This window comes from Thalassophryne amazonica, chromosome 5, assembly GCF_902500255.1.
Source record: "Thalassophryne amazonica chromosome 5, fThaAma1.1, whole genome shotgun sequence".
In the NCBI taxonomy this organism is placed as follows: Eukaryota; Metazoa; Chordata; class Actinopteri; order Batrachoidiformes; family Batrachoididae; genus Thalassophryne; species Thalassophryne amazonica.
The window spans coordinates 79,945,799-80,017,887 of NC_047107.1; the positions used below are offsets into that span (position 1 = coordinate 79,945,799).

The following is a 72,089-nucleotide window of genomic DNA, read 5'->3' on the forward strand; positions in this document are numbered from 1 at the left end:
TGATCATCCCACTAGATTGTAACAATCTCCACTTGTCCCAGTGATAGAGTAAGTGGATATATGATGTGGGCATGTGTGGCAACCAACTGAACTGGATTCAATCATGTGCACTCAAACAGTCACAAGGAGTAATTATGTAATCCATAGCTGCTTTTCCTTTTGGAAATACTGAAGTAAAATGATCATTTCCTGGTGTCTGTCAATTCAAAACAATATTATCCTTCAAAAAAGTCAGCCCATACTGATCCTTCAGGACGATTACACATGCACATGCACACACATCTTCAAACACTTATCCAAGATCAGGGGGCTGGAGCCTATCCCAGCAGTCACAGGCCGTGAAGTAGGCTACACCTTGGACAGGACGCAAGTCTGTCGCAGGGCTACATATAGAAAAACAAACACATTCACATCTGCATGCACACCTAGTCGATTAAAAAAATCCAATCCACCTAACCTGCATGTCATAGGATGTGGGAGGAAGCCGGAGCACCCCGAGAGAACCCACACAAACACGGAGAAAACATGCAAACTCCACACAGAAAGGCCACAGGTGGTAATTGATCCCATCACCTAAAAAAAAAACAACAAAAAAAAACCTGTAAAGTAGAAACATTTATTTTTAACAGTAATTGTAAATATTCCAATTTATTATATGGCTATGACAGTATGCTCGATCTGATTGGCTGATTTCTAGTCTGATATTTTCCCATATCAGACCTTTACTGTGACACTCGGTCCGGATCGCGTATCAGATTTGCGACATTGTTTACAATTTTCACGGCGTGAAATAAAACGGAACAAAAAGTGAACAAAGAAATTATGAGCGATGAAGAGGACCATTCTCAGAGCGAATTTTATTACCCTGACAAGTTTGAATTTGAGGAATTAACAGCAAACGAGCTCTAGGTGGACTTTTTTTGTAGACTGGATTTTGTAGAAAAAAAAGCAGATCACAGACATGACACAAAACTAAAGTCATTTCAAATGGCAACTTTCTGGCTTTAAGAAACACTATAAGAAATCAAGAAAAAAAATTGTGGCAGTCAGTAACGGTTACTTTTTTAGACCAAGCAGAGGGAAAAAAATATGGACTCACTCAATTCTGAGGAATAAATTATGGAATCACCCTGTAAATTTTCATCCCCAAAACTTACACCTGCATCAAATCAGATCTGCTCGTTAGTCTGCATCTAAAAAGGAGTGATCACACCGTGGAGAGCTGTTGCACCAAGTGGACTGACATGAATAATGGCTCCAACACGAGAGATGTCAACTGAAACAAAGGAGAGGATTATCAAACTCTTAAAAGAGGGTAAATCATCATGCAATGTTGCAAAAGATGTTGGTTATTCACAGTCAGCTGTGTCTAAACTCTGGACCAAATACAAACAACATGGGAAGGTTGTTAAAGGCAAACATACTGGTAGACCAAGGAAGACATCAAAGCGTCAAGACAGAAAACTTAAAGCAACATGTCTCAAAAATAGAAAATGCACAACAAAACAAATGAGGAACGAATGGGAGGAAACTGGAGTCAACATCTGTGACCGAACTGTAAGAAACCGCCTAAAGGAAATGGGATTTACATACAGAAAAGCTAAACGAAAGCCATCATTAACACCTAAACAGAAAAAAACAAGGTTATAATGGGCTAAGGAAAAGCAATCGTGGACTGTGGATCACTGGATGAAAGTCATATTCAGTGATGAATCTCAAATCTGCATTGGGCAAGATGATGATGCTGGAACTTTTGTTTGGTGCCGTTCCAATGAGATTTATAAAGATGACTGCCTGAAGAGAACATGTAAATTTCCACAGTCATTGATGATATGGGGCTGCATGTCAGGTAAAGGCACTGGGGAGATGGCTGTCATTACATCATCAATAAGTGCACAAGTTTACGTTGATATTTTGGACACTTTTCTTATCCCATCAATTGAAAGGATGTTTGGGGATGATGAAATCATTTTTCAAGATGATAATGCATCTTGCCATAGAGCAAAAACTGTGAAAACATTCCTTGCAAAAAGACACACAGGGTCAATGTCATGGCCTGCAAATAGTCCGGATCTTAATCCAATTGAAAATCTTTGGTTGGAAGTTGAAGAAAATGGTCCATGACAAGGCTCCAACCTGCAAAGCTGATCTGGCAACAGCAATCAGAGAAAGTTGGAGCCAGATTGATGAAGAGTACTGTTTGTCACTCATTAAGTCCATGCCTCAGAGACTGCAAGCTGTTATAAAAGCCAGAGGTGGTGCAACAAAATACTAGTGATGTGTTGGAGCGTTCTTTTGTTTTTCATGATTCCATAATTTTTTCCTCAGAATTGAGTGAGTCTATATTTTTTTTCCCTCTGTTTGGTCTAAAAAAGTAACCGTTACTGACTGCCACAATTTTTTTTCCTGATTTCTTATAGTGTTTCTTAAAGCCAGAAAGTTGCCATTTGAAATGACTTTAGTTTTGTGTCATGTCTGTGATTTGCTTTATTCCTACAAAATTAAAAAACTGAATGAACATCCTCCGAGGCCGGTGATTCCATAATTTTTGCCAGGGGTTGTACAAATCTGGCATCAGAGCTGCTGAAGGTGATGCTGCGCTAGCAGATGAGTTAAATCTCTTCTTTGCTCGGTTTGAGACTGTGACACCAGGAGCAGCCACATCACCGCCAACGGCTGGGAGCAACTTCCCGGTGCAGGAGCACGAGGTGAGGTGCACGATGAGGGGTGTCAACTCACGCAAAAACAACAGGCCCTGATGGCGTCTCTGGACAGGTGCTGAAAGACTGTGCAGACCAGCTTGCTGGTCCCTGACACAGTCTGCTGTCCCACCATGCCTGAAGACCTCCACTGTAATCCCCCTACCTAAGAAATCCCCCATAACCAACCTCAGTGACTACAGGCCTGTAGCACTCACACTGGTGGTGATGAAGTGTTTTGAAAAACTGGTTAGAAGTCATATCATGACATTCCTATTCCCCACATCAGACCCATATCAGTTTGCTTACAAAGCCAACAGGTCAACAGAGGATCCCGTGCCCACTGCCCTTCACACTGTGCTGTCCCACCTGGAGCAACAGGGTAACCATGCCTGTCTTCTCTTCGTGGATTATAGTTCAGCATTCAACACCATCCTCCACCATGGCCTTGTGAGGAAACTGCTGAACCTCAGTCTACCTCATTCCACATGTCTTTCAATGAAGGTCTTTCTATCAGATCACTCACAGAGAGTCAGGGTTGGCCCCCACACATCCACAGCTCTCACAATCAGCACTGGTTCCCCTCAAGACTGCATGTTGAGTCCACTGCTCTTTACACACTACACCTCTGCCTGCAACACCATTATTAAGTATGCGACACCACAGTGGTAGGCTTTACCACTGGCGGAGATGAGTCTGTCTACCGGAATGAGGTGGAACAGCAGACAGTGTGATTTAGAGAAAATAACCAGCTCCTGAACACATCCAAAACCAAGGAGTTAATCATAGACTTCAGGAGAAAGGAGAAACAAAACAGACTTTCAGTCCATTATCATTGTGGGGGGCCTGTGTGGAAAGGGTCAGGTGCTTCCATTTCCTTGGATTCCAGAGGAAAAACTGACCTGGGACAGAAACACTGCATAGTTGGTAAAGAAGACACAGCAAAAACTCTACTTCCTGAGAATCCTCAGGAAAAATAACAAACCAGAAGAGTGCTCATGTGTTTTTACCACTCTACCATGGAGAGCATCCTCACATAGTGCCTCTGTATGTGATTTGCCAGCTGCACAGTGGCAAACAGGAAAGAGCTCCAGAGGGTTACCAAAATGGCAGAGAAGATCACTGGGTGCCCTCTATCCACACTGGGAGACTTTCATGGCTCTTACTGTCTCAGGAGAGCCAACACCATCCTACAGGACTCATCCCATCCTGGCCACTCTCTGTTTAAGCTACTGCCATCAGGCAGATGTACTGGGTGATTAAAGCAAGTACAAACATACTGGAAAACAGTTTCTACCCAACCGCTGTTAGAGCTTTGAATGTCACTGAAATAAAATAGCATATGCCACAGTGATAATTTGTACAATTTTGAGCTTCATGTCAAAAGCTGTGAATACATATGTACATGTGATTTCTTAGTTTATTATTATTATTATTATTATTTCTAATAAATTTTTAAAAATCTAAAAAAAAACAAAAACTTTTTCACATTGTCATTATGGGGTATTGTGTGTAGAATTTTGATGAATAAAATTAATTTAATCCATTTTGTAATAAAGCTGTCACATAAAATATGGAAACTTACTTGTCAAAAATAGAAATAACATCAAAAACACATGGAACATATTAAATGAAATAGTAAAAAAAGAATAGAGTAACTAGAGATTATCCTTCATTTTTTCAGAGTAACTACATCACGACTGATAAGGACGAGTCTATTGCTGAACACTTTAATGAATACTTCGTTAATGTGGGTAAAAATCTTGCCAGTAATATTGACTCATCAACTAATAACTTCTGGGTAAATAATTCAACGTTTAACAAATCTGTTTCAATGTTCATTGGTGGTACTCATGAAAGGGAAATACTTGATCTGGTTCATGGTTCAAAAAGTAAGAAATCGACTGATTTTAATAATTTGGATATGGCTTTATTAAAAAAAGTTATTGATTGTATAGTAAAACCGTTCAATTATATTTGCAATATGTCACTAAGTACTGGTAAATTTCCTTCTCAAATGAAAATAGCCAAAGTAATTCCTCTGTTTAAAACTGGCGACAAACACACATTTTCTAATTATAGACCTATATCACTCCTGCCACAATTTTCCAAAATTTTGGAAAAAATATTTGCTAAAAGATTAAATGATTATTTACTGAAGCATAACATCATTTGTGAAGAACAATATGGATTCAGAAGGTCTCGAACTACATCACATGCTTTGATGGACTTTGTGGAAAGTATAGCAACTGCAATTGACAATAAACAATACACAATAGGTGTTTTTTTTTATTTACAGAAAGCGTTTGACACAATTAACCATGGAATACTATTAATTAAACTGCAGAAATATGGAATCAGAGGTCTGGCATATGTATGGATAGCTAGTTATTTACAAGGCAGATTTCAGTACGTTCAATTCAATAATACATATTCTGAACTCAGGGATGTCACATGTGGGGTGCCGCAGGGCTCAGTGCTGGGTCCTTTGTTGTTTATAATCTATATAAATGATATAAGTTGGGTGTCGAGTTCACTGAGATGTGTCCTTTTTGCGGATGATACAACTGTGTTCTGTAGCGGTGAAAATCTTGAACAGCTTCTGGACATAGTGGAGAAAGAACTGGAAAGATTTAAGGTTTGGTTTGACGCTAATAAGTTGTCACTCAACCTTGGGAAAACTAAATGTATTATATTTGGAAATAAACAGGCACCCAAATGTACAAATTTAACTATAAACAATAAGGAAATTGAGTTAGTAACAGAGAATAAATTTTTAGGTGTTATAATTGATAATAAACTTAGCTGGAAACCACATATAAATTATGTGAAATCAAAATTGTCAAAAACTATAGCCATTTTGTATAAAGCCAAAGACCTACTGCCGCAAGAAGGGTTACTTACTTTATATCATTCTCTGATGGTACCATATATGACATATTGTGTTGAGTCATGGGGAAACACTTACAAATCAAATACCAATCCAATATTCCTTTTGCAAAAACGAGCCATACGAATCATCTGCAATAAACAATATCGTGAACCAACTCATTCTCTATTTGTGTCTTTAAATTGATTAAAATTCATAGATTTGGTCGATTACATTACAATTCAAACTTTATTTCGAGCGAAAAACCAAGCTTTACCGAGACATGTCCAGAGTCTGTTCCGATTGAGGGAATCCAGATATAGTTTAAGAGGTTGTGCAGTTTTTATGAAACCACCAGTAAGAACAAATGTAAAGGGTTTTTGTGTGTCTGTGGTTGGGGTGAGGAAATGGAACAAATGTTCAACAGAGGTTAGAATGAGTAGTACCTTAGTAAGATTTAAGAAACTACTCAAAAAGAACATTATGTCTAAGTATCATAAAGAAGCAAATATAATTTGATTTATATGGAATGTTCAATTTATAAGTGGGACTTATTGTATATTTGAATGTGTGGGTATGTATATGCCTATGTAGATATACAGATATGGGTAGATGTATATGTATATAAGTGACTGTGTATATGTATGTATATATTTATGTTTGTAAAGTATATACGTATGTATATAGGTATATATGGCACAGCCCAAGCAGAGGGTCACCCCCAAGAGCCTGGTCTGCTTGAGGTTTCTTCCTTATAGGGAGTTTTTCCTCACCACAGTTGCCTAGTGCTTGCTCTGGGGGTTGGTAAGGTTAGTCCTTACTGGCGTAAAGTGACTTTCTTGTGATCTGGTACTATATAAATATAATTATAAGTGAATAGTATATTGATGTGTATGTGTGTGTCGACATGTAGTAGTGAATTTGTATTTATGTAAATATGACTGATTAGAATTGTTGGACTTGTACTAGCAGGGGTGGGCGCTAATAAGCTTTGCTTCAGCCCACACCCTTTCGGACTCACTAGTTTTGTCTGTGTTTGTTTGTGGAATTGTTCATTTTTTTCTATTTGAATATTTTGTGTGCCGAATAAAAAAACTGTCACTTTGAAAAAGTGAAGCGCTGTGATTACTTTACAGATGCACTGTACGTTACTGCAACTTTACTTTTGCCAAAGCATCAGTGACTGTATTTTTGATGGGGCTGTGAAAGAGACAGTCAGCGACTCTCCCAAATCTGCAAGTCTTTTCTGTGTGTGACTATCGACATCGAATGGAAAAAGTTGTTAAAGTGCACAGTGGTCTTCTACCACTGAAAAATGATAGCGTGTATGAACAACAATTGAAAAATGCACTCCATGCCAACTCCAGATCAGATATCCGAGCATGGGTAGACAAACACATGATAACGCTCCCAACAGCTGGGTTACAAGAGTATGTAGACCACGCCATACACGCAGAAAGAAATCTGAAAACAAAAAAGGCAGCCCCAAAAAGGAAACAGGTGACTACCTTCTATTCTGATGAGTCTGAATGGCAGGAAGGCCAAGTCTTTTTTCAAGGCAGAAAATTCGGACCACCTCGTGGGCGGGGCCGTTTTAGAGGCCCACCCCGAGGACGTTTTCAATCAAACCCACAGAGGCAATGGAAGCAGGACAGGCAAGGAAATTGGCAGGGCCAAGGCCAGTCAGCTCCTCCAAAGCCCTGGGCTGGAAGGTCAAATGAGTGTTGGGTTTGCGGCAAATTAGGACATTTCGCCAAGGACTGCCCACAAAGAACACAGAATCCGCAATGACTAACTGCCCGACAAGCAACATCAACGGGACCTTTAGTCCCTGAGGCAGATCTAAACCTTCAAGATCTGCTGATGAGTGATGTACCTAAACCGGAAGTGACTTTAATGATGAATGGGAAGCATGTTGTTTTCCTATGCGATTCGGGCGCATGTAAAACAACATGTTGCTCATGGCCGGTAGGGTTACAGCCCAGTGATGAAACATTTTGGGTAAGAGCAGCCAATGGGAAGACATGTGCTGTCCCTGTGTCCCAACCCGTGTGGATTCGGGACCCAGAAGGGAAGTCATGTTGCATCTCTGTATTGATGATGCCCCAATGTCCGGTTAATCTTCTTGGACGAGATGGTCTAACTGCATTGGGACTGTCTCTAGTGTCGGACAATGGACTGTTGCGAGTAAGACGACAACATCAGCTGCAGGTCTTTAGTTTAGGCTCAAATTACGCCCTAAACTGCTACTATTATTATTTTCTGAAACTACGATATGCTAGCCCCACCTCTTTTGGTGCATCTGTTCTGTCGTTTGCTAAAACATTGTTGTCTCATCCTGAACAAACACATGAACCGGAAGATCTCCATGTCACATTGTGGTTCAAGGGTACTCCAGGACCGGACGGTAACTATGAGAGCCTCTTGGAGGAAGTAACCCCAACATCTGCAGTAGCAGACTGTATTTACCATGATGGGAAAAATAGAGCTGCAATTGCAGTCTCTCATGTTCCTCCAGAAATTCAGAGATTACATAGGACTGGGACTCCCTTCCATGTGTCCCTCTTCAAACCATATCTCGTGACTTGGCAAAGCCTAGGGTTTATGGTCAAAGAGGGCATAAATGCAACCGATTGGGTTGAATCCCATCCAGGGAGTGGAGAATTTTTCAGTCCTTCCACCGGTCTATTCCGTGTACTCCTTCTCCATAGAACGGATTTGGAAGCAGGGAGTAGTGTTGACCATTGCGATAATCCTCAACAGACAGCATGATCATATTTATTGAATCCAGAGGATGAGCAGAGGTTGGTGGAAGTTCCACCTACCCTCTGGTCCCAAGGACCCTCTGATGTAGGGCTAGTAAAAGGAGCCCTACCAGTGCAAATTAGACCAAAAACGGAATATCGCCCATGTGTCCGGCAGTACCCTTTGAGACCCGATGCGACGGAAGGGATCCGACCGGTAATACAAGACCTATTGAAGGCAGGAGTCTTGATCCCCTGCCCCGATTCACCATGTAACACACCTATCTTTCCGGTAAAAAAGGCTCCTCCCTCCGTAGGTTGGAGAATGGTGCAAGACCTACAAGCTGTCAACAATGCTGTTGTTCAAAGAGCTCCTTGTGTCCCGGATCCGTACACGTTGTTAAATTCGTTGCGACCAGATGCTAAAGTATTTACTGTCGTTGATATTAGTAATGCTTTCTTTTCTGTCCCGGTTGATCCAGACAGCCAGTTCTGGTTCGCTTTCACATACGCAGGACAAAGGTATACATACACACGATTGCCACAAGGATATGCTGAAAGCCCAACCATTTATTCGCAAGTAATGTCAGCTAGTATGGCCAAATTTGTACCACCAGGTGGTAGCCAGATTTTCTTGTACGTAGACGACATTCTGATAGCCTCTCATGACAAAGATACCTGCATCACAGACACTTTGGCCACCTTACATCACCTAGCCAGGGAAGGACATAAGGTCAGCAAGAACAAATTACAGTTGTGGTCCCCGACAGTAAAGTATTTGGGACATGAATTGAGTGCACAAGGACGCACTATTGTTCAAGACAGGAAGACGGCTATTCTCCAGGCACCCAAGCCATTGACAAAAAAGCAGATGATGTCCTTTTTAGGCATCACTGGCTACTGCCGTGGATTCCAGATTATGCGCAAATTACGTCTCCTCTCTTGAAATTAATGTATGACGAAAGTATATCCATGTCAACAGCATTGAAGTGGACCCCAGAGGCGGAAGCGGCATTTATGCAAATCAAACAAAGTCTGGTGTCTAGCTCGGCTCTAGCCCTACCAAATTATGACAAACCATTTGTTCAAACTGTCGATTGCAAAGGTCATTTTATGACTTCTGTATTGACGCAGCAATATGGAGAAAGGCTTCGCCCGGTTGCCTACTATTCTTCCAAATTAGACAGTGTTGCTTGTGCACTTCCTCCGTGCGTACGTGCAGTAATATCAGCCTCTATGGCTATAGAGAGTTCTGCTTTTCCATTCATTAATACTAAAAGTATCCCATGCAGTGTCAGCATTGCTGCTACAAACAAATATGACATTTCTGTCTCCAGCACGTCATCTTTCTTGTATGGCTACGCTCCTATCTCAACCCCATTTGACTATTGAACGCTGCACAACATTAAATCCTGCCACACTCTTGCCCATCCCAGTGGATGGAGAACCACATGACTGTGTGGAGGAAGCCCAACGAGTATCTAAATGTAGACCCGATTTAAAAGATACATCTCTTTCAGAGGGCACAGTGGTATTTGTGGACGGCTCCTCAAAGAAAAATCATCTAGGAGAAACGATGACTGGGTACGCGGTAGTGACACATGATAGTGTCCTACAAGCTGTCAAGCTACCTGCTAACATGTCGGCACAAGCGGCCAAACTGGTAGCTCTCACCGTAGCCTGCCAAATTTTCAGAGATCAATCTGTCACAATCTATACTGATAGCCAATACGCATTTTCCACGGTGCATGTGTTCGCTCAACAGTGGAAAAATCGTGGAATGGTCACTTCAACAGGGAAGCCTGTCACACATGCCACTCTGCTCACCAAATTATTAGAAGCAGTCCAGCTACCCAGTCAATTGGCTATTTGTAAATGTGCAGCGCATACAAAAGGGATTGATCTTATTTCCCAAGGTAATGCGTTCGCTGATGAATCTGCAAAAGCTGCTGCTGAAGGCCATCTTCATGTGGTTGCTGATCCTAACACACTTACAATTGATAAAGCAACTGAAGTAACACCTGATCTCTTGGTAGAAATGCAAAATCAAAGCCCGGACAGTGAGAGGAAATTATGGGAAAAACATGGAGCCGTCAAAAACAAGGACAGTCTCTACATGTGACCCCTTAACAAACCTGTGTTGCCCAAAAATTTGTATAAATGGGCAGCTATTTCAAGCCATGGTGTTTCCCATGTCTCGACAGGGGGGATGATTAAACAAATCGAAACAGTGTATACAACATTTGGATTTAATAATTTTTCAAAACAATTTTGTAAAGCATGCATGATATGTGCAAAACACAACGTGCAAGGGAATTTGAGACCTCTACGAGGAAAGTTCCCTGAACCACAATATCCATTTCAGACCATACACATGGATTATATTCAATTGAACAAAAGTGAAGGGAAAGAATTTTGTTTGGTCATTATTGATGCATTTTCAAAATGGGTCGAGATCTTCCCCACAAAACATGCAGATGCATTAACAGTGGCAAAAGCACTGTGCAAAGACATAGTACCTAGGTATGGTATACCAGAAAAAATATATAGTGACAATGGACCGCATTTTGTAAACCAAGTTGTGAGAAACATTGGACAACTGTTTTGCATAAACCTAAAAAACCACTGTGCATATCACCCGCAAAGCGCAGGACTAGTGGAAAGAATGAATGGGACAATTAAAAATAGGCTAAAGAAGGCGATGGAAGAAACAAACAGACCATGGACACAGTGCGTGGACTTAGTAAAAATGTATATAAACATCACAAGTACAGCAGGATTAACACCATATGAGACCCTTTTTGGCCGACCGTACAGATTACCTCAGTTCAGAAATCCATGGGAAATACCAAAAGAAGCAAACCTAGCTGATTATATGAGAAAGATGCTGGAAAAGCAAAAGGACAGGACCTCAAACATTGATGATCCCATCTCTCCACAGGACGACCCTAAAGTGGTACCTGGAGACTGGGTACTGATAAGAAGCATCAAGAGGAAACACTGGCACTCACCTAAGTGGGAAGGTCCATTCCAAGTACTGCTCACTACACCCACAGCCTTAAAAATAGGAGAAAGACAAACGTGGATACATTTAACACATTGTAAGAAAGTGATCTCTGTAAACCCAGTGTAAGTACGGAAAGTGAGCAAGTCTGATAATAGTGTGTGTCTCTGGTGTTAAGATCCAGGGCAGACACAAAAATCAGCAGAAGAAATTACAAGCCACTGACCAGAAACTTAGGACACTGACTTTAGGGAGATCCTGACTATGCCGCGCCATACACCATTATGGATGAAAACAGCATTGTGCTGCTGGGCATTAGTGTTAGGAGCCATAACAGTCACTATATGGGGAATGCACATGTGGACACCATTAATGAAAAAGGGAATTGACTTTGGGGAAGTAGAGAACATCACAACCAGAACAGACAAAACTACAAGTGGAAATTCAATCCGCCGCGTTAAACGATATGTGGTTACCTCAAAGGGAGTAACCTGCTACAATCATGGGAGGCAGATACTATGCGGACTAAATCCTTGTGAAGACCAGGAAACATCCTACCAATGGTTTTATGCCTGTTACACCACGCCCAGGATCTATTATGTTGTACAGATACCCTTTTTGGCCCTCAGACAAGATAGCTGGATTGGTGATCCTGGACAATGGCTGGCTTATGATTTCTACATGACTACGGGTTTTCCCCGTGCCAGTCATTGGTGGGGAAATACCTTTCTGACGAATGGCTACCCGTCCGCCTGGCCACAAAATTCCTATGGGTGGACAGACGAAGCGTATAGTTGGAAAAATATCATATCAAACCTAACAGTCAGCGGCCGAACCAAAACAGTGACATTCACAATAAACTCGTTAAAATTCCAGATAAGCAGGCCAATCGAACGGATATGTCACACGTTTGCACTGTGTGCATACAAAGCGGGGTATGATCCTTTCTGGAAGATTGTGCTATGCCCAAAGACACCAAATACAAATGCCTCAAGAGACACCACGAATCAAACAATACTGGGTGACCTTCTCCCCGGACCGGGGTCTGTAAGAGCCAAGCAGGCCGGCTTGCATAAAGGGCCTCTGTCAGCAGATGATTGGTTTTTGGTAACTACGGGAATTAGCGGACAAAATAACAATTGGCTCCTGATGGCGGAGCAAGCAGTAAAATCCACAAAACAGGATTGCGTAGTATGTATGGGGCCCCGACCAATTTTACAGGTGATTCCAGCAGCGATATCGGACGACTGCCTATTGGTGGTAATGAAAAATACAACAATACACCGAAACCACAATTGTTCAGTATGGGACCACATTTACCCCGTTGCGGCTGCGGTAAAAAACAAACCAATATTCTCAGAAAAGGTAGCTTTGGGAAATTTCTCCTGTATCAAACTGCCCGGAACAGGGAAACCACTGGGAAATCTGAACGAGACTAAGTGGTGTAGTCGAATAATACAGATAAACGGTTCATTTGTACCAGTCAGCCGAAGTGACGTGTGGTGGTGGTGTGGAGATAATAGAATTTTTGACAGATTGCCTAGGAATGTGTCAGGCTACTGTGCTTTAGTGTCCCTACTCCTCCCAGTAAAAGCCATTCCCATTTTAGCCAAGGACTTGCTGACGCACCTAAAGTCTGTGGTGCCTGAAAATTGGCATAGAGTAAAAAGAGATTGGAAAGGAGTGGGAGATCCAACATATATTGACGCAATAGGAGTCCCCAGAGGAGTGCCTGATGAGTACAAACTGGCTGATCAGATAGCAGCTGGATTTGAATCCTCCATCTGTTGGTGGTGCTCAAAGTGCGTAAAGTGCCTTGATTCGACTTTCTTATGATCTGGTACTATATAAATATAATTATAAGTGAATAGTATATTGATGTGTATGTCTGTGTGTCGACATGTAGTAGTGAATTTATATTTATGTAAATATGACTGATTAGAATTGTTGGACTTGTACTAGCAGGGGTGGGCGCTAATAAGCTTTGCTTCAGCCCACACCCTTTCGGACTCACTAGTTTTGTCTGTGTTTGTTTGTGGAATTGTTCATTTTTTTCTATTTGAATATTTTGTGTGCCGAATTAAAAAAACTTTGTCACTTGTCACTAACTGGCAGCCACCTCACTGATGGCCTTCCAGAACCGCATAGCCCTGGACATGCTACCCATTGAGAAAGGAGGAGTCTGTGCAATGTTTGGAGAACAGTGTTGCACATTCATACCGAACAACACAGCAGCCGATGGAAGCCTGACCCAGGCCATTAAGGGCCTGCGGACACTGAACAAGAAGATGAAGGATCACAGCGGCGTTAATGCCGAATTCTGGGACTCGTGGCTGGACGTGTTTGGGAAGTATCGCACTTTGGTCTCCTCTATGCTTATATCTATAGCAGTTTTTGCTGCAATTCTGACCTTGTGTGGATGCTGTTGTATTCCTTGTCTACGTGGTCTAGTCAATAGAATGATAACCACTGCTATCTCACCAGCCAGACAGGATTCAGCTCAGGCATACCCCCTTCTGGGTAACCATCCAGGTGATGACGATGATGAAACTGATGAAGAAGACGACTACGACCACTATCTTAGAGATCTGTTCCCTGATCCAGGTGATTATGGTGAACCTGACGATGACCTCAACACCAACGATAAGACCTCCCGAGTGTAAATGTATTCTTACCATTGTTTAATGACCCTGCAGCTGAAAATCTGAATAAGAAGTGGTTGCTTAGTAACAATTGTTTACTTTTAGGTGAAGATGTAATACCGTTGGAATGCATGATAAACAGGGGGGAAATGTTGGACTTATTCTGTAGATACACTGTTTTATTTTATCATGCATGTTTTGTGTTCTCTGCTCTGGTAGAATGTAGTTCTCTCTGCTCTGATAAAGTGTATTGTACTGATGTGATGGGTGAAGGTTACTTAAGATATGTGACATGACGTGTTTCTGCAAGTTGTGGTATCTCTGTGTGCACGCTAAGCTCTTTTTAGGACATGTGAAGATGACTCATGCAGGACGCAGCCGAAGCTGAGCAGTAAGATAAAGAATAGAGAATTGAATGTTCCAACCACAGTGTGATTGTGATACATCAGTCCTTTTGTCAGAAGAAGCGTGATTAATCGTTAGATGTCTTAAACACATCTTAACCGAGCCCAAGATTAAAAAGGTTCTGAACATCCTGAATGTATTGTGCACTCAGCAGTTCTGCGGCAACAGCTCACGCGCTATCACTCTTCCCCTCAGGAGCTGTACCGCCCATGTATGTAGGGAAGTCCTAAATAAAAAGAGCGGGAGCGCAGGCCAGACTTTAGTGTAGCTTTGGTGTACAGCCTGACTGCACTCCTCGCGAGCTTAAATTGAATTCTATCTCTCACTTGTTTTATTGCCTGGTTGTCTCTTCCTCTTATCAAAGGTACAGTATTCTAAACCCGACACTGAGGCTTAAGTAACTGTTCATCTGACATTCATGCAGTACCCAAGCATCCTCTGAAAAGACCTTGTAACAAAGTCATCTAGTTGTCACCTTAGGTCTTTGGTTCACATCTAAGGCTCACAATCAAACAGACAGGAAGAACCAACACCTAGTAGAGTCTCAGACCTACATTTTTCTGCATAAAGGTATCGGCAGTGCTAAACACCTCTGGCAACCATACCTTCTTCCCAGGAGTCTCTCGATCTCAAAGGCCAAGTACCCAGACAAGAACGTCACTGCCAAGATAAATGAATGTAACCAGATATACACAGTGTACACTTTTGACAGCAGTCTCCAGAAAGCCATCAAAAGCCTGGATGTTTGTCTTGATCCAAGAAAGTGTCAAACCCAGACACACTGATTCCTTATTCAGCTTCAAGCATTGCAATCAGATTTTTCCATTGATTTTGCAAAGATAACAGCATCACACGTGAAGTCGTATCAGTAAATCTTTCCTTACTAACAAAGGCATCAAAGCTGAAGGTTTCCACAACTCTACAACACCCAGTCCACGGGAGCATGAGCCAGAACACATTCCTGATGAATGCCAGGATTCGCTGGAAAAAAAAATCCAGAGATTCTGCTCCCATGCCTCACAGCTTTCAAACCTGTGTACAGACTTGCTGTGATGTTCAGCAACTTCATCAGGACGCACAGAATGTCCCAGAGAGGAGCCCCACTAATCAAATCAAATGCTTCGTGAAAATGAAGGCAGGCTACAAAGAAGCATGTGATGAGTTGCACAGAAAAACAGTCAAACCAAAAGTTGACATATGAGAAGCAAAAGCAGTGTCAAATTACACCCTGGACAAGCCGCCAGTCTACTGTAGGGCAACTTTAACTGGATAACATCAAAGACCGATCAAGATCAGCTGCTGTTGCAACTACCTCAATGATACACATTCACCAACTCACACTTGATAGAAATAATGAAAACACAAATACAAGTCTCTTTATGCACAATCAAGATGAAGTGAGCTGATGTGCAAGAAGGTTCTAAATGTCAATGCCACAAAATTTCATTGTGAAAGTTTTAATGAATAAATACTTCCAACACATGCATCAAAACTGCAGCCATGTTGCTCTAAGCATTTTCTGTCCACTTATTGATGCTGAATGTGCTTCATCCAGGCTGGAATTTATGCCCGACTGCCAAAACCCACTGACTGTTGATGGCCAGTCAGTGGGTTTGCATTCCTTAGTGTGTTGTTTTTTGAAAGGTGCTCTACATTTGCGGCCTCCAAGGCTTGCACGCGTACCTTCATGAGACCTTCCACTAGTCCTGGAGGATTTAAGCTTATCTCCTTTCGAATCAGTTGAAAGTGCTGATCTTAAATGGGTGTGAAAACTGCCTTTCTACTTGCACTATCTTCGGCTAAGTGGGTGGGAGAGCTCCATGCCCCATCAGTCGCTGAGGACTGTTTGCAATGGAATTCTGATGGATCAGGGGTTACGCTGTGGCCTAATCCGTCCTTTTTACCCAAGAGAATTTCAACCTTGCATGTTAACCATTCAGTTTCCTTGGCTGTGTATGCCCCGCATTCTGATCCAGGATCATCTGTCTCAGGCTCCCTGTGTCCTGTGCAAATGTTGAAGCGGTACATTAGGGCGACTGCTGGGATTTGGAAAACAGATGCCCTTTTTGTGTTACGGTGATCACAAGAAAGGCTGTGCTGTCTCAAAGCAGTGACTTTCACATTGGGTCGTGTATGCCATTTTACAAGTGTACAAGTCCAGGGGTCTTCAGCCTCCTAAAGTTATGTGCCATTCCACCAGAGGGGTGTCCACCTCCTGGGCTGCACTGAGAGGTGTTCCTTTGAGTGATATTTGTGCTGCTGCTACGTGGGCTTCGTCCTGTACCTTCGCCCGCTATTACAGACTGAATGTGGCTGCTTCTCCTGCGGTGACTTCGGCGGTGTTGTCTGCCTCCAGTCTCCACTGCTGATGCTAGGTGAGTGTGACTCTTCGTGACCTTGTTGGTATTAAGTCATCCAGGTGCTAAGCACCGTCCTCTGACGGTCAGTAGGAATGAAATACGAGAGTTACGAATGTAACTAAAGTTCTGACAGTCAGTAGGAATGAAATACGAGAGTTACGAATGTAACTAAAGTTCTATGAATTCCAGATGACCGCCAAAGTTACTTGTCACTTGCCAGTTCATTCCAAAAAGAAGCGAGCGCTGGGTACGTCTGGCATATAAAGACAACCAGTGACGTCACCCAGGTCACATGCAATGGCGCAACTTTGTTGGTATATATTCTCGACCTCTGTGCTTGCACACATGTAGTTATCCAGATGCTAAGCACCGTCCTCTGGCGGTCATCCAGAATTCATAGAACCTTAGTTACATTGGTAACTCTCATTTTACAGCATATGCACTGGCAAACTTCATATAATTGAAGGAAGGATGAATTAGGATAATTTCATGTTGGTAGGACGTTTAAAAATATATTTACTGTGAAAAATGGTGGCATGTTCAATACTTATTTTACCTGCTGTACAGTAACCATAGAAGAAACCGGGTATCAACACCCAAACAAAAGAAAGCGAGGTTACAGTGGGCTAGAGGTCATGATGTAGTGTGGCTGATTGGATGAAAGAGATATTCAGTGATGAAAAATGACTGCTGGGAGATAGATGGTGCTGGAACCTTTGTCTAGTACCATTCTAATGGAACAAATATATTCCCTCAGTCGATTATGAGGTTGTAAAGAGTAAGGGGAGACAATCATTACCTCAGCTGTCATAACAAAGATGCAGTTAACCTTTGAACAATTTTCACATTTCCTTGATTCTTACTCACAGGTTTGGTGATGATGAAGTCGTGTCAGTATGATGTTCATCTAGTCAGTTCTTTCGGCTCCTCCCTTTATCCACAGATGATCAGATATGGATCTGCATATTGATTTGGACCATGTTTCACACTGGAGACCCTTCCTATTGCAACTCCACATTACATGGACAATAGGCAGGGGTTGTTCTGAACCAGGAACATTGTGCTCTGGAAACAAGTGCATTGACCCCTTGGCCACACACGCTGCCCAACTGAATGTTCATCTACTGAACAAAAATAATTTTGTCATACCTGTGATTTAATTGCTACTAAAGGCACATGTGATAAACACATAATCACTTATATCACTATATTGTGATTACACAATACAAACAAGTAGTGTCATGTTTATGACTGCCCAGTGTGCAGCATGGATTACTTGTGACAGAGCTCTCAACTCTCACTCAATCGGTGTGAGTCTCACGCTTTAAAACAGTGTCACAGTCACTCTCTCATGCTAATGCATGACATTCCACGGCTATGACCTGCAAGACAAGATCTGGTGGAAAATAACTATTCAGCGTATCTCAACTTGAGAGCTCTGTTCTGAACACAAACAGTCAACATTGCACAATGTTGATCTTTGTGATCAGATGATACAAGTAATAAGGGGAGAAAAAAATCATGCAACATTCTAATGAACACCAAACAGATTCTATGCTAGTTTTATTGACACTCTGCAGTACAGCTACAAAATAGTATCGGATTACTGTTTCCACCAGATCTGTTTTGTTTTTAGGAAGCAGGCACTAAGAAGACAGTTTGTGAGTTTTTTCCGCTCTCTCAAACTTCCCGGGAACCTGATCTGCTCCAGTCTCTTTTCTCTGTGGACACAGTTTCCTCTTGTCCTTGTGACTCTGACTGGCCAGCTGTCACTGGCCTTGTCCCATCCTTCCTCTTGGACACTCCAGGTTCCTCAGACATCACCTTCTTACTCATAACATCAACAACACCTGACAGAAGGGACAAGTTACCACGAGAAACTTTGCTGGGAGAAGCATGACTGCAAGGATGGTTATGAATGCCACTGTCACTGAAGCTGTATCCATGGGAACCATCTCTATGATGGGAATTGCTGTAGCTTTGGCGAGACTTGCTTTTACTCTTTTGGTGGCTTTGTTGAGTTTGAAAAGTTTTATTGAGGGAAACATTGCAAAATGGTTTTTGCCTGTGGAAATGGCACTCAGATCTTGTGTATTGCTGAGTATCAGGCTTTGAATATTGATCTGGTTCTTCTTTGTTCTCCACACAAGGGTTGATTTTAAGTCCAGCAGCCTGCTTGAAAGGCACGTCTAGTGTCCTGTCTTCATGCAAGAATGCCCTGACTGGGAGTGGAGACCTAGAAGTGAAGATGTCAACCACACCATGTGTAGGAGCTGAAAGGGTGCCACTTATCTAGAGACAGAAAAGAAGATTTTATTGAGAAAAAAGGATTAAATGACAAATTCTGAAATACAAATCATCTCATTAAAATGGTAATGTGATGTAACACATTTGGAACATATCAAATCCATAGACAACATAAAAGAAACAACAAATGAAACTCAATGTATTGTACACAAAAGTTTGCATAGAGTTACTCTCTTCAGGAAGTAAATCTATATTCAATCCTATATTCACTAGTCATGAATCAGGAGTACCACAACCAAGATGTAGGCAAGTCATGGCTGAAATGCCTAGTGTACAATGCAGTAACTCTTGCAATAGCAAAGTACGTATGTACTGTGTGAGTCATTATTTGGGCAGGGGTGGCGACCAAGTGGTTAGTGCAGTTGGTTTCAGTGCATAAGGTGCCAGGTTCAAACCTCACCCCTGCCACATTTCTCTATGTAATGTGGAATTGCATCAGGTAGGGCATCCGGCATAAAACCTGTGCCAATTCAACATGCTAATTTTTCCTCTGCATTTAACCCATCCTAATTACAGTTAAACACAATCCAACAACTAGGAGCAGTGGGCAGCCACAGTCTGGCACCCAGGGACCAACTCCAGATGTAAACACTGCTTTGGTCAGAGGCAGAGAAAGGAGCAGATCATAAATAAGCATGTTTTTGATTGTGGGAGGAAACCAGAGTGTCCGGGGGAAACCCACGCAGACACGGGGAGAACATGCAAACTACACACAGACAGGCCGGAAACTGATCCCACAACCTTCTTGCTGTGAGGCATCAGTGCAAACCACTAAGCCGCCGTGCTGCCCATCCACCATACTACACAATCATTCTAGAGTCACCCAGGCAAACAACTCTGTCATCCCCACATCTATCTACCATAGCCACAAAATATATGGGCATTCCCTTGGCCTTTTCCAGATACTGAGGTTATGAGGCACCTCTATGCTGGATTAAACTGTGGGAAGCACAGCACATAGCCCAAGTGTTGTGCCTGATGTTCCCTCAGAAAGCAGGTAGTTAGCCTCACATGGTTCTGTTTAAGTAATGCACGTTTGACCCAAAGTCATTGCAACGTTACCAAAATATTGTCGAATGAGACCTCACAAGTATACAGTAAGACAGGAAGCACCACGACACCAATGTCTGGGACCTTTATTCTCTGGTAAAGATATCTGGACCACCAAACACCTCTGTCCAGTGACCGCTAGTCTCCACAAGGTCTTCCGATGTATCTCCCAATCTCAAAGGCCAAGGTCCTACAAATGCAAATGCCACTGCTGAGATTGACAGATCTTTCAATATGTTCTACCAAATTCTAGAATATTAATGAAAGCCTGGATCTCATTCCTCATTATGATAACCACAAACACTGACACACTGACTCCTTTCACAGTGTCTCAAGCGCAGGTCATCACGGCAACCATTAATTCCACAAAGACCACAGCATTGCCTGAAAAGTCTGGGTCAGTGAACCTTTTCTCACCAACAGTAGGCATCGGAGCCAGAACAGATCCCTGATGAATGCCAGACTTCACTTGGGAAACATCAGATGCTGCCTACACACCCCGTAGCACTTGCAGTGCCTGTGTATAGGCCTGATATGATGTCCAGCAACTTAATGCAGATCCTTCAAACACTCAGGATGATACACAAAGTAACCTGATCAACTGAATGAAACACTTTGTGAAAATCCACAGGCTGTAAGCACAACTGATAGTCAGATCTTTGTTCAATGAGTGTTAGCACAGCCAGGATGCAGTAAATGACTTGACTTCTTGGGTGTGTAACCAGACTGCACTGCTTGTTGAGCAGCAAGTAGCTGGTACTGTATTCTGCTGAGAATGAACTCTGCAAGTAGAGATGGACAGCAGCAACAAGGTTACTCCCCTAAAACTTTACAGTGATTGGTGTACCAAGTCAGTCAACAACCCCCACCTACCACCTAAAATAAATAAATAAATACAAATGATCAGAAGGCCAGAGGATCAGATATAGTCTCGGACAGAGTTTAGCATGATGGCAAGGACTCATAAGTGATTTAGACAACTAAGGCAGCAAAGTTCAGCAAAAATAAAAAGACTGAATGAATTAATATTTTGTGTGTGTCTGTGTATACACACACACACACACACACACACACACACACACACACACACACACACACACACACACGGCAGATACACATTAATCAGATACACATCCTTACCAAAGGTGATGAATCAGTCGTTGCCTGTACATCCTGACACACTGCTCTTCTGCTTCCTGACAAAGACCCTGGATCATGCAGCACTTTTCCAAGTGTGGAGGACAGCTGAGGTCTTCCCAGAGGGTGAAAATCAGATTTTTCAATCCCAGCTATTGATGCCAACTGTCCCAGACTAAAAACAATGAAATAAAGTGAAAATGTCAAATTAATGTGAAGGTCCAGAGTTTGCAAATGATTTTCAGTCATGACTACAAAAGCATAAAGTACAAGAATGTATGTCTATTAACTCTGTATTTAACGAATGAAGGGTGATACTAAACACTCAAGGGTCTTTCAAAAACCAAGGTACTGTACAGTGTTGCTGTACTCTAATATTAAAATGCTGATTTTTATTTCAATGTTCTACTTTATACTTCTTCCAAAAATGGTGAAACCATTTTCTCCTCAAAAGACAAACAAAAGAAGAAAAATATAAGTACATTATATTGTGTTTCATGCAGTTATTAGCAGGGGAAGAGCTCAGTTTGTTTTTAACAGTTATGTTGTCTTTAGCTGTGCCCCACACCCCCCCAAAAATACAATACAAACTAAAGATCTATGAACAGATTCATACAAAGATATCATCTGTTGTGTCACACTTGTAGCATGCATGTATCAGTATCACATATCTGTGGTCATAAATTTCAATTTAACTTCAATGTATTTAATTTATATAGTGCCAAATCACAACAAAGCTGCCTCAAGGTGCTTCACACAAGTAAGGTCTAACTTTACCAACCCCTAGAGCAAGCACACAGGCGACAGTGGTAAGGAAAAAACTGATGAACTCATTCCATTTGCTCAAAGTTGCTGTGAAAGTGTAGGAACACGGACCCACAACAGGGGGGCGAAAATGAACGGACAATGGAGGAATCAAATAACACTGTTTTTACTGTTGTGAAAAAAGGCACAACAAATAGTGGTGGTGGGCCAGCAGTACCTCCTCTTCAGCGGCCCACACAACAGGACCCCCCCCTCAACGGGCGCCTCCTGGAGCACGACCGGGCTTGTCAGGGTGGCGACGGCAGAAGTCGGCCAGGAGGGCCGGGTCCAGGATGAAGCCCTTCTTCACCCAGGAGCGTTCTTCGGGGCCGTACCCCTCCCAGTCCACCAAATACTGAAAACCCCGGCCCATTCGTCGAACGTCGAGGAGCCGGCGCACGGTCCAGGCCGGCTCTCCGTCGATGATCCGGGCAGGAGGTGGCGCCGGACCCGGAGTGCAGAGGGGTGAGGTGTGATGGGGTTTAATCCTGGAGACGTGGAATACCGGATGGATCCGTAGTGAGGCCGGAAGCTGGAGCCTCACTGCGGCGGGATTGATGACCTTGAGAATCTTGTAAGGGCCAATGTATCGTTCTTGCAGTTTTGGGGAGTCCACTTGAAGGGGAATGTCCTTGGTGGACAACCACACCTCCTGCCCAGGACGATACGTGGGAGCCGGGGCCCGCCGCCGGTCTGCATGGTTCTTCGCCCTCGTCTGGGCCTTCAACAAAGCAGAACGGGCGGCACGCCACACCCGACGGCACTTCCGTAGGTGGGCCTGGACCGAGGGCACACCAACCTCCCCCTCAACCACCGGAAACAACGGGGGTTGATACCCGAAGCACACCTCGAAAGGGGAGAGGCCGGTGGCTGACGACACTTGACTGTTGTGGGCGTACTCGATCCAAGCCAGGTGGGTACTCCAGGCCGTCGGGTGCGCGGCTGTCACACAGCGTAGGGTCTGCTCCATCTCCTGGTTGGCCTGTTCTGCTTGTCTGTTGGTCTGGGGGTTATACCCGGACGAGAGACTGACCGTGGCCCCCAGTTCCCGGCAAAAGCTCCTCCAAACATGCGAGGAGAACTGGGGACCGCGATCGGAGACGATGTCTGATGGTATCCCATGCAGACGGACGACGTGGTGGACTAGGAGGTCCGCTGTCTCCTGGGCCGTTGGGAGCTTCGGGAGGGCCACGAAGTGGGCCGCCTTGGAGAATCGGTCCACTATCGTGAGGACGACGGTGTTTCCCTGGGACGGCGGGAGACCCGTGACAAAATCCAGGCCGATGTGAGACCAGGGGCGATGAGGCACGGGCAGCGGCTGTAGCAATCCCGATGTCTTGCGGTGGTCTGCCTTGCCCCTGGCGCAGGTGGTACAGGCCTGGATGTAACCCCGGATGTCGGCCTCCAGGGACGCCCACCAGAAGCGCTGCCGGACGACTGCCACGGTTCTTCGCACCCCAGGATGACAGGAGAGCTTAGAACCGTGACAGAAGTCCAGAACTGCATCCCTGGCCTCTGGTGGGACGTAGAGTTTGTTCTTCGGTCCGGTTCCGGGGTCCGGGTCTCGTGTCAGGGCCTCCCGGACAGTCTTCTCCACGTCCCAGGTGAGGGCGGCCACGATAGCGGACTCCGGGATGATGGGATCCGGGGGATCCGACGACTCCGTTTTGACCTCATCTTCATGTACCCGGGACAAAGCATCCGATCTTTGGTTTTTGGTCCCGGGACGGTAGGTGATCCGGAAGTCAAAACGGCCGAAGAACAGTGACCAGCGGGCTTGCCTGGGGTTCAGCCGCTTGGCGGTCCTGATATACTCCAGGTTCCGGTGGTCAGTGAAAACCGTGAATGGCACGGACGTTCCCTCCAACAGATGTCTCCACTCCTCAAGAGCCTCTTTCACCGCAAGGAGCTCTCGATTGCCGACGTCATAGTTCCGTTCGGCTGGGGTCAACCTGCGGGAAAAATAGGCACACGGGTGAAGGACCTTGTCGGTCTTCCCGCTCTGGGACAGTACGGCTCCTATCCCTGAGTCCGAGGCGTCCACTTCAACCACTAACTGGCGACTAGGATTGGGCTGCACCAGAACAGGTGCAGACGAGAAGCGCCGTTTCAACTCCTTGAATGCGGCATCGCACCGATCCGACCAGGTGAAGGGGACTTTTGGTGAGGTCAGGGCTGTCAGGGGGCTAACTACCTGACTGTAGCCCTTAATGAACCTCCTGTAGAAATTAGCAAAGCCTAGGAACTGTTGCAACTTCCTACGGCTTGTGGGTTGGGGCCAGTCTCTCACCGCCGCAACCTTGGCCGGATCAGGAGCGACGGAGTTGGAGGAGATGATGAACCCCAAGAAGGACAAAGAAGTGCGGTGGAACTCACACTTCTCGCCCTTCACAAACAGTCGGTTCTCCAACAACCGCTGCAGGACCTGACGTACATGCTGGACATGGGTCTCAGGGTCCGGAGAAAAGATGAGTATATCGTCTAGATATACGAAGACGAACCGGTGCATGAAGTCCCGCAAGACGTCGTTAACCAAGGCTTGGAACGTCGCGGGGGCGTTTGTGAGGCCGAACAGCATGACCAGGTACTCAAAGTGACCTAAGGGGGTGTTAAATGCCGTTTTCCACTCGTCTCCCTTCCGGATCCGAACCAGATGATACGCATTTCTAAGATCGAGCTTGGTGAAGATCTTGGCTCCATGCAGGGGTGTGAACACCGAATCCAACAGGGGCAACGGGTATCGGTTGCGAACCGTGATCTCGTTCAGCCCCCTATAATCAATACATGGACGGAGTCCGCCGTCTTTTTTACCCACAAAAAAGAAACCTGCGCCCATCGGGGAGGTGGAATTCCGGATCAACCCGGCAGCTAATGAGTCCCGGATGTAGGTCTCCATTGATTCGCGCTCAGGCCGTGAGAGGTTGTACAGCCTACTGGACGGGAACTCACTGCCCGGAACCAAATCAATGGCACAATCGTACGGACGGTGGGGGGGCAGTGTGAGAGCCAGATCCTTGCTGAACACGTCGACAAGGTCGTGGTACTCCACCGGCACCGTCCCCAGATTGGGCAGGACTCTGACCTCCTCCTTAGCTTGGGAGCCGGGAGGAACCGAGGAACCTAGACACACCCGATGGCAGGTCTCGCTCCACTGAACCACTACCCCGGACGGCCAATCAATCCGGGGATTGTGCTTCAACATCCAGGGAAATCCTAAAACCACACGGGAAGTGGCCTGAGTCACAAAAAACTCGATCACCTCCCGGTGATTTCCTGACACCACCAGAGTTACAGGTGGTGTCTTATGCGTGATCGGAGGGAGTAGGGAGCCATCTAGTGCCCGAACCTGTACAGGCGAGGTAAGCGCCACCAGAGGGAGCCCTATCTCCCTGGCCCATCTGCTGTCCAGCAGATTCCCCTCAGAGCCCGTGTCCACCAGTGCTGGGGCCTTCAGGGTTGAGTCCTCATAAAGGATCGTAACTGGGAGTCGTGTGGCAATGTGGGTGTGTCCCACGTGGATGTCTCGGCCCACCCCTAGCCCAGTTTCTAGGGGCGGGCGTTGGAGTTTAACCGCTCGGGGCAGTCTCTCATGTGGTGCTCTATTGCACCACAAACAAAACAAGCTCCGTGGGCCCGTCTCCTCTGTGCATCTGGTGCCCTAAATGTTGCCCTACTCGTGTCCATAGCTTCGTCAGTAGGGGGAGCTGTGGCCCCACGGAGCGCAGGGGCCGTGGAGCGTGGGGAAGGTGGAGCCGGTCGGAACCGGAAGGGAGAGGGACGGCGCGTGCCCGGCCACGCCCTTCGTCTCGTTCCCGCCGACGTTCTTCTAACCGGTTGTCCAACCGTATGACAAGATCGATGAGCCCATCTAAATCCCGCGGTTCGTCCTTAGCCACCAGGTGCTCCTTAAGAACCAAAGACAGTCCGTTTACAAAGGCGGCGCGGAGGGCAGCGCTATTCCAGCCGGATCTCGCAGCCGCAATGCGGAAGTCGACTGCATAGGCAGCTGCGCTCCGGCGCCCCTGTCTCATTGACAGTAGCACGGTTGAAGCGGTTTCGCCTCTATTAGGGTGATCGAACACGGTTCTGAGCTCCCTTACAAACCCATCGTATGTCAGAAGGAGCCGTGAATTCTGCTCCCAGAGCGCTGTAGCCCAAGCGCGTGCATCGCCGCGAAGCAGGTTTATTACATAAGCTACTTTACTAGCATCGGTCGCGTACATGACTGGACGCTGTGCAAAGACGAGCGAGCACTGCATAAGAAAACCTGCGCACGTCTCCACACAGCCTCCGTACGGCTCTGGGGGGCTTATGTATGCTTCCGGGGAAGGTGGGAGAGGTCGTTGAACAACCAGTGGAACGTCAACGTTACGCACAGGGTCTACGGGAGGGAGAGCCGCAGCTCTGCGGTTCAGGAGGACATTCTGCTCGGTCATCAAATCTAACCGAGTCGTGAAAGCGGTGAGGATCCACTGCAACTCACCGATTACCCCTCCTGCGGACGCCTGCGCGTCCTGTTCTTCCATTGGCCGTTCAACAGCCGGTTGACGCCCCTCGGGATCCATGACGCTGGCCGAGATATCCTGTTGTGAAAGTGTAGGAACACGGACCCACAACAGGGGGGCGAAAATGAACGGACAATGGAGGAATCAAATAACACTGTTTTTACTGTTGTGAAAAAAGGCACAACAAATACAACTGATAACAATAGGGAGATTGAGTCTAATTCAAAGGTGTCGTGTGGGCAGGCTCGACGATAGGAGACGTCTGTCCAAGTTGAACCGGAACCAACCCGATTTCCTCTGCCACCGGACCCCGGGGATACTGGAGCCGCCAAGTCCCGAATTCCCAGGTGGCCACTGCCTCCGCTCGCCGGATCCGGTACTGCTGGCAGGAAACAGAAACAGTCAGGTGTGGATGCGGCTGCACCCAGCAACACGGAGGGTGGAGAGTCCACCTCCACCTCTCGTCAACAACAATCAAGAATGTGCAGAGTAAGCAGTTATCTCTCAGGGGGAAAAGGAGTGCAGTCCTAGCTCCCAGTCACCAGCTCCTGCTGTCTTGAGATTAAACAGGTACTCCTGCAAAACACGTACAGAACAATACTTATGTATAAGCACACGAACGGCTGAGAGTCGTTACCTCTTTGGTATGGCGATATCTCAGCAAATGAGGTGGAGATGCCGTCCTGCTGATATACCTCCGTATTGATTGGGATCAGCTGTCTCCAGTGATGGATGACAGCTGTCGTCCTGGCTGCTCCTGTAAGGCGGCAGCGCCCTCCGGTGCCTGGAGCCCGCACTCCAGGCAGGGCGCCCTCTAGTGGTGGTGGGCCAGCAGTACCTCCTCTTCAGTGGCCCACACAACAAAAGTGATGTTAATCACCCCAGATATTGTCACAAAAATTACTCCTAATGTTCCAAGTTTGTGCTGGAGAAATTGCAGCACAGAGGTTCCCAATCACACACACATTTTTTGGTCATGTCCCAAATTATAGTGCTTTTGGGATGAGATATATACAGTAAGGCAATCAACCAGATCCTCCGTGTTGCAATACCAAGGGTCTTAACAGTGGCAATACTTGGTGTCACTCCCCCTGGAGGGATGAGCTACAACATACCTCTTGCACATTTTGTTTACAACAGCATCGAAATGTATCACCTTGTCTTGGAGGAAAGTGGAACCACCCTCTTTCAACACTTGGGTGCAAAAACCGAGAGAACTTTACTATATGAAGAAGATAACTTATTTATTAAGACTTCAGTTACAAATATTCAAATTGCGATGGCAACCAGTGGAATTTTTGTTAATGTGAAAGTATAATTTGAAGTGTTTGCTTTGTTTGTACCATTATGAAGAATGTCCTGTACTAACTGTTCTGTTGTTTTAAAATTCAATAAAATCTAAGTTAAAAAAAAAAAAGTGATGTTAATCAGTGAAATCACCTGCTGGAGTCAGTGGCTGCAAAGAAACCCTGCACCCTCTTGGCCCTTTCTGGAATACTTCAGCCATTCTAACAGTTACAAGGTTTTTACAAAGCTTTACAAAGGTGAAGAAACAGAAAACAGGCAATCAAAACAACATGACATAAGAACAAAAGAATATATATTTGATGAGAAGTCCACACAGGCAGTTATGCAACAGGCAGGTGTCATCCAGCAGTCCTCATGCTGTCGGTGGACCTGTTCCCACGGCAATATCCATTCCAAACGCAGACTGCAGTGGGCAGGGCTAAAGAACAACAACTTGTCCGGAAAGCCCTCACAGTATGTGGTACTCATGATGGTCCCTGGACAAAGTGCAGAAGTCCCAGAGAACAAAGAGACCAGATAGACAGGAGACGGAGACAAGAAGAAGAGGAGTGTCTCTCCCTTATTTAGCAGGAGTAGGGGAAAAAACTATAGAGGATCTTCGGACAGCACAAAATCCCAGTTTACTTTAAACCGGTTAACACCTTGAGACAGAAATTAGTTCACCCTAAGGACAGGATCCCTAGTTACAAACAGAGCAATGTAGTGTATTCTATCAGATGTCAGGAAAACTGTAACGAACACTACATAGGTGAGACTAAGCAACCTTTACACAAAAGGCTATACCAGCACCGCAGAGAGGGCGCCAGTGGACCTCAGTCTGCAGTTCATCTCCACCTTAAAGACACTAACCACACGTTTGAGGACAAGGAAGTTAAAATCTTAGCCAGAGAGAAGAAATGGTTTGAGAGAGGGGTCAAGGAGGCATTCTATGTGAAACAGTTGAAACCCAACCTTAACTGGGGAGGGGGTCTGAGACACGCTTTGTCCCCTGTTTACAATGGGGTACTCAGGTCAAAGCAGTTTCAGTCTTTTGGTCATGGTAATGAGTCATTCACATCATCAGCAGAGTTGTCAAGGGAGCCATTAGGAGAGGGACCGTCCCATCATTCGGAGGGACAGCTGCCCTGTCATTAGGAGGGTGCTAACTAGAGCACAACAGTTGCTAATTAGAGCTATTGTTTAGTCACTAGCCTATAGCAGTCTGCCTCTCGGTAGGAGGGGTCTGGTTAGCTTAAAAACTCCAGCTTTTGTGGCTTCTGTTTATTCTTCTCTACAAGTGTCAAGACAGAAGTCAGACTACCAGAGAAAGAATTTTAGCTGAGGAAGCTTCTGCGATTTGAAGCGAAACGTCCTCGCGTCAAGCAACCCAGTCCAGTCGAAGATTCAAGCTTCTCTACTATGGAGACCACCTGGACAACTGAGAGCCTACACAGAAACATTACTAATAAAATGAATTAAAAAGGCTAGGAAGCATAGTTCCATACTATGCCAGTATGCTAGCCATACCAAAGGGAGAATAAATGTGTCTTAAGTCTAGACTTGAATACCTCTACAGAATCTGACTGTTTTATCTTCATAGGGTGATCATTCCACAAAACAGGTGCACAATGAGAGAAGGCTCTGTGGCTCACAGACTTTTTATTCACCATTGGGACACAAAGTAGTCCTACGCGCTGAGAACGTAGAGTCCGGGCAGGTACGTAGGATTTAATTAGGTCAGCTAAGTAGGGAGGTACTAGTCCATGAATAATTTTAGGTTTATAGCAGAACCTTAAAAACCAACCTCACAGAGACAGGAAGTCAGTGAAGAGATGCCGATATGGGTGTAATGTGGCTGAGCTTTCTGCTTCCTGTCAAGAGTCTGGCAGAAGCATTTTGAACCAACTGAAGACCCCTAATGCTGTACTGTGGTAAACCAGAAATTAGAACATTACAGTAGTCCAGTCTAGAAGAGACAAACACATGGATCAGGGTCTCTACATCAGCCACAGACAGACAAATCTTCGCTATATTTCGTAGGTGGAAAAAGCACTTCTCGTAATATCTCTAATGTGTAGGTCAAAGGACAACGTGGGATCAAAAAACATCCCAAGGTTCCTCACTTTGCCAGTGTATGACACGGAAGCCTAGATTAAGAGTTAGCTGATCAAACTGATGCCAATGTCTTGCTGGACAAAGAGCCATCATTTCAGTCTTGTCTGAGTTTAAAAATAAGAAACTGCTGGACATCCAGCTTTTTACTGACACATGGCAATTCTCTAAGGATATTATGTGTATGAGATTACCAGCAGTTATTGGCATGTATAACTGAGCATAGTAACATCATCAGCATAGTAAAAGGTAATTCCAAAGTGCCACAACATGTGCTATATAATGAAAGAAAAATAGGAGGCCTAAGGAACCCCATATTTCATGTCACCAAGGTTGTAGGTAATGTTGTTGTACAAAACATACAACGACTGGTTAGGTATAATGTCAACCATGCAAGGACATTCCCAGTAATCCCAAAATTATTCTCCAGCCTATCAAGTAGAATACAGTGAAGTAGAATACAGTGATCCACTGTAAATCTTTTGTGATAAAACACATGAATTAACAAACTGCTCAACCTTTGTATTAAAGAGGCCAACAGGTTGGCTTACATATTTAATTGACAAATATGATTTCTTAAAAATGAACACAATTATCTCTCTAAAAGACATCGGACAAGAATTACTTTCCTTCATGAATATGTTCATATGCTGTGCTACCATTCAGTGTTTATTTGAAATCCACCAGCCAGTTTAGGAAGACTTGTGCTTACAAAACTCAGGGGTAGACACACAGACAGGGTGATTCCATATACTCCTACTCCCAAAAGAAACTCCAAAATAAATCTTTTGTTTGCAGCATTATAACAAAAGTTGATAAGTAACATGCTGGTATAGTAGTACTGTGTACTTTTGGACACATTTAACCTGCCTAAATTTTTTTAAAATCAAACCCCTCCTACGTTTTTTTGTATGTTTCCGATAAAGGGCCTAAGAACCATTGGGCTTATACCACTTATACCTTATACCAGCAGCATAAAGCAGACGAGTGTACAACTGTCCCTGGACAGGACACCACTCCATCGCAGGTTTCTTCCCCAGCCAAGGCTGGTACCCATTTATACCTGGGTGGATGAGGATGATGCAGATAAAGTGTCCAAAAACACAAAGGTAGCCTTAAACACAGACCTGGAATTGAACCCCAGTCTATTGACTGATAGTCCTGTACCCATATACTGGTACTTCCATCCCACTACTTAATGGTTGCATTACTGCCATCTTCTGCTGTAGAGTGTGAATCACAGTATGTCTTTCTCTTATGCAGGAACAGTTTGTTACGCAAGTAACTATTGCCACCTTGTGACAACTGACGATAATAAAGTGTTCTGTCATTCATTCAAAACTATTATATTTATATTTTGCTTCAAACTACCCTGACTTATTGTCTGGAAAATATGATAATTCCTTAGAAGGCATATCAGACTTAATGCACTGACAGTTTTGAAAACTACTCACCCAGCAACCTCGAGGAGCTCGAGGAGGGCACGGAATTTGGTAAAGGAGCTCTCAATAACCTTGGCAACAGCCTCATCTTCAAGAAGACTTGAAGCAACTGCTGTTGATGCACAGCCAGCAGCTGCAAGAGCTTCAGAAAGGGAGCGATTCATGTTACGTAGACGGTCAATCTCCACCTCACTCTGTATAAAAGTACAAGAAAACAATTTTAATATATTTTTTTTTAATGAAAACTGTCTTTTGTTTAGTTTACTTTAGTACCGCAGGTAGTAATGTTTGCATTAGCGGCTTAATTGAACATTAAGAAAGAATACTGACAGGAATATACTTTTCAGCTTTCTGAACAAACTAAATATTTGAATTATTTTTCCATGCTGAACAAGGCTAAGAACACACACACAATTTATAGTGTACAATTCTCAAAAATCTTTGTGACGTTTTTAATTTGGGGATCTATAAATAACACAGAAGTGAATTATTAGAATTAGAATTTCCAACCATTATGACTTAGACTGTCCCTCAAAACACAATTCATCTGTACAAGCACAGCAATTACTGCAAAGACTGTACTGCAACTGTAGAAATTTATAAAAAGTTAAAGAAATTTATAAAAGTTAAAGAAAAAGTCATGTTGCATTAAATAAGTAAGACTGGGTAATATGACATAAAGCAGATAAATAATAATGTATACATATGTTTGTGAGGTCGCATCAATACCATTATGAGCCTTGACTCGGCTTTCAGCCTGGCTCTGCGTTCCTCTGCCAACATTAACTGACATTCCTTTAGCTCCATCTGCAGGGTAAAAGCGGTAAACACACAAAAGAAAGATGAGCACAGCAAAAAGTGTTTCAACCAAAACTTTGGCTTTCCTAGCTGAAGGTAATGAAAACCATTTTTCCACCTTGATGCATGAGAGCAAACATTAAACCTATTAATAAACTGTCACAAAGACATGCAAAGTCCAGGATATTTTACCGTTTGGAAGTGGTGCTCAACTTATTGGACAAAGTTAAAGAGTTATTGTACAGTGCATCCAGAAAGTATTCACAGACGAAATGCATTTAAGCCTCGGTCCCACCGAATAATAAGCCAGAATAATGAGCCACGCATGGGTGTGTGTCAGCGATTATTTGAAGAATGATCCATGTTTTAAGCCATCACATATCCACTACTTAGGCGCCTCTATGTGCTTCTCTGTACCTCGCATGTGCCAGGTATCAGCCTCTAGTGAGCCATGACCGACCTGTCATTTGAGCCCAGTCCATTCTCGAATGGCTCGTGTCGCCGCATATGATCCACGTCAAGCCACATCTGATCCATGTAGCGCCATGGTAACGCAACGTTGGTGCACGTTTAGGCATGGGTTTGGTCCAAACCTCCAGCCACTCCCCACACTTAGTTCCTTTAAAATACGGGTTTTCAATTAACAGCATCCATTCAAGATGTCACATTTTTTAAACGCAGTCCAAAAAAAAGATGCTGCACTGAGTGAGTGTGCGCTGCCACAACTGTGGATCACTTCCAAAAAAAAAAAAAAAAAAAGACAACACAATGAGGTGGCTATTTTAATTATATACACCCTTTATTTTTTATAAAGAAATAAAGAAAAAAAAATTTTTTCCTTTATTTCTTACACGGCTTACAGTCACCGTGATCCAACTTTTAACTTTGTGTTATGTCTGCAAAATCGCTCTTTTGTGCGCTCTTGTTCTCTGCCAGTCATTCCATCAGTGCGCAAACACAGCAGAGCTCATCTGATCCATTAACAAGCTATTAAATCTATCATAGACATACTTATACAGCTGGGAATGAACATGCAACTGTTTTACCAAGCTATAAAAATATTAAACTAGAGACATTCGTCACGAAATGCCCCGCATGCAGTACTATTTTCCATGTAAAGTGCAGTAATATGTACGTGTTGGGTAGGTATTTGGTTGAACCCTCATGTGTTAGATGTAAACTGGGATACACAGTGGAAAAATTGGAGATTGACATTACATTTATTTGGAGGATGTGGCCAACAGTGACCATAAAAAGTCGGTAGCCTTGGAACAAATTTAACTATTGGTAATTTTTTAAAAGTAGGTCAAGGTCACTGGCCATTGAACCCATGTGAAGTACTCCTCCAAGGCATGTACCCACCAAATATGAAGTTTTTGCAAGCAATAGGTGCCGAGGTACATTGCGGCAAACAAATTTCAGGTGAAGAATTTGACAGTTGTGACCACTGGTGACCTTGGAAAGTAGGTCAAGGTCACCGGCCTTCAAACCCATGTGAAGTACTCCTCCAAAGCATATACCCACCAAATATGAAGTTTCTGCGAGCAATGGGTGCCGAGCAATGTTGTGGCGAAGGATTTGACAGCTGTGACCATTGGTGACTTTGAAAAGTAGGTCAAGGTCCCTGGCCTTTGAACCCATGCAAAGTACTTCTCCAAGGCATGTACCCACCAAATATGAAGTTTTTGTGAGCAATAGGTGCCGAGCTACGTTGCGGCGATGAATTGCAGCCAGCCAGACGGACGGACAGACAGACGGAAGGACAACCCAGATGCTATATGCCCCACCTTGCAGCGCAAAAATAGTTACCTTTAAGCTGTTCCAAAATATGTTCCTCATGGTGCAGGAGAGAGAAGAAAAAAGCGTCCAGATGAAACGGTCTTCTGTGATTACAGAAGCAATGAGAGGTGTTTTCAGCATCCAAGGTTTGACAGAAAATGATTAATCCATTCCAAAACAATTATTTTGTATACAGCGTCCAGCGCACAAAACAGGTGGAATTGTGTGCACAAGAGGGCTGAGCTGCTCCAAAAATAGCCTCTCAAGTCCGCGTAGTTGCCAGGTGCTCGGATAATGGGCTTTTTAGCAACCTCGTCTGCACCACACACATGCCTCTATAATCCTCGCTAGTTGTCGTAGTACCTCGTACAAACTGCCCCGCGCTGTTGGAGCTAAATTTTAGTGCCATGCTCAGAGATGAGCCTTATTAACTGAGGATACTGCCTCTAAGAGCCTCTCAGAGCCACCATTCTCCCACGATAGTTGAATAAATCCTCTCACAGCAAAAAAAAAAAAAAAAAAAAACTAAACAAAACCAAACAAAAAAACATGCTGCGTGGCTCATCAGCCTTCATTATTTGGTGGGACCAGGGCTTTAAAGCTTTTTAATGTGTCACTAATATTTTAACTGCATCCGTCTTCAGATATCTGATGATTAACTGCAACTCGCCTCCTACTTTTGGACCTACTGACTACCTCCTACACCAGTCAGCCTCTCACTACTGACTATTACAAACGCAAGAAATCCTGTTTTCAAAAAAAAAAAAGTTTTTTTTTTAAAGGAACAACAGAGTGCACTCTGAAACATTTTAATAGGACTCAAGTTGTAGAAAATTAACTTATCCTTTAAAAGTGCATTTTCAGAACATGGCATCTGACCTGTAGACTCTCAGGGATTCTGTCCGGGATGCCCACAGACGACGACCTTGGCTTTAACTTCAGTACTTCTTCCTCCTCCTCTTCTGAACCAGATTCCACAGTAACCTTCACACTGGTTTCACTCTGAAGGATATATATATATATATGGATGAAGCCATGTATTTCTAAATCAAGATTAGTATAAAGTATAATTTAAATTTTAAAATAAACTCCATATATTTGTTCTTCTCAGAAATTTGGCCTATCTTCTACATGAGAAGGCCAGCTGCAATTACATCAATGATATGAAACAGCAGACACACCGATGCCTACATCAAGCATATTCTAAAACATAATACAATGTATTGAATCTTTCAAACTCTCACTTGAATGCTTTTCTGGTCCACAGCAACTCTTAGCGACACACCCCTGCAACAAAATCATCCAACATATTACCACTACTACTACTACTGATAATAATACCAAGTCTGCAGTATCTGGAGAATGTTTTTAATGAATACAGAAAGTTATTTAAGTTAGCTTTGGTGGATCTTTATTTAACAAGATACATCTGAACTGCGTGAAATCACATATACATTTTGAAGGTTGTAATAATCATGTTGTGTGTTATCACACCTGTGTGGCTAAGATGCACTGTACTCAGCAAAACCTTTACACATGTACAGGCATGTGCGCGCGCACACATGCACACACACACACACACACACACACACACAAAACATGTCAAACACCCAGTGGTGGGCACAGTTCCACTAATCCGCTAATTATCGAAGATAATGTTTTCATTATCGATTAGCTTTTCAGATAACTTTGAAAACCACTATCGGACTAATTATCTTCCGATACGTTTTGGTCCAATAATTTCTAGACCGCTAACGTATTTCTGCAGACGTGGTAAACAAAGCTGAATAGTTACAAACATCTATGAAATCTAAAATCAGTTAAGTACCTACCTGTTAAATGTTTTATAGTAGATGCACAGTTCTATCCTCCATAAACAGAGAAGAGTTGGCTCCAGAAGAAACCGCTCTATCCTCTGCAGGCAAAGGAGAACTGGTCACATGAATGAGTCAACCAATCAGTGTTAGCGGAGGCACATTTTACCCATAATCCTTTGCCATATGTCTGTGTTTGTTACAAAATTTCAGAATTAGTGCATTATTCAACATTAAAAGACATGTCATATTTTAAGTTTGTACAAATGACAGAATTAACATTAATGGAGTTATTCTATCAGTATTCATTTTATTTATAAACCAAACCATAAGTCAGCACTGCTTTATTTTCCAAGACCTCCGCATCACAGCAACGCTGCTACTGAGTAGGGAGTTGATCTTCGCTGCTCCTCTCAACTGCTTCGCTGCTGGAAGTTATGTAGTAAACAGGAGCTTCCAGCAGTGGGCAGGGCGCACAAAGACAGAAGTGCTGACTTATTGTTTGGGTCTGTAGTCACCTTTGATGCCACCAGAAGCGATCGTGGTGTTAAAAAACTCAAAATCAGCATGTTAGTAGTTGCAAGTGTACTGGAGACAATACTGGAAGTTATCGGTTATTTGTAGCTTCCGATAAATTTTTGGGTGGTTTATCGATTTAGCTTTGTAAAAGACAACTTTTCAATTAGCTCATTATCTGTTATCGAAGCTAATTTTTTGGTTAGCTGTACCCACCACTGCAAACACCACACATCATTTTTGCTGCACAAGCAAGAGAATCATTTGAAAGCAAGCCTTCATTTCCTCACCTCTGACGTTCAGCATGTGCAGCAGCATGTGCAGCAGCACGTGCAGCAGCACGCCAAGGCACATGCCTACAGTGGGAATACAGCTTCTTTTGTGGAGCAATTTGTGAATTCGGTCCTGCAGGACATAAAACCTTTCGATGGGCTGCACCCCCCCCCCCAAAAAAAAACAATTATTTTCCTTCATGCACATCTTGATATTGTGTGCTGTCACTGTGTGAAGTCCTCAAGATAATACTCATCAAAGTGAGAGCACACGTACCTCTCCTGGGTTTTGCTTTGACTGCACTCAACACAGCTCGCCTCTTCGGACCAGCAACTCTCTGTGGCACAGGTAATGAAGGTTTGATCCAGCCATACTGCAGCACAACAGAAGATAAAGGAACACAAATGGGACTAATATAGTGTCAACATACACTTATCTGCTCATCTTTTAAGGTTAGTAACTCAAAAGTTTACATCCCACAATTTGTTAACTTACAGGAGTTTTTCTTAAATGTCTAACATTTTGACAAAACTTGGCTTCCTACTGGAGCATTTCTGTGGTGTGGTAGATACAGTGATACTGACACTAGCGCACGCTCACAGACTTGACTTGGCTTCCTAAAGGTTTACAAGTGGCACTGCACAGGTCAGAAATTATGTTATGATCAGTATGGGAAGGTAAGTAAGTCCCTTCGGCTGCTCCCTTGTTTGCACTCGGGGTCACCACAGCAAATCCAAGGTGGATCTGCATGTTGAATTGGCACAGGTTTTACGCCAGATGCCCTTCCTGATGCAACTCCACATTACATGGAGAAATGTGGCAGGGGTGGGATTTGAACCCGGAACCTTCTGCACTGAAACCAAGCGCAGGTGCATTCCTAAAATTTCTGGAAGGGTGCTACTCACTTCTGGATTCAGAACAAGGCTCTAATAGTAGAGGACCCACCCACTGAGTCTGTGACCAGTTTTCCAGGAGTAAGTTTTGAATGCAGATTCTTGGAGATTGGCCCAAAAAATGAGATTATAGCAGGGGTTATTTTTTTTCTAAGTGTGGGCTAACTCCACCAGGGGGCGATAAACAAAATGGTGGCCAAACTCAATATTATGGCATATTTTCATTCTATGTGACACAGAACATTAATTTTGGTGTCTAAACTTACAACCCCAATTCCAATTAAGTTGGGACGTTGTGAGAAATGTAAATAAAAACAGAATACATCCATTCTGAAATGAGCATCCATTTTGAAATGAGCAAATATTTGCACAACAACAATAAAGTTTATCAGTTTGAACATTAAATATCTTGTCTTTGTGGTGTATTCAATTGAGTATAGGTTGAAGAGGATTTGCACCTATTAATAGGAAATATTCTATTTTTATTTACATTTTACACAATGTCCCAACTTTATATATATATACACACACACACACAATTATTACTGTTATAATGGTTTCACGGTTACAGAGAGCAGTGCTATCAGTTTGGTTTAAAATGGTGATTGAAACATAATTTTTTCCTCTAAACCAATAAACTGTGCGGTTTTAACTTTGCTTTGAGTTGCATCAAATGGAAAACCTGCATGTAAAATTGTTTCCATTCATAATATTGTCCTTTAGATTGGGACAATACACCTACCTCCATTGACTGGCTGTCCCCATTCATCAATACTTTCTCTATTATAGTTTTAATAAGGACCGTATCTGTAAGACAGAAAGAATTACGTAAGAGTTGAGGAGATCCCAGACGATCACACGCACCGCTACATCACATCAAATGTTATCCATCTGGTGAAGAAAGCCTGAGTCTTTTCTTCTTAAGGAAACTCAAATGTTACAGACATCAGTCTCAACTGCTGGTTAATTTCTAAATGCACCATAGAAAGCATTTTCTGTCACGGTCATACACCAGTGGTTCCCAAAGTGTGGTATGGTACTGCAGGTGGGACATGAGCTATCATTACTAAAAGTCTTTGACTTTCAGTTTTGTAATAAAGTTAAAACTATCAAAAAATATTTGATTATTTCATAATCAGTAGTAAAAACAAACAAAAAAACAAAGACTATTTTCAGATTTCAAACTGGGCCCCAGCATTCCTAACTTTGGGAATACCTGTACTATACGATCTAGATACACAGACAGACAAACAGCAGGATTGACTTGTGAATGGAAATGATTCCAATGTCCATCTTGTTCCACTTCAAGATGATTAATGATTGGGAATGTTACTAATCTACATTTGTAACAAAGATTAAAAAAAAAGAAAAGAAAAGTAAAATGTGCTAGCTGCCTGTGCGTGGCTGCAATATTCTTTACACAGTACAAAACAAGCACAAAATGAATAAGCTTCATACCAACTAAAGGATTATTTCGGATATCCAACACACAAAGAGTGGTATTAGTCTTCAACGCCTCAAGCAGACGACAAGCTCCTTCACTGGACACACCACACCTCTGCAGATCCACGGCTGTTTAAACAGTCACAAACAGAGGAAAACTTTGAGCAAAATTCACAACAATAAATAAAATGTAAATCAAAAAGACTTGCTTTTTGCACTTCACCATATTTCTCCTTCCTACACATTAGACTTGTTCAAAATGTCAAATGGTACAAAATGTTTTGGGCCACATGTTGTTCTTGTTCCACTAATAAGATCTGTGCCAAATTTTACTGTAATCGGACATTGTTTAGGGGTCCCCCACAAAGTAACAATTTTCCCCAAACAAGTAAAAAAGGGGAGACGACTTCCAGTAATGTTCTCCTCTGTGTGACCAATCAACCACCACTTTTTGCAATTAGAATCAATCAATCAATCAATCAATTTTTTTATATAGCGCCAAATCACAACAAACAGTTGCCCCAAGGCGCTTTATATTGTAAGGCAAGGCCATACAATAATTATGTAAAACCCCAACGGTCAAAACGACCCCCTGTAGAACCCATCACATGTACCTGTAAAAGAAACATAATGGCATCAGAGTCTTCTCCCGTTAGGGTGACATTGCTTTGCCAATGGAGGGAGAAGAAAATGTGTCACTCTGGGGGACCTCTAAATCTTATCTGATTAAGTTCAAATTTGGTCCGCGCCTATAAAATCCTAAGTGGAACAAAAACAATGTGGCCCGAAGTCTGTCACAACTTTTATTTTTTCACTATATAACATGAACAGCCCTATGACACATACAGTACAATCACCTTTAACCCAAAGGTCCTCGGCCAGTTCTCGTGCAAAGGCAGCAGCACCCCGGTCCCCAATCAAAGTGTTTGAGTTCAGAGTGATGCGGCGAAGACCTCCCATGACCTCAAACTGCGGCTGTCGGTAACGAAGCGAGTCTGCCCACGCAGTGCCATGCCTCTGCATTCCCTGAAGCTATCAAAATACAAAACAAAAACTTAGTTTGAAGATTTTTTTTTTTTTTTGACAGATAGAAACATCTATGTGGACACCTGAGCATCACATCTCCAACTGAGCTTGTTTGATACCTCATTTCACAGCTGTCTCCAAAAGCCCACCTCCCACCCAAAAAATAAAAAATAAGTACTGGCAGTTGAAAGTATTCATCACAAACCCTACTAAATCAGTGTGTTTGTTGAAAGAAAACAAAGAAACAAGCAAAAGAATAGAATATTCACGGGCCCACATGTCTGTCTGTCTGTGTGTGTGTCTGTGTGTGTGTGTATATATATCGAGAAATTGCATTTTGAATGAAATAATCACAGTGGTGTAAATTACTTTAAAAATAAAAGTGGTATAACAAAATGGAGACTGCATATAACACATGAAACAGTAAAAATATTAAAATTACTAACATAATTAATGTCTATACTAAGTTAGGTGTACCTTGATGATGTTTGCCATATGCTCTGCCCCTCTCCAAGTGAGACCACATCCTGTAAAATCTACTGTCTTGATTCTTGTGGAATACTTGACACTTTGACAAATAACTGAAAGATAAAAATGATTTACATACAGTCAGATCCACTGGAATTTGGACATTAATATTCATTATTTGGCCATCAAAAGTATTTGAATGGTGAAAGCATATGATTACGTGCTCAAAGTACAAACATTCACCTTATATGTCAGTGTTTTTACATATAAATCAAGTGAAGGTCTGGGAATTACTGTGCTTTAGTAAGTTTCATGTCCCTTTTTTAAGGGATGAAAACAAACCACTCTGACTATTATTAGTAGTATTATTATTTAATTTGGAAAGCCTTACTTCCTTGGTGATGTGATATTTCAGAGATTAAGGGCCCTATCTTACTGCATGAAACTCAACTGAACAGAAAAATAAAAAAATATAATAAATTAAACCCGTCAAATTCAGAACAATAAGTAGATGCCAATGATGACTGGTACATTCTTAAATGAAAGTATGAAACTATTAAAATGCAGAGTCTCCCTACTTTGTTTTTAAATCTTTTTCTCAATACAGAGTCTCCTGCAGTTAACAAGTGGGCAGCACGGTGGCTTAGTGGTTAGGACTGTCGCCTCACAGCAAGAAGGTCATGGGATCGATTCCAACATGTGGCCTTTCTGTATGGAGTTTGCACGTGTTTGCAGGAAACCCATGCAGGTTTCCTCACACATTTAAAGACACACAGGTTAGGTGAATTGGAAACTTTAGAATTGTCCAGGTCTCCCTTGCAAAATAAATCTTGATCTCAATGAGACTAACCTGGTTAAATAAAGGTTAAATTTAATTTAATTAAACAAGTGGAGGACTGCAATTCTGCACGTTCATGCGTAAAACTACAACATATCGCTGTTCTCATAGATGTACAACACCATAAAGTAATTATCAAATCAAGGCAGATGTTAAATGAAAATACTTACCCTCTAACCCATCATCACTGATTGGACAGTTAGCCAGAGATAGGTTTTCTAATGAAACACTTTCTGCCAAACCCTGCAACAGAATACTTTCACTATCATTTTCAGGTTGCATCAATTTTGACCAAAATACCATTTAGTGCAGATTGTTCAAAAGATTTCAACTGACATATTATATACACTGCCAGACTGCAAATGTTCTGTTCACTGCATTCACAGTTCACAGTAAAAAAGCAAATATAAATGAAATGCAGTGTCTATTCTAAACCAAGTAAATTAAGTTATTCTCAGTGTTGTACTTCAACTGCACTAAATTGTTTTGATCAGAAAATCTACTAGCTTTAAGAATGGCATTAAAACTGAATGTTGCCGATTCAACCTTTGACAGAGTACTTATCAGTTTTTTCCTCCCATTTTAGTACATTTTACCTTTGTTAAAGTGATGAGGTCCCTCTCTCTCAGGGGAAGTCCATTAAGCAGCAGAGTCTTGAGGTTGGGTGAAACTGTCAAACAATCTCTCAAGGCCTTGCACAATTTAAATGTCATATCCTTTGTGCGGACCGGTGAGACCTTCTTGAAGCCACATCCGTAATTTCTTCTATCTGAAATGGTAGTTTGCAAAACTGGTCAGCATCTTAATTCTGGAACTTGATTTTTAGCAGTTTTAACACAAAAAGTAATTCAGATGATTTCACTGCCAGTTAATGTATAATGCTGATATTCTCATTTACCTGCAACTCCAGAAGCTAGACTTGCTTTGAATGTGCTTCTTATAGCGATATGATGCAGGTGCTTGTTGATGGAGATGGAGCTGAGAATAGGCGGCCAGTCTGTCAGTTGGACTCTATCTCCATTGAAGTCAAGGATCCCTTGAGCAAGCTTCACCTTAACTGCAGGGAGTGGTACCAATTCTTGCCTGGCACAAGCTAAATCATAGTATGCCATGAAGTCCTGGGAACCACGCCGTCGAATCCAAGAATAATCTTGAACCATCTCAAATCTGCAAGAAAAAAGTATATTTAGCCACATGAGGAACTCTGGTAAAGAAAATGTAATGCTGCAATTACACATAACGATGGCAAGTCACGAATGCCATGAAGTACACATTCTTGGCCGCTGATCACGAATTTGATGATTTGGGGCAGAGGTATCAGATGTCCTCAGGAACTGCTGCAACCTCTTACCACGTGTTACGATTAATGGCAGGTGTTGCTGGAGAATTATCAGGAACCATTACGAATGGTCAAGAATAATGTTCCGCGTTGTTGCGCGCTATTGTGCATAACAGCGCATCATTACATTCTGTCACGTTGTGAATGAGGCGAATTGTCTCCACACACACATACCCATATTCATCCTACCGTGAGTTGCTGAACAATTCAGATCGCTCCAGTTTGCTCCTCAAAATCCACACCAGAAGAACTTTCTGACTGCGTGCTTAGTTGGGCTCTGTGCCATGGAGTGGCGCAGAGAGGAGGAAGAGACAGAGAAAGCCAGATGTGTGGCTTCACACGGCCCTCGTCTCGCTTGTTTTCCCAAACATCAGGCACAGCAGCAGCAGGTGGAACACCTGCAGAAGCACGCTGAGGAGCATTATAAAGAGACTTTTAGCCAGCTTGGCGTCACTGTCCTTCTTCAGCATACTGCAGCAAAGAAACTGAATGCGGTGCAGCAGGGTTTAATTGTGTGCAGGTCAGAGACGATCACCACTAATCAAGACGGATCAACACACTCATTTGCAACCTCCACAACATGAGGCGAAATGAGGGTGGTGCATGACATTCACGGAAGATTATTTGACAGCAAAAACAGGCTCCACGAAAATCACGCACCAACACGCACTATTAAGAAACCTATTCAGATGCGTTAAATCACATCAAGAATGTCAGGAATGTACCAAGAATGACACAAATATGACGCGTCTTGCATATGTGTAATTACAGGAAGTTACAGTAGTCAAGCCTAGAGGAGACAAAGGCATGGAAGAGCTTGTCAGCATCAATGATGGCGTCGTACTGCAGTGAGTGCAGTTTCAAGTTGCTGAAATTGTTGTTTTTTTCTGCCCAAATATCCATGAGTGGAATAGGAAAGAAGTGAAATCTGGGTCGCCTAAAGAACTACGTGAGGAACAGCAGTGGGGACGGACAAACCAGTGACCCTGTGTCACTCCTGGCAATTAACCCTCAGAGAACACAGACCCTGGACAGGAACCAAATCACTGTTGCTTCACAACAACAGAAAGATTTTCTCTCTCTGCCTGCTGTTGGCATTTTTTCCCTGAGGCTATACACTACATGTGTAGGTCTGTGAATATTTGTATTCAACAGTAGCCTTGGTTTGTGTGTGTGTGATTTTGGTCATTCTGTATGTCATTAGTGACTGTCGCAGTTCAGAATGTGGCTATGTGTACGCATGCCCGTGAATGTGGCAGATGTGTAGCAGAGAACCAACCTGACACATGAGCCCATAGCACCCTCATAAAAACACCAAGCAACCCCATAGCACCTGCAGAAAAAAAAAATCTCTGGAGCGGCCACTGCACTCTGGATAGGACGCCAGGACACCTATGGTCAATTTAAAGTTTTCAATTCTCCTAACCTGCATGTACACATCAGATTTGTGTAGATGGGGGTGAGGCAAATAGGAGTGCACTAAATCCTAATTTACACGTCAATGGTGTACATAGCCTTTGCCGTCTTTGGATGTGGGAGGAAGCCGGAGCACCCGGAGAGAACCCACGCAAACACAGGGAGAACATGCAAACTCCACACAGAAAGGCCACAGGTGGGAATCGAATCGACGACCTATTTGCTGTGAGACAACAGTGCTAACCACTAATCCACCGTGCTGATCTGGACGAAAAGTACGAAAGTGTTAATTTTTTATTCTGCTCTTGTGCGACTGATCTTTAAGTGGCGGTACCACACAGGACGACCCAATGACAGACGCTAAGTTCGTAACAACAATGCTGACGCCCATAGCAACCACAGGCGAAAGAGAGCTAGCAAACTGCAGGAGTGACGGCAAACCGAAGACAAACATAACCTTCGCACACTGCTGTTGAACGCTACTTAAAGTACCTTTTGACTTAATATTCTTTCTTTCAACGTTCCTTGAAAGCTTCTGTGGCGCCGTTGTTGTGCCAAATGAAACTCACTTCTTCGTCGTATGAAGTGTAAACGCACTGGGTGCAAATTGAATCTATACTGCCACCTACCGTGTAGCAGCATCTACAACAATTCAATTCGGTTTAATGCTAAGCCCATTTAGTAAAGCTAAAACTCTGCACTAAATGTGCATCTTGATTGCTTCATTATCAGATCCATTTGTTGGTCTACACAGAGGCAAAGTAACATTAGTCGAAATACTTATGGATCTGACGACATGTAAATTTAATTAGCTTTCTATGCACAGTTAACTTTAGATAATTATGCATTTTCTTTGCATTTCAGGTAGCTTTTTATTCATTTAGTGAATTTCATTGAACAGTATGTTGAACACATTTGCTTAACAACAAGAAGGTTGTTGGGTTCAAAGTGCAACTGCTTTTTTTTCCTCTCAAAATTCTAATCCCAACACCCCATAATGACAACATGAAAAAGTTTTTTTTTGAATTTTTTGCTAATTTATTGAAAATAATAATAATTAAAAAAAACTCGCGGTCCATGACTCATTCGAGAGATCAGTTTCAGCAGATTTCCGGCTCAGGGCACAATGTAAGCAAACTTCATGAAGTGGGGACAAGACAACATTGGGACATGGCAGAAGTACCCTCTCATCTTGGAAGAATATCTCATCATAACCACCCATGAATTTGCTGGATCAACACCATCCACATCCTCCTTAGTCATTATTTACATGCGCTGTGAGATGCCAGCACTCTGCTGGTACTGCAAAGCATTCTGGGACGTGCCGGGGGCTGCCAGGAGCATGATGGAAAATGATAAAATACCAAATGATGCCACAAGCTTAGCACACTTATCTTTGGGCAGTTTTGCCCATTCCTTTCTCCTGCACCTCTCAAGCTCCATCAGGTTGGATGGGGTGTGTCAGTGCACAGCCTTTTTCAGATCTCTCTAAAAATGTTCAATTAGATTCAGGTGTGAGCTCTGGCTGGGCCATTCAAGGACATTCACAGAGTTGTCCTGAAGCCACTCCTTTGATATCTTGGCTATGTGCTTAGTGTCATTGTCCTGCTAAAAGATGTTCCATCACCCCAGTTTGAGGTCAAGAGCGCCCTGGAGCAGGTTTTCATCCAGGATGTCTCTGTACATTGCTGCATTCATCTTTCCCTCAATCCTGGCTGGTCTCCCAGTTCCTGGAAAACATCCTCACAGCATAATGCTGCCACCACCATGCTTCACTGTTGGGATGGTTCCTGGGTTCCTCCAAAAATGATGGCTGGCATGATCAATGAGAAAAAGTGATATAACAATTTGCATAGATTTGTTATTTTAACATAACTACAGATGATTTGTGACATTAACTCAGTTGAAAGTTGAAATAACGTTGAAAAAAACTACACAAATTATTACAGAAATTTTATGTTAATTTTTAATTTTTAATAAATTTGCAGAAAGGTAAAAAACCATTTTCACATTGTCATTATGGGGTATTGTGTGTAGAATTTTGAGGAAAAAAAATGAATATCATCTATTTTGGAATAAGGGTATAACATAACAAAATGTGGAAAAAGTGAAGCTCTTTGAATACTTTCCAGATGCACTGGATATAAAAGCCAATGTTAAGTTGCATTTAATCCAAAAATATCCATGAAAATCTCCTCATAACAACATATTTCATAAATTATTCCCCAAAATATACTCAAAAATCACTGTGATAATCAGATCAGGTCTGGGAGCATTGCCACATTGATTACACACCACCTTGGGTCCTGGACCACAATTCAAATTCAGTTCAATTTTTATTTTATTTCAGGCGGAAGAGATACAAGAACAAATTTGTGCAACACTCCATCGCACTTTTAAATCAGAGGGAGACCAAATGAACACGTTGTTGCAGACCACACACTAGTTTTAAAATTTTTTTATGCTGAGTGTTTTATGATGAATGTTCGATGTGGTTTTCACGTCTTGGGGCTTCGGCAGTTTATGTAAGTCGATTTTCCATTTTACTGACAAAGTTTTATCTTATCTTATTTTATTTAGAGTTGTGTGCAATGTTGTCAAACATCTTGTGTAATATATCTTCCAGTCATTTCGCATAAATTTGTTGTACTTATTGTAAACCAAAAAAAAAAAAAATTGATTGTTTGATTTCTAACAAACTGATCAGGTGGGCTGGCTCCGTAGTCAACATGAAGCTGACTATCTGGCAACGGTGGCAGAGAAGGGAACACTGGACAAACTGCTGGAGATTATGGACGATGCCAGTCACCCTCTGCACACCTTCATTAGAAACCAGAGGAGTCTCTTCAGCCACAGGCGGCTCCTTCCAAGTGTAGAACCATTAGACTGAAAAACTCCTTTGTCCCTCAGGCCATCAGTCTGTACAACTCCTCACTCGGGCGGAGGAGGAGTAACAGGAAGACAAAGGACGGGAAGGACAGGAACAGTAATAGCCAGTAAAGCAGTAGCGAGTAGTATTTGTTGTATTTACATTGTGTATTTATATTTATATTTGCAAATAGTTTTTGACTTTCACTTTTGATACTCTGTGTGCTTCTTACCCTGTGTGCTGCTATACAATGCTGCAGGAACCTCAAGTTCCCTGAGGGAGTCTTCCAAAGGGATTAATAAAGTACTATCTAATCTAATCAAATGTAATACTAGCACTTACTGTAACTGTGCATTTAGCTATGTTTACTGTCTCTGTACTGTTGATCTTTATCTTTAATCTTTCATATTTGCTGGAATACTGTTTCAAATATGATTTTCTGTAGAACAAAAATGTTATTAATGGTCTACACACACACACACACACACACACACACACACACACACACACACACACACACACACACACACACACACACACACACACACACACACACACACAGAGAGAGAGAGAGAGAGAGATGAATGCCATTTTTGTTGACATATAAAGGTTGAGGTCTATTTTTTGTATTTGATCGATGAAAATAACACAGTAAAAGTTGCAGTGACATTTCAGATGTCTTCTCTTCAGGAACAGAAACATTCAGGCATTTTACAAAGATCGCAAGTCTTCTGTCACACTTGAGGATAGTGAGTTAAATTTGTGCTGTTAGAGATGCTTTTCATGACCTTTTGGTAACATCATCATCATGATGACGAATAATCAACAACCTTTGGGTCACCTCTCTGGCCCTTGTGATGATATCACAGAAAACGTGTTTTCCAATTTTTTTTTTTTAATGACCGTATCTGTTCAAAACGTTCATCTCACACAAGGAACATTCCTACCAAGTTTGGTGAAAAGCCGACCACCCGTTTCTGAGTTAATTTGTACACAGACATGAACGAGTAGCGTTAATAAAGAGGCTACTTTGTACTTGGATGTATTTTGGCCTTTCAACTTTGTTGTTATCAGTTGCCACACTCAGTCTCAAGAAGATGCAAATTCTCTCTCTCTCTCTCTCGCTCTCTCTCTCTCTCGCTCTCTATCTCGTTATGCAGTTGTTTTTTTGTTAATTATGGTGTTCATGCCACATGTTCAATCATCATATCATATCATATGATAACGGCAGTTTGGGCAAAATTATATTCCCAGGAACATTCTGTCCATGAATGTAACACGGTGCTGTTTCCGCTGTTCCATCTTTTATTTCATTGGTCAGTGTAAATGTCAATCATGGAGCGTGGTTTGCGCCACGCCCGTTTCCAGTTCCAGTAATCCCAACCTACCGTGGATTCAGGAGAACGTGTGACGGAGTTCGGCGCGAGGGGGTTCAATCTTCTCAGCTATTTGAAAAAGACGTTCTTTTATTGTTTTTACTTGGTGCAATACTAAATATATGAAACCACAGGAGCAGTGAAAAGGGACATCTTGCTACATCAGAGGTAATTTTGTTGTTATTATTGAATAGCAGCTGGTTAATAACTGTTTTTCCAAACCCCAGTGGCCTGTCTGTGATGACTGTGATGTCGGTGTGTGTGTCTACATTTCTCCTCCGATAGGTTGCAGTAACAAATTAAAATAAATAAATAATAATAATTTTTTAAAAAGTTGAAATGGTTACATGGCCAAATAAACGGAGTCTACCGCGAGCTGTGTCTGTTTTACCGATACAAAACACACATACACACTACTATCACTGTGCCCACTTGCTAATGCTAACGAAATTCATCCTGGGATGCACTTTGTGATGTCGAGTATCGAATTCGTGATGCGACACTTTTTAAAAGTTGGTTAAAAAAAAATTAGTAGCTAAATATAACGGTAAACACATCGCTACGTGAGAAGACTAGTAATTTAAGCGTTCCCGAAGGCGTGATTCTGACGTCATCGTGGTGATTTTGTCAACAGTTTGAAGAGGTTCATTGTTATTTATTTATTTATTTTTATTCAGTTTTTAATTGACAACAACGTCGTTAGATGCTTGCTTTCTAAAATATTTTCAGTGTTACCCGTTGGTTGTGGTTGCTGATTTCGTGTCTGTTGAATCAGTAAGACTCGATTTAATACGGCTTTAAAATTAACATAAAGTGAATTGTAATACTCATTTTCATATGTTTTTCCTTTAGACACATGCATTTATTTGGCTAGAGTTAAATGAAAAGAATCTAACTGCAAATTGCAACTGCTTGGTTGGATGCATGGTTTTGAATTACAAGGGAACCTGACCCCACTTCATTAGATAGATAAAATGTTGTTTTCGCTTCTTCCTTATTTCACCACAGCAGATCTGATGTGGATTTGCATGTTCATTTGGCACAAGTTTTACGCTGAATGCCTTTCCTGATGCAGCTCTACATTATGTGGAGAATGGGCAGGAGTGGTTTCGAACTGGAAACCTCCTGCAGTGAAAAGTGCTTGGCCACCATGCTGCCACACAACTAGATATTATTTATAAAGAACTCTTACTCCATAGTACGTACAGATATCAGCATTGACAAAATACTTTTTTGTAAATAAATTAATACTTCCCTCAGTTTTTATTCAACAGGCTTAATAAAAATATTGTATTAACCAAATAGGAATTGTAGCTATTTGTATACATAGTTTCTTCATTTTCAGAGCCCATGAGCATTTGGACAAAATGAAATGTAACTGTTAGTTAAAAGACCTCTCTGACAGCCAGTTTTCCTAGATGGGTCAGGGGATGGACACATGAACACTTCTACATCACTGAATATGTTTTGTGCTTGCATCAATAATTTAAAAAATACAGTATAGCCAGTCTGGCATTGTATGGAAAATATGCCTAGAGTAGATCGTTCTTAAAAACTGAGTGAGCATGCAAGAAGGAGACTAATGAGGGAAGCATCCAAGACACAGACAACTCTGAAGGAATTATAAGCTTTTGTGAGGGTGTGGCTTTTGTTTCTTGCACCACCGGTTACAGCTTCATGGTGGCATAGGGTTGGACGATTAAACAATCTCAAACTCAGTTATTTGGACAGCAATTAAATTGACGTCAGTTTTGGTGATCACCCTTGTACAATTTTACTCGTTCTAACAGGCCATTGGCCCTGTGTCCACATAGCTTCTTATTTATTTATTTAATTTTTAAGAACACTTTATATTGAAAAGCTCTAAATTTTCAAAGACTTTTGCTGTATTGTCAAACCAGTGACTTCAGGCAGCACTCTTCACACCCTCAGTGAAACAGCAAGAGATGGCTTTACTGTCTCTGTCTGCAGTAGGCTGATTTAGACAAAAATTTAGATTTAGACAAAATTGTGTATAATACAGACTGAGCAGGTGCTGTGCTCCTGCGGACTGTGTGCTTTTTTTATGGATGGGCCCAGTCTGACCAAATATCGGTATCTGCTCTGATATTGACGTTATTTGTGTTAGGGGTGCATGGTATGTGCAGTTGATGGTAGAAATTATATCAGTTTGGTCGACGGTAGAGATTTAGGCTCCACCGACCAATCGCGATAATGCTTGTTGATGACATCATCGTATCTTTCTCAGTGACTCTGAGTCTGAATGACTGGAGAAGGCTGCAGTCAGTGCTTTGGTTACAGGCTCCATCTCACCATTGGTAGATTAAAACTTACTCTTTGTAAGAGTGTAACATTATAAGCTATTTTAACCCTCTGGAGTCACCTAACTTAATTTGGTCATGTAAAAGTCATATGACTGAATTAAGCAGTTCTCTCATTAACCCTCTGGCGCCGACGCCGTCGTATAGGACGGCTAAGACCAAGCTTTACTAAATTAGAAATAACTTTTTAATGATATGAGATAGAAACTTATGTTTTTTTGCTGAAAAGTTAACTCCGCAGACGTTCGAGCCAGCCATCGGCCATCTTTGTACTCCTCATAGAAGCTGTGTGATAACGTGCGCAATGTGAGTGTCCAATCGGAATTGGTTCACTGTCACATGGTTTTCCAAAATTCAATCGTAGGGCAGATTTACCTCACGTGAAAAGCCAAAGATCGTTTTCAGGAGTGATATCTTACTAGTCAGCCCGTTTGAATAGCCCCCTGGGTGCTCCAATGAGTACATACTATTGGGCTCCAGTGCGCCCTGCGCCATTACGCACAGCGATTAGTGATAGCAGACGGAGCAGATGGAGAGCCCTGATGACAATCTCACATGCTCAATCAAAGAGTGTGTAACTATCAGGATTGCTCCACTAGTTTGCATGTGAATGTTACTGGATAACTCTGTTGCTTTCTCGGCGTAAAGCACTGTTTACCATATCAATGGAGCGAGGGGGAGGGCCGCTCCTCAGACTGTAAGGAGCCAAAGTGGGCCAAAGTGTGAATGAAAGCTGCTTTAGGAGCAGTACAGAACACTCCAAAACACAGTAGAAGTAGAAGTTTGTGATGTAACCTTGTGTAATAGCAGACAGAAATTGCTTTGAGATGAAGACCAACAAAACGCATAGACCACTTTGTATATATTGTTCAAAATGTGTATTTGTGTTTATTGTTTGAACCTTTTTGTTGTACAGTCTTTCACACAAGACCTCAAATTACCTTTATAAAGTGTCAAAACAGTTGTTTATTATAGTTTGCTGTGTGTTTTGAATAAATGTGTGTGGAAAATCATTTCCGCTTTACTTTTTCCTTTCTTATTTCTGATTGTAAACCTTTATTACACTTATAAAAACATAACAAAAGCATATATATTATGAAAGCACAGGTTGTCCTGAAAAAAAGAGACATAAAACTTGATTGTGGGATGCAGGGAGAGCTGTTAACAGCAATAATAAAACATTTATGCCAGGTGAGTGAACTGTCCAGAAAATGCCCTCAGACCCCAGAGGGTTAAATTCACTGGTCTCAGTCTCTGTTTCAATGCATTTTAAAAGTGCACACTTCAAACTCTATACCAGTTTTTAAATTCTGTTAATAGGCCTGCTATAACGTGAATTATGATGAATAATTTCCACAATGTGTTTTTCGTGAATTTTAAGGTCATATTTGATGCGCGTATTTGCAGAAAGTCGCAGTAAACATCATTTTCTCATTTCTTTATTCAGAATCAGCTCTGTCTTGAGGTAGGAGAGCAGAGAATAAAAACCACGCCTTCCCCGTTTTTCATTGGTAGACCTAAGTCAATCAGGATCATCAACCCATCGGTGTGGCCTTTGAGAACTTTCTGAACAAAACCCCACCAAATGCCGACAAACTAACATGGCCCCCAGCTGGACATAAGCAGGAATGACAGTGTGAGGTCATTGCAATGTCCAAAATTACATGTCTAACACAAGTCAGAGAGTCATGCACTCAAAATTACATTATATCTGTTTTTCTGTTTCTTTTTGTTTTTTATTTATTTTTATCAATTTATCTTTGCTAACGGACAACATAACCCACCCAGAAACACTTTGATTACAATTTTTACACTTAAGTTGATATCACGATATATACCGTTATAGTGAAGGGATTCAATTTATACCGCAGTATGAATTTTAAGTCGTATTGCCCAGCCCTAATTCATGTATTGGATATCAGAGGGACAATATTAATAAACATATGTTGTGGTGAGCCTACTTTACTTCTGAATCACCAGGGTGGAAAATATAAAAATAACCTGAGTTCAGTGACTTCAGTCAAATTAAGTTGTGCACTGCAGTAATACTGATAAAACATTTTAGTTATTAAAATATTGTTATTATTGTTATTATTATTATTATTAGTAGTAGTAGTAGCAGTAGTACATGGAAAAAACATGTCTTCAGAAGTGTTTTTTACTCTGAGGATGTTATGTTGTTTGTAGGTGGAGGGGTTGTCCTCTTTCCCTCTACCTAAACCCCTAGCATGCCCTCCACAATTGGTGAGCAGGTAAGAAGGTTTTGTACATGCTTTTATCTTGTGCCATCCCCACAAAGACAATGTGCGTATTTGGGGGAAAATGAAAAAAAGCAAAACTTTTTAAAAAAATTCTTATTATTCAAAAATAATACTATAAGAAGTAATTAATGATTTTTATAGAGCCTTTTAAAGCTGAATAAGCTACCAAATAATTTTGAATGAATGAATGAAAACTGTTTATTTCGAACATTTGATACAACAACAATTACAAGATAGATCAGTAAAGACAACAACAAAAAAGTTCCTACTGTGTACCCAACATGTCCGAAAAGGGGTAGGGTGAAGCATCAGCTTATTTATCCCTACCCCTTCTTCCCCACAACCAGTAATACCCTTTGCCACATATACACATAGATTCCTACACACCTAAACCGATATCAATATATATATATATATATACATATATATATACACATATATATATACATACACACATCAACATACATACACATATACATACACATATATACACATATACATATATATACACAAACATAAATATACACCTACACATACCTACTTACATACAAAATACTATATATTTACAAGCCGAAGCAAAAAACAAAAACACCCTAACCCTCATTACCCTTCCTCCTCCCTATACCTAGAAAAAAACATATTTTTGTACCGCTGTTTGAACTGGTTCATGCTTGGACATTGCTTGAGCCCCACTCCCAATCTGTTCCACATCCTCACCCCACAGACAGAAATACAGAAACCTTTTAATGTTGTTCGTGCCCACTGATGCTTTAAATTAAATTTCCCCCTCAGACTGTAATCCCCTGATCTGTTAAAAAACATATTTTTAATATTTGCTGGAAGTAAATTGTTTATTGCTTTATACACAATTTGTACTGTTTGAAAATGAACCAAGTCTGTGAATTTTAATAATTTGGATTGTAAAAATAGTGGATTTGTATGATCTCTATAGCCAGTATTATGAATAATTCTTATAGCTCTTTTCTGCATTACTGATAGTGATTGTGTTGTACCTTTATAAGTATTACCCCATACCTCTGCACAGTAATGTAAATATGGTAAAACCAGTGAGCAGTAAAGAATGCGGAGTGAGTTGTGGTCCAGAATATGTTTCGCTTTGTTTAGAACTGAAATGCTTCTTGACAGTTTACTTTGTATATGTTTTATATGAGTCTTCCAGTTTATCTTATCATCTATTATCACCCCCAGAAACTTATTTTCATGTACCCTTTCAATATCTACCCCCTCGACTTGTAACTGAACCTGTATGTCTGTATTACAATAGCCAAATAACATGTATTTTGTTTTACTTAAGTTTAATGATAATTTGTTTCTGTCAAACCATATTTTCAATTTTCCCATTTCTATACTGATCCTCCTCAGTAACTCCTGCAAATCCCCCCCTGAACAAAAAATGCTTGTATCATCTGCAAATAATACTAATTTTAATATTTTGGAAACATTGACAATATAATTTATATAAATTAGAAACAGTTTTGGACCCAATACTGACCCCTGTGGGACGCCACAAGCATTGTCCAAGCATGATGATGTATATTCCCCCAACTTCACAAACTGTTTTCTGTTACTTAAGTAGCTTCTCACCCAGTGCAACACCAACCCCCTAATCCCATACTGTTCAAGTTTATTGATTAATATGTCATGATTGATTGTATCAAAAGCCTTTTTAAGGTCTATAAATATTCCAACTGAATGTAATTTGTGGTCTATGGCATTTGTAATCTCCTCAACTGATTCTATTAATGCAAGTGATGTTGAACTATGTGCTCTGAATCCATATTGACTATCAGTAAGTAATTTATGTTTATTTATGAATTTGTCTAATCTATTATTGAATAACTTTTCTAATAATTTGGAAAATTGTGGAAGCAAAGAAACAGGTCTATAATTTGTGAAGTGGTGTCTATCCCCAGTCTTATACAGTGGCACAACCTTTGCTATTTTCATTTGATTGGGAAATTTACCGGTTTGAAATGATAAGTTACAGATGTATGTTAATGGTTCTACAATCCATTCAATGACCTGTTTTACCACCACCATATCAATTTCATTTAAATCGGTAGATGTTTTATATTTACAATTATTCACAATGTCTATAATTTCTTTTCCATCCACTGCTGTGAGGAACATTGAACAGGGATTTCTTTCTATGAGATTATTATCCCAATCCTCAGGTTGGGAATCGGGAATTTTTTCTGCCAAGCTTGGTCCAATATTTACAAAAAAATTATTAAAACCGTTGACTACCTCATCCTTATTTTCCTTCTTGACATTATTATCAATGAAATACTGAGGGTAACTCTGTTTTTTATTACCATTTTTGATAATGCTATTTAATATATCCCATATTCCTTTAATATTGTTTTTGTTATTATATAATATGTTACTATAATATTCCTTCCTACATGTTGTGTGGGCCGCTGAAGAGGAGGTACTGCTGGCCCACCACCACCAGAGGGCGCCCTGCCTGGAGTGCGGGCTCCAGGCACCAGAGGGCGCTGCCGCATCATGGGAGTAGCCTGGGTGACAGCTGTCACCCATCACCAGACACAGCTGTTCCACTCAGCACAGAGGTATATCAGGAGGACGGCGTCTCCACCTCAGTGCCGAGATATCGCCTAAGACTAAGGTAGTATTCTCTGCATTTATATATTGCATAACCAGCTAAACCTGTTAAACCTTTTCAGGACTGGTGACTACAGATAGCTTCATTGTTTGGATAAGTACTCACCTTCCTGCTGTTCTTTGACAAGAGGTGGAGGCGGCTTCTCCCCTCTCCGTTACTGGGTGCGGTCATCCACGCCTGTGTGTTGTTGCTCTCTCCTGCCAGCAGTACCGGATCCGACGAGCGGAGGCAGTGGCCACCTGGGAATTCGGGACTTGGCGGTTCCAGTATTTCCAGGGTTCGGTGGCAGAGGAGATCTGGGTGGTTCCGGTTCGACTGAGACGGACGTCTCCTACCTTCGAGCCTGCCCACACGACACCAGCGGATTCGACCCCAAATTGTGTTTGTTATATTAATTGTGCTTGTTTCACAGAAGTAAATCTTGTTATTTACCTTCTCCATTGTCCGTACATTGCGCCCCCTGTTGTGGGTCCGTGTTCCTACACTTTCACAACACTACATACGCGTATAATATTAGTTAATCTATTTTTGTATTTCTTATATCTATTTTCTGCCTCTTTAGTCTTTAGTTTTATGAATTCTCTATACAGTGTATTTTTCTTATTAACATGCATTTCGTAACCCTTTCGTCATCCATGGTCGAGCTTGGATTTTTTGTTTTCTGTAGTCTTGTTTAATTGGACAATTTTTATCATATAATGATGTAAATATTTGTAAAAAGTTTCATATGCACTATCAACATCACTTTCACTGTATACCTTTTCCCAGTTTTGCTCCTGTAAATCCTTCTTTAGTGTGTTCATGTTTTCCTCTGTCCGCACTCGCCTGTATTTTATTTTCTCCTCTGGCTGATTCCGCCGATGGTTTCTATTATAAACGATGAAAACTGGTAGATGATCACTAATGTCATTGATTAATAATCCACTCACAGTGTTATTTTCAATATCATTGCTGAATATATTATCAATTAAGGTAGCACTATGGGATGTAATTCTGCTTGGCCTGGTGATTTTTGGATATAAACTCATACTGTACATTATACTGATAAATTCATCTGTTATTTTATGCTTATTTGGATTGAGCAGATCAATATTTAAGTCACCACAAATGAACACAGTTTTTGATTAGTTTTTGAGAACATTTTTCCCATACAGTCAGTGAATGTTTCAATACAAGATCCTGGTGCTCTATATATACAGCTGACTAATACATTTTTGCTTTTTTCTTCACATATTTCAATAGTTATACATTCTAATAAGTTATCAATCACAGTTGTCATATTGTCTACTATTTTATAATCCATGTTCTTATCCACATACACAGCCACTCCTCCTCCACTCTTATTCTTTCTGTTTACACAATTAAATTCATATCCATCCAGTTCAAAATCCATTCCTTTATCTTCATTGATCCATGTTTCTGATATAGCAATTATGTTAAATATTTTTTTAAACTGACTTAAATATTCTTTAATGTTGTTAAAGTTTGCATATAGACTTCTGCTGTTGAAATGGATTATTGATAATTTGTTATCCGTTCTAATGATCCTGTTGTGAAAGTGTAGGGACACGGACCCACAACAGGGGGCGTAAATGAACAGACAATGGAGGAAGTCAAATATCAACACTTTACTGTTGTGAAACAAGCACAACAATCACAACCAATAATAATAATCGTAGCGATAAGTCAATCACAACGGTGTCGTGTGGGCAGGCTCGAAGGTAGGAGACGTCCGTCCAAGCCGAACCGGAACCACACGATTTCCTCCGCCACCGAACCCCGGGAATACTGGAGCCGCCAAGTCCCGAACTCCAGGTGGCCACTGCCTCTGCTTGTCGGATCCGGTACTGCTGGCGAGGAACAGTAACAGTCAGATGTGGGTGCGTCTGCACCCAGCAACACGTGGGGTGAAACACCACCTCCACCTCTAGTCAGGAAAAACACTGCAGGAATGTAAGTACTTATCCGTGTAGCAATCTCCTGCTGTTCTTCTCTCTGTACAAAGGCAAAAAATATTTTCTAGTCAAAGAATAATTCGCTGGCTGGATATGTTACCTTCTGGGTCGAACGATATCTCGGCAAAGAGATGGAGATGTCGTCTGGCTGATATACCGACACTGATCCGACGAATGGTGACAGCTGTCAAAGATGATGAGCGGCAGCTGTCACTCTGGCTGCTCCTGTGAGGCGGCAGCGCCCTCTGGTGCCTGGAGCCCGCACTCCAGGCAGGGTGCCCTCTGGTGGTGGTGGGCCAGCAGTACCTCCTCTTCAGCGGCCCACACAACAGATCCGATTAAACTGTTCATCTGTATAATAGCAACAACTGTCATTGATATTTGAGAAGAAATTATTGTCCGGGTCTATATCGTGCTCCAAGTCCAGTACATTGTGGTCTGTGTATTTAAATGTTCTCAGTTCTACTTTTCCATGATCAGCAATCCTTTGAGTTATATCCTTCTTGTCTCCAGATGTAGATGAATAGGTAGTAGATGAATAGGTTCCTCTGGTCTGTGTCATGGTGTTGTGATGTGTTTGTGTCCTCATACCTTATTGGTCATATTTGTCCAGATCCTCGATGTTCCTGATTACCATAACCTTCGCTTGTTCTGGTGTTCCATTCAATTTGATAAATGTTTTGCAGTTGGATGTCCATGTCTGTTGAATTTTTCCCTGCTTTTTTAAGAAACGAGCTTTCCTGGCGATGTCTGCGTTTCTTTTGGTCAGATGTTCATTGATGAATACATTTGTTCCTTTGAGTTTCCGTCCCTGTTTTAACAATGCCATTTTATGTTTTCTGTTGACAAACCTCATTATAACTGCTCGCTTGTCTCCATCCTCTCTCCTGGGCAGGGGGTGGCACGCTTCAATGTTATTACAGTCCATTTGAATACCTTTAGATTGCAGGAAGTCAGCCACCTGTTGTTCCACTGAGCTGGCCTCCTGCTCACTGGCCTCCCCTCCGCTGTCTTCTGACACCGCCCGTGCGTAGGATCGAGGTTTAATATGAATTCCTGTAATAATAACGTTGTTCATCCTTGTGTACTGTTCCAACTCCGCAACACGGTTCTCCAGGTACACCAGACGCCGGTCTTTCTCGGCATTCTGGATCCGGAGAGCCTTCACTTCTTCCACCAGCTCCATAATGGATTTCTGCTGCATTTTAACCACAGAGATTTCCTCAGACAAAAAGTCCAGGGACTTCTTGATATCGTCTCCCTCCTCCGCTGTCAGTGCCTTCTTCGGACCCATGGTCAGATAACTCCGCGCTGACGCCTCGGGCCTCGGTAAAGCCGCGCCGGTGGAACTGCGCTGACGCCTCGGGCTTCAGGTGGAGCCGCGCCGGTGGATGTGCGCTGACGCCTCGGGCCTCGGTAAAGCCGCGCCGGTGGAACTGCGCTGACGCCTCGGGCTTCAGGTGGAGCCGCGCCGGTGGATGTGCGCTGGCGCCTCGGGCCTCGGTAAAGCCGCGCCCGTGGAACTGCGCTGGCGCCTCGGGCTTCAGGTGGAGCCACGCCGGTGGATGTGCGCTGACGCCTCGGGCCTCGGTAAAGCCGCGCCGGTGGAACAGCGCTGACGCCTCGGGCTTCAGGTGGAGCCGCGCCGGTGGATGTGCGCTGACACCTCGGGAGACAGTCCAGGGTCCGGTACACAGAAAGGCAGGCCGCGTAGTAAAGGTACAGATGAGGGCAAGGCAAAATACGTGGTCAGGAACAGGACTTGTTTGACTTGCAATCTACCCTACTCTAAAGAGAACCAAGGTCCACGGCTGACTTCTCTGCAGCTGGGGATTTACCATTTAATTTAATGTTATCATGACACTTATTCCAAGTGTTAACACCTTTAACAGAAACACAGTGACTTTTTACAGTAGTTGGAATTTTTGATTTCTCATTAATGATGTTCCTTGCAAATTATAACTAGAGTCCTTCATTTTAAACAGGTTCCGGACATGTAGAGGTAAAAGTTTATTTTTAACATTAAACATAATTTATATTATGATGTTATCGACCAAGTCCTAGAATTTTAAAATAGGCAAACAGACAAATAATGGGTTTGTTGGCTCACAGTATGGTTTATTACTAATAATTCTTATAGCTTTCTTTTGTCGTAAAAATTTTGGATTTCTGTTAGTTTTATATATAGTTCCCCAATCTTCAATGCAATAGGTCATATATGGAACAAGTAATGAATTATATAAGGGAGTTAATGAATGTTGGGAGAGGAAGTCTTGTACTTTATACAAAATTGCAAGGGCGTTTGACATTTTAGATTTAAATTAATGTGTTTTCCAACTTAATTTGTTGTCAATAAAAACCCCAAGAAATTTTGTTTCATTAAAAGTTTGGTATCAGTATCATATAATAATACATTTCTGCATAAATTCCTGGGCTTATTTCCAAATATGATACACTTAGTTTTACCAAAATGGAGTGATAATTGTCATTTCCTTGACTGTGTACTTTTATGAGCCACAATATATGTTTTTGTATTAAAGGCTGGTAGCACAACACAAGTTGTGTGGAAAGATTGACCTTGGAGATTTTTTTGGTGGGTAAATAGACCTGAAAATTCACGAGAATGCATCTGAGATTTAACATTTTTCTGGGGGAGAACCCCCAGACTCCCCACCAAGGATTCGGCCTTGCCAAAAATTTTCTCTTTTTTTCCCCATGGCTCACTTCCATCACTGCACATTAGAATGATCAGAAAAGAGTTAATACAGCTGAACCCAACGAAAATATGAGATGGTCATATATCATGCACTGCGTGATTCTTAAAAAACGCCTCTTGAAGTAAAGCCAAAAGTGCAATGAAAAGCCAGAAATGGGCTGTTGGGACAGCCAAAAACCCTAAGTGGCTGGAGGTTGACCAGACCCCAGCCATTTTTTTATGCACTTCATGCGTTGGCCACTGTTATCATACTCAGCTTTATCCTACACACAGTTTGACTCCCATCTTTCACTAGTTGGCTGCTTATACTTTTTTAAAATTGAAAGCCTTGATTATTTTTTGGATCAGAGTTCTTGCCTTTAAGTTATGAAGGGTCAGAGTGATCAAAATTAATTGAAATATTGAATGTGGTAAATATGAATGCAGTAAAACATAGATTGTGGTAAAAATGAAAGCAGTAAAACTTTGAATGTGGTGAAAATGAAAGCAGTAAAACAATTAATGTGGTTAAAAGTGAAAGCAGTAAATATTGAATGTGGTTAAAAAATCAAAAGAGTAAAACTGGACCTGATAAAAATGGAAGGTGTGAAGTACTAAACATGAAAATGAGTGATGTAAAAAACAACATCTGATTAATACTGCCCCTTTGAAAATTCGAATCGTTCAATTTGGATTCCATTAAAATCACATTATGGTAAATATTAATCTTATAAGTATTATGTCATAAAAATATAACATTGGCTAATTTAATTCACTGCCTCGATTTTAGTACCTCTACTTTACCCACTTCAGTTGTATCATTTGCTGTACTCGATTTAATGTTGAATGTTTTCATGTTTCCTGTGTGTTTCCTGTGCCGCCGCACCGCGCCGGCTGCGTCCCGATGCGCGGACCCGTCCGCACGTCTTTCATTAAAAAAATCTCCTTTAACAGTGGAATATCCGGATAAAATGCTGAAACTGACTTCTTCTGAAACTTCTCTGTTCTCTCACGACGTCCTGGATCAATAGAGCCTGAAATGTGGAGGTTTTCAGCTTGAAACAGGCTGACGACGGCGCCTGAGAGTGCTGCGCGACGTCTCGCACCGTGGGAAGTCCTTAAAGCGACAGTATCACCTCAAAATCTCTCATCAGCCGTTAAAATTTTGATCAAACAAAGCGCCAGTCTCTCAGCAACTTCTCAGACAAAGGAATTCTGACGAGGGGCTGGAGGACTCCTCCCACAAGGAGTGCTCACAGGTGAATGACGTCACCGACAGGCGTGGAAAAACTCACGCATGCGCACGAGGGTTCAAGCATGTCTGACGTAAAAACATATGAATGAAATCCATATAGTTTTTGAAAAAAATTAAAAGGACCTATACTTTATTGACAGCCCTCGTGTATATATATATATATATATATATATATATATATATATATATATATTAGAATTATGTTAGAAAAGTACCGACCTTTTTATTTTTTCAAAAACCATATGGATTTGAATCACGTGTGATTGCATCAGCCAAGCTTGAACCTTCGTGCGCATGCGTGAGTTTTTCCACGCCTGTCGGTGACGTCATTCACCTGTCAGCACTCCTTGTGGGAGGAGTCGTCCAGCCCCTCGTCGGAATTCCTTTGTCTGAGAAGTTGCATTTAATTTAAATCAGTAAACCTTGGTAACTTTTACAAATCAAATTGATGTTACCCAAAAGTGGAGAAATTTTAGCAAAAAGTACAAAAGTTTATTCAAAATTCACAGTGAAACTTAACCGGTGTATGACGTGTAGACAAATGACAGGTATCCCATTCCGTGGCATGAACCTTTGCAGCGGTGTCTCTGAGAAAACCATCTGAAACACATACAGCATACATATTTTAATTAGTGCTGTCAGGTTATTAAAAAAAATAATGTAATTGATTACAGGGTTTGTGATTAGTTAATCTAAATGAATCATTTAATTGCAGGTACATTTAAAAAAAAAATGTGTGTGTTTGGGGCATTTAATAATCTGGTAAACAGGGTGTGGGTTATTTCTGTTACACATCAAGCAGGTATTAAGCTGTAAATTGATCTTAAATTGGGAGAAGTGTCTAACTGTAATTTGGATGGGTTAAATGCAGACAAATTTCATTGTATTTATGTGTACAATGACAGTAAAAGGCTGTATTATAAAGAATGCCTATAAAAACAATTGAGGGAGTTTGGAAGCCGATTCTTTCTGCACAATATGATGCCTTTAATAATTATGAGATTTCATATTTGATATATATTCATATTCATATATTATACATTTTCATGCGGTCGCTGTATCGGACCGTCGAGGTGAAGAGAGAGCTGAGTAGGGGGGCAAAGCTCTCGATTTACCGATCGATCTACGTTCCAATCCTCACCTATGGTCGTGAGATTTGGCTCATGACCGAAAGAACGAGATCGCAAGTACAAGCGGCCGAGATGAGTTTCCTCCGCAGGGTGGCTGGGCGCTCCCTTAGAGATAGGGTGAGGAGCTCGGTCACTCGGGAGGAGCTCGGAGTCGAGCCACTGCTCCTCCACGTCGAAAGGAGTCAGTTGAGGTGGCTCGGGCATCTTTTCCGGATGCCCCCTGGACGCCTCGCTGGAGAGGTGTTCCGGGCACGTCCCATTGGGAGGAGGCCCCGGGGAAGACCCAGGACACGCTGGAGGGACTACATCTCTCGGCTGGCTTGGGAATGCCTTGGGGTTCCCCCAGAGGAGCTGGGGGAGGTGTGTGTGGATCGGGAGGTCTGGGCGGCTTTGCTTGAGCTGCTGCCCCTGCGACCCGACTCCGTGTAAAGCGGAAGAAAATGGATGGATGGATGGATTTCATATTTAAATTTGTCCATTGAACATTAAAATCTGGATGAAAAACAAATGTTTTTAATGCGTTTTAACCTGTTCGAGTTCAGTGACGACGTTAATTAACGGTCATTAAAACCAAATTAACATTTTGTGCATGAACGTCAGTAAACGCACAAACTCCCACGTTTGATTTTTAACAATAGTTATCAAAGCAAGTTACTTCAGTATAAAAAGTATTGACATCTAACACATTTATTGCTCTCAGAAACGTGTCTTCATTTACAGACCAAGTCACTGACGTCTAAACAAAATGGAGCAAAGTATGACGTGCTGTAATTAATTAATCTAAATTAACGCTTTATTTTGACAACCACAATTTTAATACTTAATAGCGACAGCCTGCAGTTATTACTTATTTATGAGCTAACGATTAGCTTACCGTCATGCTTTGTCTCTTCGTCTCTAGCAGCTCGTATCTTCTCGTCTTCATATTGTTGTATGAATTCCCAAAGTCTTCTGTACTTTTCAAGCGTGTTTCGTCTCGTCACCAGCAACTTTCTCTTAAAAACTCACAGAGCAGCAAACACACAGAGTCCGCCATTGTTTATGTTTGTGTCGCATATAAAACGTTATTTGGGCGCTCTCCGCCAGCGACTCCCAATGGCGCCACCCCGCGGTCAGTGACATGCGCAGTGGCTCTGGACTACAAATTTCCGCTGTCGCAACAGTGGCTGCTGCCGTATTCTGATCCAGCGGAAGTGAGCAAAATTGCACAGTTGACGCAGTGAATGATAAAACTGAAGTCGGTAAAGCAGACCTGCTAAAATTGAGGCAGTGAATGAAAACATTCAACATTAAATCGAGTACAGCAAATGATACAATTGAAGTGGGTAAAGTAGCGGTACCAAAATCGAGGCAGTGAATTAAATTAGCCAATGTTATATTTTTAAGACATAATATTTATAAGATTAATATTTACCATAATGTGATTTTAATGGCATCAAATTTAACTATTCTAATTTTCAAAGGGGCAGTATTAATCAGATGTTGTTTTTTACGTCACTCATTTTCATGTTTAGTACTTCACACCTTCCATTTTTATCAGGTCCAGTTTTACTCTTTGATTTTTTTAACCACATTCAATATTTACTGCTTTCACTTTTAACCACATTAATTGTTTTACTGCTTTCATTTTCACTACATTCAAAGTTTTACTGCTTTTATTTTACCACAATCTATGTTTTACTGCGTTTATATTTACCACATTCAATATTTAAATTAATTTTGATCACTTTGACCCTTTGACCCTTAAGTGTATGTGATAATTTATAGTAGAGATCATGCAAGTGAGTCCAGTGAGTCCAGCTCCTTTGTCTTGTATCCTGCTCCCACTGTTCTTCTGAAAAAAAAAAATGCTGTAATTTTTTTGAACAAATGTAAGGCCAGGCAGTTAGCTTTTGTGTTGTATGCTGTAATCTTGTTAGTAATCAATAACAAAAACACTCGGCATTAGTCAGAAAATGGCTTGGGAGATCATGCAGTGCCTGATCATACCTGTATGACAACTTATGTGTTTTCTTGGTGACCAGTCAGTTGTATTTGTGCCAGTTACATCAGACTAGGTTATATAATTATTATTTATTGTAGAGTGGTGGGAGACAAGATAGTGCATGGGGTTGCTTTTAAAGCTGAAATATGTGTGTTTTATTCGCATATGCCATTAATTTGCTGAGATTAGTAATGGTGATTGGCAATTGGACGAGCCCGTCATCCGTCACTGATGAGTAACCACGCCCCCAGCCGTCAGCACATGTTCCACTGTTCCTGCTATAGCATAAATTTATTAGTTCATACTGGGGATTTCTGTAAAGATCAAATTGAGCACTGATGAATATGTACTTCAAGGAATGTCAGCCAGAGAATGGACAAATGAAGCATGGTCTTGTCTTAATTTGTATTTTAAATGGCTGAGACGCTAACTGTGCCAGGCTGTCGTGTCGTGAGCTGTGCGTGGGCTGAACTGAGACCAGCACTTTGAGTGTGCTCCAGTAGAATGCCCCAGGGGAGATACTGTGCTGGAGATATATCAAGATGCACTGGGGGCTCCAAAAAAACAACTTTTGATGGCTTTTACCGACTGCTGAGAAGAACTCAGCTGTTCTGAATGCAGCCAGGCAGCAGCTGCTTGGGAAAATCAACCGAGTTGTGCTGTTACTTGCCTCATTACAGTAATTTAGTAATACTTAATAAAAGAATAACAATTATTATTTAATCTATGAATCAACATTTTAAAACCATAAAATAAGGTATGTATAACATACACACTTGATTTCATCGTCCATTGAAATGTTTTTCCTACAGACTTATTGAATTTCCAGTTAAGTAGACAATGGCCAATACTTAGTGAGTGAGAGTAAAATATACAGTTGAAAAGTAAGTTGGGATTTTATTCACATCCTCCTGTTTCCTGTGATCCAAATGTTTGATTCATGAAGATTTAAGAGTTAGAGGAAGGAAGGAAACTCTGTTTGGTCGAGATCCAACAGCTACGCTCACACAGTACTGGACGTCCTCTCTCCGCTGAGGTCATAGCATCGACATTTCACACACACACACACACACACACACACACACACACACACACACACACACACACACACACACACACACACACACACACACACACACACACACACACACACACACACACACACTTTTGTTCACTCTCTCTGTTATTCACTTATTCTGATGTCCGGTCATCTTCTTGTGCTTCTTTCAAAGGTCAGACATAATTGGCAGTAGCTTCAGATGCTTTTTCAGAACGTTATCACACACTTTTAGTACAGCAGAGCCACTGGGTGGTTGTTTCTTTGGTCCCAGCGGTCACAGCCTGACAGCATAATGACAGAGTTGCCTTGGTCAGAGCAGCTGCATGTTCTTCTAGATTTGGCTTCAGTAGGGCTGTCTCCACATGCTTTTATTTGAAAAAACATTATAATGATACAATACGTATCCAAAAATAAGGTGGGTGTTGTTGGGTTTCGAAATGTAATTGTGGCTGTGTATCCAACTGGTTTAGGATTCAAAGCATAAATCATCCAGACTTGATTAACTTAATCCAGTTATGTTTCTTCATGTGTTTGTTGGCTACAAACACATTACCAAAGAGTGCTGCAAGCAAAACCAGGATAAAATAAGGAACTAGAGCCACAGCCAGAATTAAAGTAAATATGCAGAAACTTGCGTCACTATCTAAACAGACTTTGAAACCCATTGTGTTTTGATTTTGCCTTCATTTGCAGCACTTTTTTTCTATTTTTGCTATTTTAAAAATCACAAGTTTGCTTCCAGTGCAGGAAATTATTACTTTAATTGCATAATCTCTTTGGCCTAAAAGTACTGCTGAAAACAAAACCATTGTTTTTATACCCTAGTTTTGAATCTGGAGTGACTGAAAAAAGTCTGATAAAGTCATTCCCTCCATGGCTTGGTGGACTTCCAATTGCTCTCAGCCCTCAGCACAACACAGGATGGATAAGCCACAGTGAAGTAGAGAAGATTGAATCTTTGACTGGACTGGGTTGCTTGATGCTTCAAATCGCAGAAGCTTCCTCAGCTAAAATTCTTGCTCTGGTAGTCTGACTTCTATCTTGACTCTTGTAGAGAAGACTTGACTCTTGTATAGAAGTCTGCCTCTCGGTAGGAGGGGTCTGGTTAGGTTTAAAACTCCAGCTTTTGTGGCTTCTGTTTATTCTTCTCTACAAGAGTCAAGACAGAAGTTAGACTACCAGAGCAAGAATTTTAGCTGAGGAAGCTTCTGCGATTTGAAGCGAAACGTCCTCGCGTCAAGCAACCCAGTCCAGTCGAAGATTCAAGCTTCTCTGCTATGGAAACCACCTGGACAACTGAGAGCATACACAGAAACAAGCCACAGTGAACTCTCACTGATTGGAATAATATTAGTGTACACCTTCTGTTTTCAACTCCTGATATTTTGGAATGGTTCTTTTCTTGCTTGGTGCCTGATGCGCAGGAACCCCAGGCTGCCTCGAGCGGAGCACAAACAGTGTTTACTCTGGTCACATGAATGCATAGCTTTTTCTCCACTCACAACTGCAACTCTGCATTGAGATTTACTTTGTTACTACTTTAAAGTTCACCAATGTATCTGTATTAAGCTTTATAAGCTTTATTAAGCTGTATAAGCTTTGCAATTAACCCACTCTGTGGGGGCATTCCATACGGACCAACTACAATCCATTACACCACTAAAACTTACAGTGTTTTGTAAAGTAAACTGATAATAGTGACAGCTGACAGTAGCTCTTGAAATCCCTTTTCAGGTGTAAAACTGCTTTAAATAAGTGTTTTTGTTCCAGCACCTTAGTCGCATAGAACAGTTGCAAGTTTTAATGTGGAAGTCAGAGTCCACGTATCTAAGTAAGCCTACATTTTCCTAAATACTGCAGACATACAGATGAACTTTATAGCTGATTTTAAAATAACAACATGGCCTTTGTTGCCTTTTGGGTCTGATTTATTATGTCGGCGGGGGGGGATCACTGCAGCACAGTAAAGTATTGATTTGTGTGAGTGATGTGTATTTGTGGTTCTCAGGTTCTTTCTAACATTTCCCAGAAACTGCAGTTATTTTTTCCCCTCTCTCTGTTAATGCACTGTGGTTTTGTTTGATCCTCCCCCTCTGGAAGTCAGATGGACATTTTACAGATAATAAACCATTTTAGTCTGGCAGGAAACCTAGACAAGTAATCACTATAGGATTGGACCACTTATATATATATATATATATATATATATATATATAAAATCTTTTCGTTTTAGTGTATAATGGTCAGAAATAATGGAATTTCTTCTTAATTTAGAAAGCAAGGCAAGACAAATTTACAACCCCAATTCCAAGGAAGTTGGGACGTTGTGTAAAATGTAAATTAAAGCAGAATACAATGATTTGCAAATCCTCTTAAACCTATATTCAATTGAATACACCACAAAGACAAGATAATTGATGTTCAAACTGATAAACTTTATTGTTTTTGTGCAAATATGTGCTCATTTTGAAATGGATACCTGCAATACGTTTCAAAAAAGCTGGGACAGTGGTATGTTTACCACTGTGTTACATCACCTTTCCTTCTTACAACACTCAGTAAGCATTTGGGAACTGAGGACACTAATTTTTGAAGCTTTGTAGGTGGAGTTCTTTCCCATTCTTGCTTAATGTATGACTTCAGTTGGTCAACAATCCAGGGCGTCCGTTGTCGTATTTTGTGCTTCATAATGCGCCACACATTTTCAATGGGCAACAGGTCTGGACTGCAGGCAGGCCAGTCTAGTACCCTCACTCTTTTACTATGAAGCCACGCTGTTGTAACACGTGCAGAATGTGGCTTGGCATTGTCTTGTTGAAATAAGGAGGAACGTCCCTGAAAAAAACATTGCTTAGATGGCAGCATGTGTTGCTCCAAAACCTGGATGTACCTTTCAGCATTGATGGTGCCATCACTGAGTAAGTTGCCCATGCCATGGGCACCAACACCCCATACCATCACAGATGCTGGCTTTTGAACTTTGCGCTGGTAACACTCTGGATGGTCTTTTTCCTCTTTTGTCCGGAGGACACGACGGCCATGATTTCCAAAAACAATTTGAAATGTGGACTCATCAGACCACAGCAGACTTTTCCACTTTGTGTCTGTCCATTTCAAATGAGCTTGGGCCCAGAGAAGGCGACAGCATTTATGGATGTTGTTGATGTATGGCTTTCGCTTTGCATGGTAGAGTTTTAACTTACACTTGTAGATGTAGCGATGACCTGTGTTAGCTGACAATGGTTTTCTGAAGTGTTGCTGAGCCCACACGGTAAGATCCTTTATACAATGATGTCAGTTTTTAATGCAGTGCTGCCTGAGGGATTGAAGGTCACGGTCATTCATTGTTGGTTTTCGGCCTTACATGTAGAAAGATCTCCATATTCTCTGAATCTTCTGATTATATTATGGACTGTAGATGATGGAATCCATAAATTCCTTGCAATTGAACACTGAGAAACATTGTTCTTAAACTATTAGACTAGTTTTTCACGCAGTTGTTCACAAAGTGGTGATCCTCGCCCCATCTTTGCTTGTGAATGACTGAGCCTTTTGGGGTTGCTCCTTTTATGCCCAATCATGAAACTCGCCTGTTTCCAATTACAGTGGTCCCTCACTATAACGCGGTTCACCTTTTGCGGCCTCGCAGTTTTGCGGATTTTTTTAGTCCAATTTTGCATGCTTTTTTTGTTTTTTTTACAGTGCATTGTGTTCTGCGTCCTTATCAAGCAGGCCGGTCGCAGCACCGCGAAGGGAGAGTACGCGCATTGTGTTCTGAGTGTCTGTTTATAAGAATCTTCTCGCCCAGAAGAAAAAAGAGTGCCAACAACTACCCATAACTGTGTTCTTCACTCGGAAAAAGACACCTGCAGCGACGTGTGACTCAGTGGAAAAAGCGGCGCCATGACGAAGAGGCGCAGTCAGAGGAACTGTGAAATACTGGTCAGTCACTATTAATAATTTCTTGTAAGTTGATCGTTAAAATTAAACTCGTTAGTTCTAAAAGCCATCATACTTGTAATTATTCGTAGGAAAATGTTCTATTTTTATTTCTCAAAAAATGTTTGGGCCTGACAACAGGTTGGTCTTGTTTTTCTACTAAGGTTTGAACTTTGAGTGTTTACACGCAAGAGAAAAGTGACAAAATGTTAATGCCTGTTTGAGAAAAGTGTATAAAGTGTGTAGTGAGGGGTTTTACAGCCTTAAAACGTCTATAATAATTGTAAAAAATAACGCTGACTACTTCGCGGATTTCGCTTATTGCGGGCTATTTTTAGAACGTAACTCCCGCGATAAACAAGGGACCACTGTAACCTGTTCACCTGTGGAATGTTCCAAACAGGTGTTCTTTGAGCATTCATCAATTTTCCCAGTCTTTTGTTGCCCCTGTCCCAGCTTTTTTGAAACGTGTTGCAGGCATCCATTTCAAAATGAGCAAATATTTGCACAAAAACAATAAAGGTTAGCAGTTTGAACATTAAATATCTTGTCTTTGTGGTGTATTCAGTTGAATATAGGTTGAAGAGGATTTGCAAATCATTGTATTCTGCTTTTATTTACATTTCACACAATGCCCCAACTTCATTGGAATTGGGGTTGTATATTTTACTATTGACTGAAAGAAAATCTCACATAGTGAATAAAAAGTGAAATAAATCTATATTTTAAAAGTAGTGCCTTAAAGTAACTTAATGATGGTTGTTGTATTGAGAAAATGTCTCAGCTCATGTTGTTGTCATACAGGGTTTGGTACTAATAGTTGACAGCATTGTTTTTCCATTATTCTACGTAGCGTTTTGAGGCCTGTTCCAGCTTGTCTCATGGGAAAGGCCAGACAAACTTCACTGTGGTGTCTGCGTGACGGTTATAGATGTGCAAACATGGGAGTATATCAAAACATCTAAAGACCAAGCCCAGTTACTATTGCAACATACTCTGTTGTGTTTAAATCAGACATGTTCTTCACTGTGTCAGAAAGTACAAAAGTGTCCCATTGTCCTTTAATGTCCATTGACATTTAATTCCTCCTTTGTTTTTGTTTTTGCTTCTTTTTTTTTCTTTTTTTTTGAGGGCTTTCTTTGGCACCTTTAGCTGGATGTTATCATTTCAGCTGAGCTGTCTTACAAGTTAAGTGCCTGTTTTTGTCTTTGGGTCTGTTGAATATAAAAAATAAGTTTGTAGTCTGGGTTCTTGCTAGGCTAGGACATTTCAGTGTAATGGCCTGTTGCATTGCCATATATGAAGTTGACACTGTGACTACACTGTCAAATTCTTCAACAGTCGCTTTGAATCAGCCTGTGACAGACACCTTGAAAACATGCGATAGGTGTACCACTCTTGCACATTTGTGCATTTCACTCAGTAGCCTTTTCAGCTGCTCATCAATCCTGAGCCTTTTATTCCACTCTTTTATACCCCATTTATCCATATGCATTTTCTGTGGGCGTTTTTAAAAGTGACCTTTTACTATGCAAAGTTTGGGCTTTTTTGTGTGCGTGTGTGCCCATTTTATTAAATTTTCTTAATGGATCATTCCAGCCGTCACCTACAGCACATCTCATGTTGAATGTTCCATAGTGCTTCAGTATAAAAAAAAAGAGAAGGACAAAACAACGTTCAAGTTTGTAATATCTCCTTACAAGAGTGTTCAAAGCAAAGTTTTGCTAATTAGCAAACAGGGCTACAGTAAGAAAACCGTGTGGTTCAGACCTTCACTGGGCCTCAACTGAACAAAAAAGCACCTTTCAGTTGCTGAGCACAGAATCCTGCCTTCTCTTAAAGTGACAGTAATCCACCTTATAGTTTTAATAGAAATCTATATGTTGCTATCTTTTACAGAATATCAGTGTTACATCAATGTGAATTAATTTTGATGAATTTAGCTGACTTTTAACAGATTGTTATTAAGTAGCTTATTCAATAAAATAAAGTAAGTCCCTTCGGCTGCTCTTTTGTTTGCACCCAGGGTTGCCACAGCAAATCCGAGTTGGACCTGCGTGTTGAATTGGCACAAGTTTTACACTGGATGCCCTTCCTGACGCAACCCCACATTGCATGGAGAAATGTGGCAGGGGTGAGATTTGAACCAGGAACCTTCCATACTGAAACTACGAGGTATCTTATAAAACTAACCGGCAGTTTTTGTTGGGAAAGTGTAGGAACACGGACCCACAACAGGGGGCGCAAATGAACGGACAATGGAGAAAGTCAAATCACAAAGTTTTACTGTTGTGAATTCACACAACAAACACAACAGATTACAAATACAGCAGTAACCAAATTCCAAAGGTGTCGTGTGGGCAGGCTCGACGATAGGAGACGTCTGTCCGAGTCGAACCGGAACCACCCGATCTCCTCTGCCACCGAACCCCAGGGATACTGGAGCCGCCAAGTCCCGAACCCCAGGTGGCCACTGCCTCCGCTCGTCGGATCCGGTACTGCTGGCAAGGAACAGAAACAGTCAGGTGTGGGTGCGGCTGCACCCAGCAACACACAGGGTGGAAACACCACCTCCACCTCTTGTCAGGAAATTACAGGTGAGTGCAGGAATGTGAGTACTTATCCAA

At 41.8% G+C, this 72,089-nt stretch overlaps 2 protein-coding genes across 4 annotated transcripts in view; one reads left to right on the plus strand and one right to left on the minus strand.

Moving 5' to 3' along the window:
• Positions 1 to 17,861: 17,861 nt before the first annotated feature.
• cep78 (centrosomal protein 78) lies at positions 17,862 to 44,553 on the minus strand. Of its 3 annotated transcripts, none has more exons than XM_034170642.1 (16): positions 44,463 to 44,553; positions 42,114 to 42,382; positions 41,812 to 41,984; positions 41,386 to 41,458; positions 40,387 to 40,490; positions 39,741 to 39,915; positions 38,899 to 39,012; positions 38,183 to 38,247; positions 36,824 to 36,920; positions 36,565 to 36,679; positions 35,189 to 35,231; positions 34,824 to 34,946; positions 32,097 to 32,174; positions 31,380 to 31,561; positions 21,221 to 21,392; positions 17,862 to 19,015 (listed from the first exon to the last, which is right to left on the minus strand). In XM_034170642.1, exons 2-16 carry the CDS (start codon positions 42,373 to 42,375, stop codon positions 18,404 to 18,406), a joined length of 2,388 nt encoding a protein of 795 aa, XP_034026533.1. In that variant the 5' UTR covers positions 42,376 to 42,382; positions 44,463 to 44,553; the 3' UTR covers positions 17,862 to 18,403. The 3 variants fall into 3 exon arrangements, with proteins under 3 accessions (XP_034026533.1, XP_034026531.1, XP_034026532.1); XM_034170640.1 differs by having other exon boundaries at positions 36,565 to 36,706; XM_034170641.1 differs by lacking the exon at positions 44,463 to 44,553 and adding an exon at positions 44,305 to 44,430 and having other exon boundaries at positions 36,565 to 36,706.
• Positions 44,554 to 48,242: 3,689 nt separating this feature from the next.
• Positions 48,243 to 72,089, plus strand: part of LOC117510782 (leukemia inhibitory factor receptor-like) — a 103,115-nt gene continuing 79,268 nt past the window's right edge. Inside the window, 1 exon segment of the mRNA XM_034170643.1 lies at positions 48,243 to 48,383. The gene's annotated coding sequence lies outside the window, so the exon portion shown is untranslated.

Excerpts from the sequence above, each read along its gene's own strand:
- cep78 (XM_034170640.1), bottom strand. The coding sequence starts at position 42,375 with ATGGTTCAAGATTATTCTTGGATTCGACGGCGTGGTTCCCAGGACTTC. Across the intron at positions 39,916-40,386 it reads ATATGGCAAACATCATCAAG|CTTCAGGGAATGCAGAGGCA; the intron begins GTACACCTAACT and ends GTATTTTGATAG. Across the intron at positions 19,016-21,220 it reads CGACTGATTCATCACCTTTG|ATAAGTGGCACCCTTTCAGC; the intron begins GTAAGGATGTGT and ends TTCTGTCTCTAG.